Source organism: Vicia villosa, unplaced genomic scaffold (genome assembly GCF_029867415.1).
Source record: "Vicia villosa cultivar HV-30 ecotype Madison, WI unplaced genomic scaffold, Vvil1.0 ctg.001848F_1_1, whole genome shotgun sequence".
Lineage (NCBI taxonomy): Eukaryota > Viridiplantae > Streptophyta > Magnoliopsida > Fabales > Fabaceae > Vicia > Vicia villosa.
Genome location: NW_026705750.1, coordinates 373,142 through 445,230, shown reverse-complemented (window position 1 = coordinate 445,230; position 72,089 = coordinate 373,142). Strand labels below are relative to the sequence as shown.

The 72,089-nt window shown below is 35.0% G+C and overlaps 2 protein-coding genes across 5 annotated transcripts; both read left to right on the top strand.

Moving 5' to 3' along the window:
• The first annotated feature begins 41,677 nt into the window (after nucleotides 1-41,677).
• Nucleotides 41,678-44,247, top strand: LOC131636878 (FCS-Like Zinc finger 8-like). Of its 3 annotated transcripts, none has more exons than XM_058907467.1 (3): nucleotides 41,678-41,892; nucleotides 42,242-43,091; nucleotides 43,874-44,247. In XM_058907467.1, exons 2-3 carry the CDS (start codon nucleotides 42,262-42,264, stop codon nucleotides 43,956-43,958), a joined length of 915 nt encoding a protein of 304 aa, XP_058763450.1. In that variant the 5' UTR covers nucleotides 41,678-41,892; nucleotides 42,242-42,261; the 3' UTR covers nucleotides 43,959-44,247. The 3 variants fall into 3 exon arrangements, with proteins under 3 accessions (XP_058763450.1, XP_058763451.1, XP_058763449.1); XM_058907468.1 differs by having other exon boundaries at nucleotides 41,678-42,160; XM_058907466.1 differs by having other exon boundaries at nucleotides 41,678-43,091.
• An 18,097-nt stretch (nucleotides 44,248-62,344) lies between these two features.
• LOC131636891 (folate-biopterin transporter 1, chloroplastic-like) lies at nucleotides 62,345-70,435 on the top strand. 2 transcript variants are annotated; one of them, XM_058907485.1, is made up of 10 exons: nucleotides 62,345-62,680; nucleotides 63,110-63,336; nucleotides 63,834-63,898; nucleotides 64,018-64,180; nucleotides 65,423-65,571; nucleotides 65,665-65,919; nucleotides 66,037-66,205; nucleotides 66,298-66,390; nucleotides 69,683-69,977; nucleotides 70,057-70,435. In XM_058907485.1, the coding sequence occupies exons 1-10, from the start codon at nucleotides 62,452-62,454 to the stop codon at nucleotides 70,059-70,061; spliced, it is 1,650 nt and encodes a 549-aa protein (XP_058763468.1). In that variant the 5' UTR covers nucleotides 62,345-62,451; the 3' UTR covers nucleotides 70,062-70,435. The 2 variants fall into 2 exon arrangements, with proteins under 2 accessions (XP_058763468.1, XP_058763467.1); XM_058907484.1 differs by having other exon boundaries at nucleotides 62,346-62,680; nucleotides 69,683-70,435.
• The last annotated feature ends 1,654 nt before the right edge of the window (nucleotides 70,436-72,089 follow it).

Sequence of the window (72,089 nt, the reverse complement as noted above, 5' to 3'; positions counted from 1 at the left end):
GGCCAAAGATATTAGGATTCAATTTATTATTAGTTCCGACTAAATCTATTGGTCGCGATGGTTAATAATCGATTAATTTAATTAATCAAATTCTATAAATTAAAATACAATTATTTTTCTAAATGGTTTTAACCATCTTATTGGTTACGATGATTAGCATATTTTCCCTTATCAGTTCGTTATTATTTGTAATCGAATATATCGATTATGAGGGGTAACGATAAATTAATAATTAAAATACTTCAATTTGCTAAAAGTGATAATCGAATCAATCGATTAAAATTGCCAGCAATTCTTTATTAATCTGTTAACTATGGCGATCAAATCTATTGATCGTTGCGGTTAATAGTGCCATATCAAATCAGGGTTATACGCCCGAAACATCTAAAATATACTAAACCACGATACTACAGGATTTTTATCCTGGGCAACTCAAAATGCCCTTTCAAATCAAATTCAAACTGCGATAGGCAATTCGAAGAGCCTCAAAACAATTTCAAAACAACTTCACACAATCTCTATAATCAATTCTAAGGCGTACAATCCTGTTCCCGAACTACGTAGACTCTGATCCTCCCTAAGGAGGTACGTAGGCACTTGGCAACAAGGCGAGTCCCCCTCTTCAAAATCTCAATCATGTCATTAAAATTCTGTTTGCCACATTTCTTTACAAACCCTGCCATGCAACCCTAATCTTTGAACATTAGCCTTTAGGAAAGGGCTGAGGGTGCCTAACACCTTCCCTCAGCCTGATTATAATAACTTACCCTCAATCTCTTATCTGTGTAGGGTTTCCTATTCGCCCTTTAGAATAGGTGGCGACTCTAAAACCTTAAATTTTAGGCAGGTTGCTACAGCTGGCGACTCTGCTGGGGATAACTATTTCGGTGAATTACTATGCTCCTATAGGTTTTAGGTTTTGGCAGGGTTTAGGTTTGACAACTTTTTAGGGTTTGGCTAATTCGCTTTCTTTTTAGGGTTTGCAATTATTTTTTGTTTTTGTCTAAAAAATATTTAATTGTTTATAATATGTTTATATTTAATTGTTTTGTTAATATATTTATATTTAATTGCCTAATTGTTGTATTTTTATATGCACTGCTGGCATTATGTTGTGTTAAAACCCTAAGTGTGGGGGTTAACTTTGAGATCAATAGGGGAGTATGAATCTCCTACGAGTCTCATTGATAACTCCACTCGGAGTGGGTTGAGTATTCGGAAATGTCCAAAACGAGGCTTGACTTTGTTGAGGGCAGGACTGGATACTTGGCTGATCTCTCCGAGAACCTACCCCAAAAATTCGAACCTCATGGATAAAATGAGTTGTTCTAAAATCCAAAGAGACAAAAAGTCTCGGAGGTTACGAACGACCCCATGAGACCTTCTAGAACGACCCCCATAAAAAGGTTGGCTCCCTAGAGCCCCCTACGTCGAACCTATGAACTTAGGACTTTTGTGCTTTTATGCTCATTATATGTTTGCAATTTATATACTTCGAATGTCTATACGTTTCAATTTTGCAGGTATCCCTACGTGGTCCCTAGCCTGTAGGGATTCTAACTTCAAAGACCATGTCTTTCCCACGAAGGACATCACCATCTATGCATCCCTTAGCCTGTAGGGATTTTATTTTTATATCCTCGTATTCTTGCAAATACGTGTCCTTCCCACGAAGGACATTTTCGCTTACGCACGTCGATTGGCTTCTCGATAGCCATGAGACTAAGTGACTGTCATGAACAGTCACTCCGCGCTCGCACCTACGCACTCCCTAACCTGTAGGGATTTTACTTTTATATCCTTGTATCTACAACTGCGTGTCCTCCCACGAAGGACATTTCCATTAACGCACGTCAATTGGCCCCTCGATGGCCATGCGATCTAGTGACTGTCTCGAACGGTCACCTCGTGCCTACACCTACGCACTCCCTAGCCTATAGGGATTTTCTTTCACACCCGTGTGTTTTCACAACGACGCGTCCTTCCCCGAAGGACAACTTCATTAGCATGCGTTCGATTGGCCTCTCGATGGCTGTGAAATCTAGTGACTGTCCTGAACGGTCACTCCATGCTTATTCCCGCGCACCCTCTGACTTGTAGGGTTTGGATCTCCATTTGCACATCACATCCCTAGCCTGTAGGGATTTCTCTTCGTCCATATCGTCCTTAGATAGGTTGTGTTCCGCATAGAGAACCTTCCCACGAGGGACAAATTCATTGGTATACGTTGATTGGCCTCTCGATGGCCATGAGATTTAGTGACTGTCTTGAACGGTCACTAGCCGCTATCTTCTGCATACTCTCGAATCCAAAGGATTTCCATTGGCGTGTCATAACATTTATCCTGCAAAGATTCCAAGAGGGTATAATGTCGCCTCTAAGGCTATCCCTAGGATTACATGTCACTCGTCTGCATTGCATACACGGAGTTACAATATAAGGAGTCTCTCGCGTACGCGTACATTTGCATTTTCATGCATTCATGCATTTACATTTGCATCTTCGCCCGCATCCACACTAACCATGCTAGCCGGTTTCTCGAAACTCCCAAAAAAATCAAAGGATCGTAGGCTATGGAGCAAGGAGAATAAAAGATCTTAGTCTTGCTAAAGAAAAGAGGATGTCTTTCACCATGCTAGCCGCATGTCCATGCCTTGTCATAACAGAATTATAAATACAATAAAGGTTGTCATCGAGCAAGGATTAGTTCAACAAAGAGTTCCCTCATAGATACACTCAAGATGTATCTAGTTATAAAGGGGTTCATCTTAGAACATATCAAACTTTCGAGGGCGCTCTACGATAACCTGGGGAAAAGGATTAGACCAACTGGGGCAATATCCTGAACAAAGGTGCATAACTACAATGGAGGGAAGGTGACATATGTTAACTCCCCACCAAGGGGCAAAAGGGTCATATGTTTTCTGTATCAATTTACAAACGCTGAAGGTTGCAAATGGTGTGATACTATCCTCAGGAGAAGCAAAAGAGGTTCAGTCAAAGGAAACTCATGAAGTTCCGATACGACGAAAACCCACCGCTAACGATTTATTCCCGCCAGTATGACATGTCCGAAGAAAATTCGAGGTTGCCCTCACTTATACAAGTTTAAGAATCTAAGGAGTGAAACAAGGTCAGTGGATCTACAAAGGAGATTATCCCTAGGATCAATAGGTGTTTACCGTGCTCACTATCTCAACCCTTACAACCGCTAAGTGTTACTCAAGATAAAAAGCTGTACCTTCGGATTAGCAATTCTAATGGGATGACCATGCAGGTTTTGGAGTCAATTCATTCACCCACTACCACGAGTTTTCACTCGTACACTTCTATTCTATTTCAAATTTCAAATCTAAGAGTATTAACAAACTTGAGGGAGAATGACGAATACAAATGACTAAGTCCAGCTAAACGTATGCTTTCAAGGTAAGACCAAGCCGAGGATGTACAGGCATTGTTTCCATTCCCAAACAGTGGAGATATAAGGATGTTAATCCCTCGTTACCCCCTCGAGCCAGGAGTTGGAGTTTGTTTCTACTTTTCAAAAGAACCTTGATTTTAACCAGGGGCAGGGTAGATGTCAACTAATTCAATGATGTATTTTGGTTGCCAAGAGAATAAGTCAATCCAAGCATAAGGTTCAAGCATATCTTCTTCCTCGCATTCATCCAAGATTGAGGAAGCAATGGAGGTAACATTTACAACACCTTCTTCCTCATTACATCATTCAAGATCGAGGAAGTATCAAAGGCGAAGCTTACAAATCAAAATTAACATAGCAGTCACAACATGCAATATCCAAGAATCAATCTCAAAAGGAGCTTTCAAGAGTAAAAAACGCCCGCTAAGTCAAAATGAAATTTCCATAAAAGGAAACAAAAAGACTTAGGCAAAATTGGGGCATCCCGATGGGTCAAATTCAAAAGAATTAGCTCATGCAAAAATAAGGGATAAAAACAAAGGCGAAATACAGAGAATAATCCTGTGATTGCTAAATCGTCAAAGCTTTGCATCAATGCTTGGATCTCTACTAAGGCTTCTGCGTAACATCAGGACTGAAACAATTCTCTTGCAAACAAAGCACATCCATTGGATTAGGCGAATTTTTAGGATCTGGAGAACATCAAGGAGAAAGGGGTGGGATAAATAAAATTTTGAGCCTTATATCCATTGTTTCTTAAAACATGAACCAGGCCAAGTTACAACATTTAAAAGTCCTAATTGAGGCAAGGTTAACTACGAAAGCATATTAAGCAGGAATTTGTTATACTGACTCCTATGTTTGTTAAAACTACTTCTAATCACTATGCTTCTTCAAGCATTCTTTTCAAAACCATCCAGTCCTAATTCATAACGGACTTCGATTTCAAAACTTGCATACGCATTCCATTGGAGCTACTTCTCAAAAAGTACAACACCATCTACGATTATACACTTAGCATCGAGGAAATCTCGAAATGGGTTAATCAAAGGTGATCATTTCTAATAAAGACCCTGGAGTCGGGGGAACCACATCTAGGGGGTTCTCCTAAACAGGGGCAAACTTTCAAGGATCGCAGGGGCATACAATCGAACATCCTATTAACTAGGGGCAGTCTTCCTAAGGTTCAATCGACTTGGGGCACATCTCAAAGCAATCTCAAACAGGGGCATGTCAGACATGGGAAGAATTCAAATTCAGAGGATAGAACACTATGGATAACCTTCCATGACCTGGAGATCAGGGGCACACCCTTCAATCTAAACATCGAAGCATATGACAAGGCTATTCCCTGGGGCACTTCCTTCATAAGCATCTTTCTCCATGAAAATACTGGGGCAATGGATATCAAATCCGCAAGACACGCAACAAAAGGAAAAAGGCGTTCTCGCACTTTACAACATCGAACAAATTCTTTCTCCTAACTACGATCTTCCGAGCTCAAACAAGACAGGTATTGGGAAATCGCGCTAGCATCACACCCACCTTATCAAACAAACCTACAACTCCAGCGAGCTATATACGCTTTGGTTATTAACAACCTACCGTTGGAGCATCACACAAATACATACAAATCACGCATTGCATACATTGGTTGATACATTACACCGTAACTCTTTATGTCTTCTTCAAGACAAACATTCACATCCATTCAAAAGACCTTTTTTCGGGTAATCTTACAGAAGACATTACTTCGTTCCACTCATTACGTCAACCAAGCATACGCATATGCATAAGCATACATAAACATTACAAAGCCAGCATAAGCATAGTCAGGGTATAAGTGCAAGCATGGAATAAACGAGTGCAAAGGGTTTGAGGAGATAAAACCATGAGATTGCATCAGCATTAGCATACATGCATACGCATTAGCATTAGCATATACATATCACAAAAGCCCAATTTTTATTGGCAATCCAAACCATTACAAAGTCCAGTTCCCGTCTGGTAGTCAGTCCTCGTCTGACCGTTTCATCAGTATACATACAACATATACATGTGTAAGCATTCACACATACGCATTATACAAACAACAGGGGCATGTGCATAACGCATAAGCATGATGCATACACATTTACAAAACAAAATTCTACATAGGTAAATTTCGCGATAACACTCGCGGATAACCCTATTGCTGGTACAGGTAAATTCTGCGATAACACTCGCAGATAACCCTGATAACATAGGTAAATTTCGCGATAACACTCGCGGATAACCCTATTGGTGGTACAGGTAAATTCTGCGATAACAGTCGCAGATAACCCTGATAACATAGGTAAATTTCGCCCGCGGATAACCCTATTGGTGGTACAGGTAAATTCTGCGATAACACTCGCAGATAACCCTGATAACATAGGTAAATTTCGCGACAACACTCGCGAATAACCCTATTGGTGGTACAGGTAAATTCTGCGACAACACTCGCAGATAACCCTGGTAACATAGGTAAATTTCGCGATAACACTCGCGAATAACCCTATTGGTGGTACAGGTAAATTCTGCGATAACACTCGCAGATAACCCTGATAACATAGGTAAATTTCGCGACAACACCCGCGGATAACCCTATTGGTGGTACAGGTAAATTCTGCGATAACACTCGCAGATAACCCTAATAACATAGGTAAATTTCGCGACAACACTCGCGAATAACCCTATTGGTGGTACAGGTAAATTCTGCGACAACACTCGCAGATAACCCTGGTAACATAGGTAAATTTCGCGATAACACTCGCGAATAACCCTATTGGTGGTACAGGTAAATTCTGCGATAACACTCGCAGATAACCCTGGTGACATAGGTAAATTTCGCGACAACACTCGCGAATAACCCTATTGGTGGTACAGGTAAATTCTGCGATAACACCCGCGGATAACCCTGGTGAAACAGGTAAATTCTGCGATGATATTCGCCGATAACCCTGTCGGTGCAGGTGAACTTGCTGGAATTATAGCAAACAATCCTATTGGGGTCCAAACTGCGATGTAGCTTACCAGCATTATGGTAAGTGAGAAGTTCACAAACTGCGAATAGCTTACCAGCACTATGGTAAGTGAGAAGTTCACAAACTGCGAGTAGCTTACCAGCACTATGGTAAGTAGGGGTTCAAACTGCGAAAAACTTACCAGAACTATGGTAAGTAGGGGTTCAAACTGAGAATAGCTTACCAGCACTATGGTAAGTGAGAAGTTCACAAACTGCGAGTAGCTTACCAGCACTATGGTAAGTAGGGGTTCAAATTACGAAAACTTACTAGCACTATGGTAAGTAAGGGTTCAAACTGCGAAAAACTTACTAGCACTATAGTAAGTAGGGGTTCAAACCACGATAGCTTACTAGAACTATAGTAAGTGAGGGGTTCACAAACTGCGATAGCTTATTGGAACTACAGTAAGTAGAGGTTCACAAACTGCGGAGGCTTGCTGACCATAGCAAGCCAATTACACAACCAACAGAAGGTCCTCGCTATTCCTTTTCAGGAACCTTTCCAGGAAGTCTTCTTCAAGACGTATTCCATCCTGTCTAGGAGCTTTTCCAGGCATACAAGATTTTTTCAAACGATTCTTCAACTGGGTTTATCGCGTTAGTCCCTCGGCAGTGATATTCTCCAAAACTTCAATAACAATCAAAGATGCTATCTTTCTTTTCAGAATTACTAACATAACTAACAAGCATGCATCATACAACTTACATACTTCATTCATACATATTGCATATACATACACCGCTCTCATTTATTTTGAGAAGCTCACTGCATCATGCATCGCATGCATCATACCATCGCATAAAATTCAGGTTGCCTCTTTAGGCTACGCTACAAAAAAATCAATCATCTGGTCCCTTCCAAAAGGCGTGTGCTTCACACTTAGAAGAATGGTATTCACCTTGGGTGGCATCTTTAAGCCCATCTCCCACGGAATTCTTTCCCGACAAAGGCAAATTTCAGGGCATTTCAGTGTCCAATCATCTTCTGCCTTCAGATCACGATAAGCAGACGTGCTCATCTGACTCTTCAGGTTTAAGAAGATTGAACAGGGGCAGCTGTCATACCCCAAAATTTGCCCGGTCAACTCATGTCTTTTAATTCATCAAGGATCAAAATTAAGAATCATGGGGTTTGACATTCCTATTGTCAAATCTGCGTTCTTATAAGATATCCTGAGTCAAAATGGGGGTTAAAATCAGAAAGTGCTTGAGCTCAGTCATCTAGCTCATCTATTCCGCCTTCTTGAGGTTTTTTTTAGTCCTTTCTCACAAATTATTCACATGGTTTATTATTTATAATTAGTTTAATCATTTTATTATTATAACTAACTATTATTAATTAGTAGTGGTTTTAATAATATTATTATTAAGATTATTATAATTATTTTTAACTATTATTGTTATAATATACCATGGATTAATGGGGTAGTAATTTATTTGGGCTAAAAGAAAAAGATCAATTGGACAATGGGCCCATTAGAAAAAAAACCTAAATTGACCAATATAAAAAAGAATTATTTGGTGCACAAGAGGGAGGGGGGCCGAAAAAAAAGAAAGAGGCAAAACAGAGGCTGCAGAAGAAAAACGCTACTCCAACCAAAATAAAAGAAAAGGGAACGAAAGGGAAGAGGCGGAGGAATTTTTAGACCAACTCAGGTGAAGCCAAGCGTGGTAATTGGTTCATTGAGGCTTTCTGGACGTAATTGGCATGAGCATCATTGGCCTGGACACACTCAGACAGGCTTAGCGATCCACGTTTTTGCCTCGGAAAGTTTCGATTCGAGTTTCGCCATATGCACATCGTAAATCGAATTCGAACACGTGCTGGCGTTTATAGTCTCATTTAGAATCTCCCTGTGTCACTCAATTTGAGTTTTTGTGCAAGTTTCAAGAACCACCATTGATAGGTTACCCAAGCTCTAAATTGGGGTTCTTCAAAACAAGCAAAATTAGACAAAACCAAGGGTACCATTGGATTCGTGGGTCTGTTTATAATCAATAGGGATCATTTATGTGTATTTTTTTGGTGACAATTTGTAGGTTTTTGATAGCCAAAAGGTGCAGCTACGCCTAAAAATCGTGGGTGAAGGTCTATTTTTTTTTCCAGAATTCTAAGGTGGGAGACGAAGATGTTGGGCGCAGTTCTGTGTCGGTTTGAATGTTTTTATCAATGTAGGAGCGTTGTTTTGACAACTAATATACGCAGTTCAAGTGGTCACGAGCAGGTTCAGTGAAGTGGGGAACGTGGGATCGATTCCTGCCCTCGACATATTTATTTTTACTTATCATTCGCAGGTAGATCCAAGGCGCATCATGTTCATGTGTCTACCATGCACCCTCATATAACAGCCTTTGATCTCAGCGCTGGCTTGATCCGACGGACAAGAAGATGATGCGCCCACCATACACCTTCAAGGGCATGCCACATACAATCAACACCCAGGTTTTATTTAATATAATTGTTTATTTTTGTTGTTTAACCATTTTTGGTTTAAATAATAAATAATTGTATTTTACTTAATTTATTTATTCCAATTAGGATTAGGATAGATAATTAAGATTAGAGTTATTGTTAATTAAAATTATATTTTCGATTATCTCGATTTAATTTATTTAATTAATTTTAATCATTATAATCACAAAAACCCTATTAAAACTATCAAAATATTAGGGTTCACCCATTCCCATTGGCCACGTGGCCAAAGATATTAGGATTCAATTTATTATTAGTTCCGACTAAATCTATTGGTCGCGATGGTTAATAATCGATTAATTTAATTAATCAAATTCTATAAATTAAAATACAATTATTTTTCTAAATGGTTTTAACCATCTTATTGGTTACGATGATTAGCATATTTTCCCTTATCAGTTCGTTATTATTTGTAATCGAATATATCGATTATGAGGGGTAACGATAAATTAATAATTAAAATACTTCAATTTGCTAAAAGTGATAATCGAATCAATCGATTAAAATTGCCAGCAATTCTTTATTAATCTGTTAACTATGGCGATCAAATCTATTGATCGTTGCGGTTAATAGTGCCATATCAAATCAGGGTTATACGCCCGAAACATCTAAAATATACTAAACCACGATACTACAGGATTTTTATCCTGGGCAACTCAAAATGCCCTTTCAAATCAAATTCAAACTGCGATAGGCAATTCGAAGAGCCTCAAAACAATTTCAAAACAACTTCACACAATCTCTATAATCAATTCTAAGGCGTACAATCCTGTTCCCGAACTACGTAGACTCTGATCCTCCCTAAGGAGGTACGTAGGCACTTGGCAACAAGGCGAGTCCCCCTCTTCAAAATCTCAATCATGTCATTAAAATTCTGTTTGCCACATTTCTTTACAAACCCTGCCATGCAACCCTAATCTTTGAACATTAGCCTTTAGGAAAGGGCTGAGGGTGCCTAACACCTTCCCTCAGCCTGATTATAATAACTTACCCTCAATCTCTTATCTGTGTAGCGTTTCCTATTCGCCCTTTAGAATAGGTGGCGACTCTAAAACCTTAAATTTTAGGCAGGTTGCTACAATGTCGACTACGTTCAAAGGAGTAGTTGCAGCAATGATAATGTCGTCAGGATTCTTTTCCAAACCGGAGTACGGATCTTGCACGTACACGGGTATTCCAATCAGACGAGAGTACTCCTCCAATGTAGGCATGAGCTGATAGTCTGGAAAGGTGAAGCAGTGATACGTTGGATCGTAAAACTGTACCAAGGTGGGAAGGATCCCATCCACAATGTTGGTATTGAGCAAAGGCAGAAGTTTTCCATACTTCTCCTTGAAAGCCTGGGGGTTGACCACCAGTTTTCCGAGCTTTCCCAGTTCCTCGACCTGGGGAATCTTGAAGGTGTATTTCCTAGATCTCTTTCTTCCATAATCCGTGGTATAGATCCTTAAGTCCTTTCTCCGTTTCTCTCTTTCTATGAAGTTTAAAACGTTCGTTATTTAGTTTTCTTGAAAAACGACTCGAAAAAGACTCTTTTGTTTTTAGTTGTTATTAATGAATGATGCATGAATGCATGAATGCACACACAAGAGTTTTAAACAAACATGGCGTTGAAGGGTATAGTGGTCATGAAGTCAAAACGCAAACCTCGCCCCAATGGTAAACTAAGGATAAGGATTTTTGTACCTGTAGAACGGGTTCTAGGGGTCTCAGAGTTTTTGCTCAACCTTAAAGATACGTTGATTGGTATCTATAAGAGAGTTTCCTCTGAGTGTAGTATCTGCGTGACAATTACTTTTGTAATCACCGCTCTACGTCCTAAAAAAGGCTTTAAGTGGGGTTAATGTGTTTCTAGGTCCTTCTGGTACAAATCAGTCTCGGAATGCAGTGGCGCAGTTAATCACAACCAGCCAGGCAAATCCCAAGAGTAGACTTGGAAACCAAGATTAGAGGGTCTTCACCGGGAAGACATCCTCTATCCTATCTTATGTTGCACTCAAATCCGGGTATAGGATTTCTCACCACAAGGGGGAATCAAGCCCTTTCCTGATACAGAATAAACAAAATAAACAAATATATATGCAACAAACACATGAAATGACACAGAGGTTAGGCAGGACCTCTCTTGTTTGAGGGGGAATTTGGCATCCCTAATTCCTCATTAGGGCTGGACCAGCAATAGGTCAACCATTGGTTTGGATGAAAAACCAAGGTTTTTAACACTTATTTCCCCAGCAGAGTCGCCATTTTTCTGTGATGTCGTTTTTTTTACCTCCCCGTTTCACTTGGGAGGACGGCACGCTAGACCCTTCACGCGAAATTTGGAAGGAGAATGCGCCCGGGATGGGATGAATTTTATTTCAGTTCTTCCTACGATATCACACGAACTTTCTTATTGGTCCTACGAGTAGGAAAGGGAAAAAAGATCTCAACTAAACCCTAAGAGTTTGCTAAGTGTGGGGATTTCACCTAGACTAGAAATTCTGGAGTCCGGGGGGTCGGTTATACATAGGGAAGTGTTTAAACACCCTACATATCTGTAGTACTCTACAAGAACCTTCTCTGTGTCATTGTGATTGTGTTTGCTGCTAATGATTGGGAAAGTTTCTCCTTTGTGTTAGGAGAAGGAATTGAATTGGATTTGAAAAAGACAGACAGACAGACAAACTGACTATTTTTGGTATTTTATTAGCTCGCTGAGATTCCTTGTGAACCTCATGCCTACATATCCCTAGTGGAAGTTAGAGCTTAATGTAGTTCAGGGAACTAACTAGGGAAATTAATTGTTTTTGGTGCCTTGCTTGAAGCTCAAGGTTGAAGCTTTGAATTAAATCTCTGTTTATAGTAAAGAGACATGAAATCATATTTACAGAGAGGTATTTGTACTATTCTACCACAAACATTTTGAAAGAGTGACAGAATAACTGGATTCATTTCATTAAGAGAGTGACCTTACTTGTGTGTTTGCAAGTATGCTAGTATCTCTTGAATGAAAGAAAGATGCTCGTCCAAATTAGGGAAAGTGTACAAGTCTGGGAATGTGCCAGAGCATGTCTTTCAGAGTCCTAAATGGGAGACTTTGATTGAAATTGAAATGTGTAATGTTTGTTTGTTTGAATGTGGTAGAGTAGTAAAAATATCTCTCTATAGAGATAAGCTATGTCTATCTACTGTATGAAAGATTTGTCTTTAGCTGGCTTGCATGAGGCCCAAGCTTGAGGCTTTTTGATTTAATTATTGACTTATTGAAATGATAACTCTACTGGGGAGAATTTAAACTAAGGAGTTTTTGGTGTTCTGTACAAAGCCCAGAATTGAGGCTGACTCTTTTTTTAGGGAATTTATCTTTTAAAGGAGTGAGTCTTTGAATTTGAAGGAGTGATTTTGGAGGCTAACCCTTTCCAAGGGGTTTTTGACTCAGCTGGAGAAATTGTCTGTTAAAAGACTGATTTTTGTCATGTTTTTGGAGACTGACCCTTTCCAGGGGTTTTTGACTCAGCTGGAGAAATTGTCTGTTAAAAGACTGATTTTTGTCATGTTTTTGGAGGCTGACCCTTTCCAGGGGTTTTTTGACTCTTTTGGGGAAATTATCTCCTAAGAGAACGAATCTTTGGTTTTGAAAGACTGATTTTGGAGGCTAACCCTTTCCAGGGGTTTTTTGTTAAAATGGAAGAATGATTTGGAGGCTAACCCTTTCCAGGGATTTTTGTTTGAAATGGAGGGATGTGTGGAGGCTAACCCTTTCCAGGGGTTTTTGTTGAAATGAATGGCAGAAAGATTATCTAGTGGAGACTTCTTGTTTAAAGCCCAAGATGAAGGCTGACTCTTGCTGGTGATGAGCAAATATGGATCCTAGACTCTGCTAAGGAAAATGGATGAAGGTAAGGGTGACAGAGACTGTCCATGTCTCTCATTCCAAAAAGTGTACTCAATATGATATTGAGACAATCTTAGCTTGTTTAAAGTCTGGTTTAAATTGGAAGAAACTCACCAGGGTAGGCTAAAAGGTGACTAAAGACCTGTTCCTATGTTTATAAGAAACCTGATGGGTCCTTGTATACAAGCTCAAGAGGAAGCTGGAAATGCTTTTAAGAAGCCTGTGGGTCCTTGTACAAAGCCCAAGAGGAGGCTAATCGAGGGTCCTTTTTATAGCACAAGAGAAAGCTATGTAGTTTTGAACTTATTTTGGCTCTAAGCAAATGGGTAAGAGGTTTCACCGGGAATAATTCCTCTTTGGGTGGGTGTATCCTATTTTTTGTTCTAAGGTTTTTGCCAAGATGTTTCACCGGGAATAATTCATCTTGGGGGTTTGAACTACAGATCTCTAATTAGGAAAGAGCCTTCACCGGGAAGACATTCTCAATCCTAGGCCATATTCCTATAATATATATATATATATATATATATATATATATAGTTTAATTGTCCTAGGGTTTACACTCAAACGTAATTCTAATATATAAACAGTTCTATATTTGACAGTAATTTAAATAAAGACTGTAAATTGAAAGCTTGTAAAGCCTAACCTGGATGGAGTGGAGGCCTTTGAAGAAGTATGTACAAAGCCTTACCAGTAATTTTTTGTTTTTTTGATAACAGTTGAATATTTATGATAAACAGTTAAGAGTTTTGAAAACAGAAGAAGTGAAGATGGACAAAGGTCACATAGGTATCTGAAGAGTTTCACCGGGAATAATGCCCTTCAAATACCAGAAGAATGTTTTGAAGACAGAAAGGAGATTTTGAAAATACAGTTTTTGAAAACAAACTATGAAAAGAAAGAAGGTGTTGGGTCTTACACTCTATTAGAGGCCCAGTTGAAAATGATTTGCTGTTTATGAGAAACAATTGGATGATACGAGGTTTTGTTGTTTGAAAACCTTAATCATCTGTTTAATCAGAGATTGAAAACAGTTTTGTAAATTGACAAAAGTCAACTTAATTAAGGTAAAGATAAAATCTATACCTAATTAAGACCTAAATAATTAGGGTTTTACCATAAAATTATTCAGAAAATAATTAGGTTAAAACAAAATGAGTATATGCATTTAAAGTATTTAAGAAAAACACTTAAAACATACTATTTTAAACCTAATAAAAATATATGAAATAAATAATATTTTTATGATTTTTTTGATTATTCACAAAATAGATATATTAAATAACAAGTGTGTGAAAAATGAAGTGAAAATGATTTAATTTGATAGGTGAATTAATTGTGTGAAGTTGTGAGAAAAAATGAAGGAAATTAGTGGTAAAAATAATGTTTTGGTCTCACCATGGTTTGAACACACGCCCTCTAAGTTACCAGTCCCAAAACAACACCACTGAGCCAACGCGCGCTTGGTGTTTATGATACGCACCCAATTCATTATATTTTCAAACAAGTGGTAAATCATGGAAAAATAAAAGAAACAAAAAGTCTGGGGCGAGGGGGATTCAAACCCCAGACCTGAGGCATGAGGAGACTAAGAGCGCATGTGAGGCCACTAGGGCAAGTTATTCATTCGTTTAAAAAACGCCTATCATTAAAAATAAAATAAACTTTGCTCAGAGATTTGAAAAATGGCGCCACCCTCCATCTTCGTCTTCAACCTCAAGCTCCAACATTTTTGAAATTCTGATTCTCTCAAATCTCAACCATTTACAAAGATGTAAAGACCAAACTTGCTCTAAATTCACTCACGATTCTAAATATGTAACTAATATGAATTTATATTAACTACATCTAACTAATTTACTAGAAAACGTGAAGAACCCTAAAATTTGAAAATCAAATTAAATGGCTATACTGAAAGATAAATGAATGATGATAGAGGGTTTTCAATCCTCTGATGATGCTGAACAAGATAGAATCGAGCTTTATCACAAAGAGTGCTTAAATTAAAGAGGTGGAGTTCAGAAACGTACCTCTGAAACTGAAGGTCGTGAGGATGATAGAGAGCACCTGGGCTTGTGTGAATGATCCTAAAAGCTTCCTTGGGACTCAGTGATGCTAACTGGATACTTATTGTGGCCTGAATCCTTCTGAATTGCTCTACTCGACTCCTTCGATTTGAGCTTCAAGTCGACATGGAGGGTGATGAATCTTGGGTTACAGATGAGCTGCAGCCATTTGAACAGCTTCCCTATGACCTGAGGAACGTGTCTGGATGCTTGGCTTTGTTGGAAACCTTCTGAATTACTCTATGGACCTCCAACTGCAACAGCTCCAAGTGAGTAGTGAAGATGATGATTCTCCACGTACAGAAATGATCCAGGTGCTTGGATCACCTCAAATGAACCCCTTTGAGATGTTAGAATGCTTACTTTCCAAAGATAAGCTTTGGTTTGAAGAAAACGATTCTTCTTGCCAAAGAACTTTAAAAAATCATAAGCATGAGAAGAGAAAGAGAAAGCAAGGAATATGGTTGCTTTGGTGTGTTTTCTGAATAAGAAAGAGCTCTCTATTTATAGGAAAATGATTCACTACTGATTGAGAGAGTGAGCTTGCTTAGTGAAGTGAGTTTGGTTTCTTAGCCATGAAGAAAGTTTGAAAATATCCAAATGCAATGATGCATTTTCGGGCTAGCTTCCCCAACCATTGATCTTGCAGGATATTAGGGGACATTTCTGATTCAGAGGAGGGCTCTAATTGGTTGGTGAGAAGATTCCTTGATGATTCATCATTTGCCATAAATTCAAGAATGTAATCATTACATAATCACATGCCTTTGTTTTTGGGAATCTTCTCCAATCCTTATGCAATGATGAATTTGGATGTATGGCATGTTTTCAGATACATTAGAGGTCGTGTAGCATCACTTAGTGAAGCAAAATGCACAAAATTGCAAAGTTTCAAATTGTACATGACCTATAATTTCACTTCATGAGACCAACTATGAACAAGCATAACTCTTAGCTCAAAATGAATTTGGAGAAGGTTGAACACAATTTGGAAAGCCCGTAACATCTACTTCAAATCATTAGTTTATGGTTTCTTCAGAATCATTTGGGAAAATTGTGAAAAATGAGCCCAAAGTTGGATGAAAACTAGGTTAAAAACACTTGGAAAAATTTCTAAGTTTTTATAACCTAAAGCTTCAAAATTCCAAAACTCTTAAATGGTTGATCTTTTGAAAAAAGTTCTTATGTAAGATGTTGTTTTATTTTGCAAGATCTACAACTTTCATGTTGGAAGTTTTTTGAGTTGTGTAGGTGAAATTTTGAGTTCCCACAATGCCCTCAAAAACCCTAATTCCCGACTTTTTGCTCCTTGGTGAATCTCTTTGATTTTCTTTGGTCAAATGACTTTAATATCCATATATTGATGATATTGATCTTTGAAAGTCATGGTTTGACCAAAAATCTTAAAAGTCAAAGGTGAACCCATACAGTTGACTTTTTCCTGATAAAGTGAAATTTTGGACTTTTGTGTAGAACCAAGATCTTCTCCTCAAATGAGTGATGTAAATGGGTTATATTGAGGTAGTAGAGGTTCTTGAATCATGTCTTGAGTTTTGGATCCATGCCCTAATTAAAAGTCAACTATCCTGGTGAATTAGGTCAAAAACCCTAATTGTCGACCAGATGAAAATGATGACTGTAGACTTTGAATTGAGGTGTGATGTCCAGTGGATCTTTTCATATGAGCTATTTGAAGATTATTGATGTCTTTGAATGATCCCCTGGGGATTTTTAGGGTTTCCCAAAGGTGATCCCTGATTTTAGTCCTTGATAGGCTCAAAAACCCTAGTCTGGTGACCTGAGTAAACCTGTACTCAGATGACTGGGTGTCTAATCAATCATAGGTGAAAAAAATGAAGCTCTTGAGTCTTATGATTGTATTAGATACTAATCCTTCTATTGATTGATCCTTTGCCTGAGTTTTCTTGTCTTTGAACACCCTTGATTCAATGCCAGATGAAGAAATGACTGCTCTGGGTACTTGTTTTGACCTGATGAAAATCCTAAAGATATGTCATCTCATGGGGGTCAAAAATTAGGGTATGACACACGTGTCGTGTGTTTCTAACCCTCGTGTTGTGACTGTTTTAGTTTCCGACCCACGTGTCGTGAGTTTCCAACCCTCGTGTTGTGATAAGTGTGTTTTCTGACCCTCGAATCGTGAGTGTCTAACCCTCGTGTTGTGATTGGTTTATTTTCCGACCCACGTGTCGTGAGTTTCCAACCCTCGTGTTGTGATAGGTGTGTTTTCCGACCCACGTGTCTTGAGTGTACAACCCTCGTGCTGTGATTGGTTTTTTTCCGACCCACGTGTCGTGAGTTTCCAACCCTCGTGTTGTGATAGGTGTATTTTCCGACCCACGTGTCGTGAGTCTCCAACCCTCGTGTTGTGATAGGTGTGTTTTCCGACCCTCGAGTCGTAAGTTCTTAAACATATTGTTTTCTTTCCGACCCTCAAGTCGCGAGCATCATCTTCATACATCTACCAGATACCGTCAAGGACTTTATGCGGATAAACTTGCTAGCGCTATAGCAAGTGAATCTTTTTCATACATGTAAGTTTGCTAGAACCATTTTAAATGATCTCTTCTTATACAGGTACGTTTGTCAGAGCCATGGCAGGTAATTCCTTTGGTGCAGGTAAGCTTGTCCGATCAAGGATAAGTGACTCCTAATGGTGCAGGTGAAATTTTTCCGAACCAGGGAAATGATCCAAATGGTGTAGGGGAAATTTGTCCGAACTAGGGCAAATGATCCAAATGGTGCAGGTGAAATTTCTCCGAGTCAGGGCAAATGATCCAAATGGTGTAGGTGAAATTTGTCCGAACCAGGGCAAATGATCCAAATGGTGTAGGTGAAATTTGTCTGAACCAGGGAAAATGATCCAAATGGTGTAGGTGAAATTTGTCCGAACCAGGGCAAACGATCCAAATGTTGTAAGTGAAATTTGTCTGAACTAGGGCAAATGATCCAAATGGTGTAGGTGAAACTTGTCCGAACCAGGGCAAACGATCCAAATGGTGCAGGTGAAATTTGTCCGAACAAGGGCAGATGATCCAAATGGTGCAGGTGAGCTTGTCAGAACTATGACAAGTAATCCTATTGGTGCAGGTGAACTTGCTAGAGCTATAGCAAGGGATCCTTTTGGGGTTCACAAACTACGAAAACTTACTAGAACTATAGTAAGTGGGGTTCACAAACTACGAAAACTTACTAGAACTATAGTAAGTGGGGTTCACAAACTACGAAAGCTTGCTAGCGCTATAGTAAGTTATCCTTTTGGGTTTATCACGTTAGTCCCTCGGCAGTGATCTTCTCCAAGACTACAAAGGGTTTTAAAAGGGGTTCTTCAATGGGGTTTATCACGTTAGTCCCTCGACAGTGATCTACTTCGAAAAACAAAGGGGTTTCACAAAGGGTTTTACAACAAGATTTTCAAAAGGTTTCTCAATTGGGTTTATCACGTTAGTCTCTCGGCAGTGATCTTCTCCAAAACGTCATCAACAACAAACAAAGGTTTTTTCTTTTCCAAATTTACTTACATACGTCAACTAACATAGCTAATAGTCATGCATCATTCAACTAACATACCTCATTCATACATAGTGCATATACATACACGACTCTCATTTATTTTGAGAAGCTCACTGCATCATACATCACATGCATCATAACATTGCATAAAATCAAGGTTGCCTTTTTAGGCCATACTACAATCAAAGCAAGTGGTTCCTTTCGAAAGCATCTGCTTCGCATTCTAAAAAAGAGGGATATTTACCTTGGTGGCATCTGTAAGCCCATCTCCCACAGAACTTCTTCCCAACAAATGCAAATTTCAGGGCATTCTCAGTGTTCAATCATCTTCTACCTTTAGATAACGATAGGCAGACGTGCCTATCCGACTCTTTAGGTTTAAGAAGATTGAACAGGGGCAGCTGTCATACCCCCAAATTTGCCCGATCAGATCTACGTCTCTTAAATCCATCAAGATTCAAAATTAAGGGCCATAGGGTTTGACATTTCCATTGTCAAACTCACTCTCTTATAAATCAGGTTGAGTTAAAACAAGGGCGTAATTAACAGATGTTTAAGACCCAAAAGATGGGCCCAATTATTATAAGGGTTTTATCATTTGTGGGGGTATTTTAGGGTTTTACTAACATTTATTTCGATTATTATTATTTTATCATGACTAACTATTAGCATTTAACATTATTAATTTATTATTGTTAATATTAATAGGATTAGTATTAGGATTAATCAGGTTTATTATTTTAATTAGGTTTTAGTAATTGTATATATTATGATTAATTTTAGGGTAACAATAGTCTTATTAGAAATAGTATTAATATTAATATTTATTAATTAGTATTATTATTAATTTTAATAGGATTATCATTTAGTTTCAATTATTGTTATTTATCATTATTATTTTTTATTTTTTTATTACTTGATTTCTTTTAGTAAATAAAAATATAATTAGTATTTTATTATGGATAGTATTAATAGTTATTATTAGGCTATTAAAATGAAAAAAAATGAAAAAAGAAAAAAGAAAAGACGAATTTTGCCAAATGGTACAAGTTTTTCACGCTTTCAGGGGAAAAATCATATTTTTACAAGATTCCCAAATATCACTCAAAATCACTCAATCATCATAATGGTCAGAGATTTGATCATTTGACCTAATGCAAAAAGATATAAAGATCTAAATGGATTCAAAGCAGAAGGGGGGTGGCCGCAAAGCTTCTAGTTCAAGAACAGAAAAGCTGTAACATGGAAGGAGATGGAAGCCAAAGGGATCAACCGATTCAAGCCAGATAAACGATCCCAATCGATCCCCTAGAGTCTTCTGAAGCCATTACAACCATTGCCTTCAGCCGAATCATTCGAAATTGCATCCTCTAAATCACGTTTTCGTCACTTTTCTTTTCAATTTTGTTTTCAATGATTCACGACTCATAAACGCATTTTCACCATATAATATTGTTTGCCATGATGTGATGAGTGATCCTGGATAATTTAATTTGAGTTATATTGCAGGTTTGAAAGTGTACCATTACTAGGGTTTCAGAGCTTTAAAATTGGGGGTTTTGGATAAAATTAAAATTAGACAAAATCAAGGAGATCATTGGATTCGGGAGAGTATTTACGACTGATATGGGTTATTATTGGTTGTTGTTTGATGTTGAATCGTAGGTTTTAGAGGGAGAAGACCTATGGCCACGTTTTAAGGCCGTAGGTAAAGGTCTGTAAATTTTTAAAAAAAACCCCACGAGGAAGACGAAGCTCTGGGCGCGCAAGGATTTTTTTTTAATTTTTGTTTCGTTTGAATTTTCTTATATTTTTGTTAACAGTGAATCAATCATAGCTCAGTGGAGTAAAGCGTTGCACAGACTTTGGTGGTTCAAAGCGTGTGTTCGAACCCTACTAGAGACACACACGTTTTTTATTATAATTTATTCTCACGAATCCAGTGTGGCCGGTCAAAGAATGATCACGGTAAGACCTCATCGTATAGCCATTGGATCAATTTCTAAACAGATCCAACGCCCCAAGCTCGCAGGACCACCATGGAGCTTCAAGGAGCCACCACACAGAATCAAAACCAGGTTTTTTCATATTTTTTTTCTTTTTTCTATTTTTTTATTATTTAGGTTTAATATGAATTATATTTAATTTATTTAATTTAATTTAGCATTTGAGTAATATAATTAGTATTAGTTAATGATTAGGATTTAGAATTATATTTCCCGATTATATCGACCTAATTTATTTAATTAATTTTTTAATTGGTATAAAAATCACAAAAATCCTAGAAAGGTCAAGGCATTAGGGTTTGTCCAAATCCCACTGCCATTTGGCAAAAACCTTAATTCTTATTCAATTGATTCAGGATTAATACAATTTTCTCCTCGATCCGACTATACCTATTAGTCGCATTGACGAGAAATAAATTTAATCGAATTAATGTTAATTTAACTAATTCTGGTTTAATTCTCTCCTCGACCCGACTAAATCTATTAGTCACAATGACGAGAGATAAAACGATAAAATGCACAATTTAATTACAAAATTTAAAATACATTTTATTTGCTGCCCGCGACGATCGAATCTATCGGTCAGAGTAACCAGCAATACCCCTTTAATCTGTTAACTATAATGATCAAACCTATTGATCATCGCATCTAATGGTGACATATCAAATCAGGGTTGTACGCCCAAACATTCAAAACACACTAAACCACGACACTACGGATATTCATCTTTTCAATACTGCGATTTTCAAATCTACGATAAGGTAATTCAAAATACCTTCGAACTTCGCATTTCAAAAACTACAATAGGCCATTCAAAAAGCCTTCAAACCATATCATATCAAATTCAAAGGAGTACAACCCTGTGCCCGAACTACGTTGACTCTGATTCTCCCTAAGGAGATACGTAGGCACTTGGTAACAAGGCGAGTCCCCTTCCCCAAAATCTAACTTTTTCCCCTGTTCATTTCCTTAGCTATAAACCCTTAACATTTTTAGCCATAAACCTCTACTTTGAACATAAAACCTTAGGAAAGGGTTGAGGGTGCCTAACACCTTCCCTCGACCTGATTATAATAACTTACCCCGAATATATTAACTGCGTAAGGTTTCCTATTTGCCTTGGTAGAATAGGTGGCGACTCTAAAAGCTTATTTTTAGGGCAGGTTGCTACAACAGGGTTCACAAAACTTCATCTTTTCGACTTTGTCTCCACCAAGCAGATTTTGTTTCCCTAATTTGACCAGATCCCTTTCATTGACATGGCCCAATCTCATGTGCCAAATTTCTGTCTTCGACAAAGGTTTCATGGATGCAATGTTTGTTGAACCAATTATAACTTCAGCCTCAAGGGTATACAAGCCTTGTTTCTTCACGCCTCTCAAGACTTCCATCAACCCCTTCATGACTCTTAGGATACTTTTCTCTCCTTGAAAAACATATCCTTTCTTGTCGAATTCACGAATTGAAAGTATATTTCTCTTCAAATCAGGAACATACTTAACTTCAGTCAACAACCTTATTGACTCATCATGGAGCTTGAATCTCACAAATCCAACACCTGCAATCTTGCAAACTTTTTTGTTTCCTAGCAGTACTGATCCACCATCTTGATCACATAATTCCTCGAACAAGTCTTTGTTTGGAGCCATATGCCAAGTGCAACCTGAATCCATAATCCACTCCTTCCAAGAGTCACTACTCAAAACCACAAGGACATCAGATGATTTGAAATCATCTTGAACAATGGATGTATTGCCATTATCCTTACCTCCATGATCTTTCAGGTGTTCAGGGCACACCTTTCTTGTGTGACCCTCCTTCTTACAGTCATAGCATCGAATACCAGATTCTTCGCCACTATAAGACTTATGCTGAATTTTCCTTTAACAACCAAACCTTCACCAACGGTTGAAGGTTTAGGCTCCTTTCATTCGTTCAAGTCCTTTGAATACAGGGCTGATTGAACTCCTTCAAAGGACATAGACTCCCTTCAATATAGGAGAGTTTCTTTGAAGTGAGCATGTGATCGAGGCAAAGCGCACAATAGTAACAACGCTTGATCTTCATCATCGATCTTCAAATCAATATTTTCAAGATCAAGAATCAGCTTGTTGAACATATCCAACTACTCAGCTAACACTTTGTCTTCAATTATCTTGAACGAATACAAAGCTTGCTTCATGTAGAGTCGATTTACTAGTGATTTGGTCATATGCAAACTTTCAAGTTTCGTCCATAACCCTGATGTCGTCGTCTCCTTTGATACCTGTCTGAGAACCTTATTACCAAGGCTCAACAAAATTGTGTTGTGTTCCTTCTCGATCATTATCGTCTTCTCCGCTGCCATTAATGCAGCATTCATGGATGCCTCTCCCTTCAACACTTCCAAACAACCATGTTGTACCAGTAAGGCTTTCATCATCAAGTGCCACAGACCGAAATCGTTCACTTCGGTGAACTTTTCAATCTAATAATTTGTTGACAACACCTTCTCCATGCTCACTGCACCCATTTGTTGTGAATTCAATTCCATGAACAAAGTATAAAACAAGGGAATAATAAAGGACAAGGAAGAAGAACATAAGAATTGGTTATAACTGCTATTCTTTTACTTACTCTTAGAAAACAGGATTACAATTTACAAGAATAACAAATAACATCTCTCACCCTAAATCAGGATTTGCAGCATGCAATGATGAGAGACTAGTATGTTATTTATAATAAAACCTAACTTACTAACTAATGGCCTTTTCCACAAGACCCATTATACAAGCCAACTTAATAAACAAGCTAACTTTACAAATTAGGGTTTAAACACTAAAACCTAATTTAACATGCTAATAACCCTAGCATCTTCGAAACATGCATGCTCGACCCATCTTCGACTACAACATGCACACTTCGACACCAGCATGTGAACAACCTTCGACTTCATGCTTAACAATGTCAAACTAAGCTACCCTTCAACCATACTAGAGTTTGATCCAATATCTCACACATCCCATAGTCACTTGTTCCATTGATGTACTTAAAAATTCTTTTCACCTGATTGACGTGACTTGTTTTTGGCTCAGCTTGATACCTTGCACGTACACCTACAACAAAGGTAATATTTGGTCTGCTAGTTGTAAGATATACTAAACTTCCAATCATGCTTCTGTATAAACTTTGGTCAACTACAACTCCTTATTTATCCTTTGATAAATTCAAATGAGTAGGAGCAGATGTCCTTTTGTGACTTGCATTTTCCATACCAAATTTCTTCACTATGTTCTTGGCATACTCATCTCAAATTATGATTGCATTTGTTTGAAAAAATGTTCCACCATTTGGTCTGACATTCCTCGAAACACAATATTATAACATATATTTGAGAAATCATGAGTTTCCCATCATTCTCCTTGATAAACAAGGTCTTGTCTATTCCTCCTTTCCTGTAACCATTGTTAACAAGAAATTTTGTTAGCCTTTCATACCAAGCTCTAGGATCTTGTTTTAGCCCATAGATTTCTTTAGCTTAATCACATGATCTGGATAAGTAGGATTCATGAACCCCTTTGGTTGGTCTACATAGACTTCTTCATGTAAGTATCCATTTAGAAAGGCACTTTTCACATCCATTTGAAACAACTTAAATTTTAATAAGCAAGACACTCCTTACAGAAGTATGATTGATTCAAGTTTGGAAATTGGATAAAAGGTCTCATCAAAGACTCATCAAAGGTCTCATCAAAGTCTACTCCTTTAATATGGTAACAACTCCACTTTCATCCGTTTTGTTTTTGAATACCCATCTTGTACCAATGAAATTTTTTCCATTAGGCCTAGGAAATAAATCCCAAACTTCATTCCTTTTAAACTCACCAAGTTCTTCTTGCATGAGGTTGATCCATAATTCATCAAGTGGTAGCAGGAATTGCTATGAATACGTACTTAACCCCTAGGTAGGTGGTTCGATTCCTGCGGGAGGCAAAAACAATATTTCCTGGGCAGCCGGTAAGCGGGCCTAGGGGGAGTATTGATTAAGCTGGTGACATGCTCGGTTGTATATATGGAGGTGTTCTCATCTATTATCTTGGTATTGCGCTTGTTTGGTTGGTTAATCCAGAGGATGGGAATTCTACATTGACTTCTTAATGTCAAGTGTTGACTTCTTATTTGGTTAGATTGTTCTTTTCCTTTGCTTTTACTTTATGCTTTAGGATATTCCCTTCATCTCCCCCCGTCTTCTTTGAATTTTAAAATCTTCTCCCCTTTTAAAAATTTCTTATGTTTGTCAAAATATTTTAAAACTTTCTTTAAAACATTTTGCCTTTTATGGTATTTCTTCTTAAGATCTTTTTTCAAAAAATTTAAGGCATGATTAATCTTCATAGTGGAGTTGTAATTCCTTAACCCCTTGATATTGATTGATATGATTGATCCTTTTCCATTTGAAAGAGCTAGTGGCATACTTGTTGATTTATCCGAGTTGGAGTCTTTGTTTCATTTGTGATGTAAAGGATCCATCTGTTCTCATGTTTAAGTATGACTAGCTGAGTTTTCTCCTCTAAGATGATAAAGTGTCTATTCAGTTTTAAACCAAAATCGTTTGTTTCCCTTTTAAGTAAAACTACATTTTCTCTTACTTCTCCCTGTTTAAGGAAGCAGTGTCACATCTAGTAAACAGAAAATCGATCTAGAAAGGTGTTATGGGTGATGCATTATATCACTTGTTTCCCTCGTCACCTTCTTATGGGTCTTTTACAAGTATATCAATATAATTTTCCAGTGGATCAAGATCCATATTTCCCTTTGTTTTAGGTCGAGTGTATGTTGGTTACATTAAACTCAATTATTTAAGTAGAAACTCCTTTCAATTGTATCTAATATAACTTTCAAGTTTTAACACTTGCGTGAATAACTCCTTATGCTAATCTATCAAATGGACTATTCTCAACTTTTACTTCTAAACATATATAATCTTATTATAATTAGCTTGGTTAAATTAAAATCAAATTTTAACAATTGCATATTACATTTATTCCTTTACACCTTACTAATATAGATAATGCACCTCGCGACGGGCAAAACCTACATTATTTGATACTAATCTTGATGAGGGCTATATATTAAAAAGCTTAAACTTAAAATTTGCTTGAGGGAATTTGTAATTAATTTGATCTCAATAACTTATGTAGCATATAAAATGTCTCTCTGATACCTACATTCACATGAATCAACGTACATATAAATTGAAATTATATAGTTATAGTCCTAGCATCATTGTTCGCTCAAGCTAATGAATGAACTCAAACTAAACCTTATAACTATTTATGCTTCTTCAAGATAATCCTTCATGGTTGCCCTCCTTTGATCTTGTCTTCTTCTATTTCTTCATTATGTTACATAAAATAAAACTTCTCTTGTCTTCTTCTTTATTATCATTATTATTAGTATAATTATGATTATTTTTTTTTTTGAAGGCAATATAATTATGATTATTAAAATGTGCTAACTAAATAATTTAATTTTTTGACAGTTGATCACATTATGTATACTTAGGAAGGGTTTCTCCCCTTACTAAACATGGTGCATCACGATTCCAATGGTTGCAAACTCTCAAGTTTTCCAAATTGAAAAATAGTGGCACAACTAGGGTTAATAGTGACATAATTTTATAATTTCTAGATTTTTTTTCAATATAATGTAAATGTGTTAGTATCCTAAATGTCTTCTAGAGAGGGCGCTAAGGGAAGAAAGGATTCTTCAAAGAAAGAGGTGAAAGAGGTGAAGGAGTTGAAGGAGGTGAAGGAGGTGAAGGAGAAGAAGAAGGTTTCGACCGGCTCTACTTCTCGTTCCCAGGGGGCCCGGGGCCCGGATGCTCAAGCTCAGTCTTCAGGCGTGAGAGTCGTGATCAACGCTGATGGTTCTGAGACTGAGTGGGATGAGGATTGGTATAATTATCTTCATTCGGAGGAGTTCGCTCGTCGGGAAGAATAACGTGTTTTTTTTTGTTTGATGTGTATTTTGTAAAAAAATCAAGATTAAAAATAATAAGATTTTTTTCCAATTTTTTGTAATGACGTCCCCTGATGATAATGATAAATTATAGCTTACATTGATTGGCTCCTTTGTCTCGCGGTGGACGTACCTCCGGGTCTTCTTCCTCCGGACATCCACCTTCTCCGTCATATGTTTCGGCTCCGGTTACACCTCCTCCGTCATTTGTTACTTTCAGTTGTACGTATTTTTATTAAAATAATAAATAAACCTTTTGAAATTTGGAAGCCTTTTTTTCTCCCCACCACTCTCTCATCCTCACCTACCCGTGTTTAACAATATGTAACTTTAATTTTATGTAATATTATCGTTGTAATTTTCACCCGATTAAATAAAGCGAATTGTTCATTTTCTTCTGTTCAGACCTATTTTCGGAAGTGCATTTCCGAATTCCTCCAAGGGGGGTGCGCTCGGAGATGAACTTCCGAAACACCACATTTTCTGAAAAGTGACTTTATTTCGGAGATGCATCTCCGAAATCAATATTTTATATTAAAAAAAACACGTTTTCGGAAGTTCATTTCCGAAAACACCTTTTTTCCAAAAAAAAGTACCGTTTCGGAAATGAACTTCCGAAACAAGGGGTATTGTGGTAAATTCACCAGGGGTGGGCAAGAAGGTTAGGAGGTGGGTGAAGAAAAAACCTGCAATAAACCTTCTAGTGGTTTCATCAGGATCACTGAGGTGATTGCAATTACAAAGACAGCTATTCGACGATTAAAATTTTGGTATATAACTATTTTATAAACCATTCATGATTAAAGAAGGATCATTACATGTTTAAGCATAAACATCGTCGAAAAGCGGCAAAGGATTCAAAGGGGATGAATTGTCACTTTCTTCACAGATATTCAAACGATTAGTTTAGTTTTAGTATTTTTCTAGTTATAATAAAACTCAATCAATTGTGCTCTACGCACCCATTAAATAAGTGTTTTAGACATTTTAATAACAAGTACAATCTCATATGTTTTATTGAATTAACGACAACTTTTACAAATATGTTATAAATTTATTCATATTTTGACATTTTTATTAACACACAATATTTCTGCAATTAAACACAATTTTCACACTGACAATAGAAATTGTTATCAGGATTGTGGATGCAGTTGACTTTGTTAAAATGACAATTTGGGCTTTATATTTTAAACATAAAAAAATAAAATCAATTTTAATTTGAATTAAAATATAAAAAAATATTCACTCCGAGAGTAAAAGTTTTATAAACTTTATTACTTGAAATATAACCAAATATCAACAAATTTAGGCACATTAAATGCGTTTATTTCAAAATTATCATTGCATTAATTATTTAATATTATTCAGAAATAAAAATTTAATTAAGCGCCTTTTAATAATTATATTAAGAATTTAATTGATATGCACCGACTATGTAAAATATTTTACACTGTCAGTTAATTGTAACCTTTAAATTAGCGTTTGACTGTTATTCTAATAATCTAATATTATCATTGAATGATTGTGAGACATTGATTGTGTAAAAAAATTACAAAATTTATTCAGACAGTGAAACAGTTAATCTCTTATATTAATTATTGTATACGATATTAAAAATTAAATAATTTAATTACTACTCTTAATAAGCAATAAGCGTAAAGTTGTTTCTTTTTCTTATAATTCAGATCAGAGGGGTATAAATTTAGAATATTAAAACATATTTAAGCCAACTTTATAATATCACTCCTTGTTAATACTTGACTTTAAATAAAGTTGATAGGATAAAAAGAAAGGAAAAAGGGAGAATTTTGTTGAGGTATCTAGACTCATAATGCCTAGCATCGAATAGATTAAAGAAAGATAACGATGTTGTTAATAATCTCGTGACTCGTGAGTGGTGGTTTCACTTTCAGTTATGCATGATGTGAGCATGCTATACTACTCCCATAACACAGTTACACAGTGCCTCTGATTCATTCATTGATGCTATGTGCATTGAAATTGAAAGTGAGAGACACATACAGATAGCCGATCGGAAATTCCACTCACTTAACGCCACCTTACCTTTCTTTAATTGCTATGTTTTTTTCTTGTTTAATAGCCAACGGGTTTGGAGCAACATCTATGCTAGGATTATTAAAAAATATGTCGAATCTAGTAGTAAAATTGAATTGGTGAATCGATTAATGAAACTCAATTATATTGTGTAAATTTTAGTACTTAATTAAATCCCAAATAAACTGAATCGAAATTAAAAATGAATTCAACTGTTATGAATAATAGTAAATAGATGTGGATGTTCATTTTCCCCAATCTTTCTAAATTCCTTAACTCCTATAAATTAAGTTCCTAACCTTTGTGTATTCCTTGAGTTAATGGTTGTTATTGGTCATGTACTATAAATATGGATCATGTTGCAATGTTAAGGTAACTTGAAAGAAGATGATAATACAATATTACTTTTTCTCCCATTCATCTCTTCTTCATCTCTATATTGTTTTGGTTAATTTCATAACACGTTATCAGCACGATACTCTACAACGCGGGTGATGATATAGTCAGGTTCTACGTTATTTTTCTAATCTTAATATATTTGAACCAATATAATATAATTCATGTTTTTGTTACTATTTTTTTCCTTCATATAAATATGTTTATTTTTTTATATATTTTGTAGAGAAATTGATTTACCTTGTACAATAATATTAGATTTCTTTGATCATTCTTGTTAAATTCCAGAAGAATTTAACATTAAGGCATTTCTATATGTTTGCCCGGAATTGAATTTTAACACATAAAAGTGTTAATTTAATATTCAAGCATCCCTGAAGGATTGCACAAAGAATAATTTTTCTCGACCGTTGTTTATGGAAATAGTTTGTGATGTGATATTTGTAGAACTAAAGATTAAAATATTAAACTATCTCCAAATTATTGTTCAAAGATTGAGTTTAATCGATTATTGTGATAATTGATGAATTCCAGAAGAATTCAACATTCAATCACCTTTAAAAGGTCGCATCTATAATATTATTGAATCCTAGAAGGATTATAAATATTATTATTTTTATTAGTAAAAGATTTGTGATTGAGTTCCTAAAGAACTACAAAATGTGATTGAGTTCCTGAAGAACTATAAAATAAAATTTGTGATTTCATTATGATATTAATGAATCTTATAAGGATTGCATCTATACTAGTAACATATCCCAGAAGGATTGCATCAGTTATGTTAAAATTTTGAAAAATGATTGCATCACCTATATTATCGAATTCTAGATGATTGAATCAATAATAGTGAAGTATCCCAGAAGGATTTCTCAAAGAAATTTTATTTTTCTTTTATTGATGATTGTAAAGATTTGTAACCTACATTTTTTGAGAAATAAAATTTCATAAAAATGATCCAATTTTCTTTCATAATTTAATGGTATACATCTATGAAGGATTGCAAATATTGTAATTTTCTAAGTAAAACGAAACTCTCAGGATAATATCAATTGTGATCTTCATGCATCCCAAAAAATATTTCAAGAGTATTATTAAAATATCCCTGAAGGATTTCATAAATTTTTGTTGTTGTATCGATCTAAAAATTCATAATTTGTAATATGTTCATTAAAAGATTGTCGTTCCAGAAAAATGACACAAATGATTTTAACGCATCCCAGAAGGATGGTTATATATATATATATATATATATATATATATATATATATATATATATATATATATATTTAGATTATTGTTTATAACAAATTATTTATATAGTTCATGAAGAACTTATCAAGCATCCCTGAAGGATAGAAAAATAAATTATTTTTATAGTTCCTGAAGAACTTATCCATCCCTGAAGGATAGTAAATCAAATTAATTATATGACGATATAATTTTAGTGATATAATATTGTATGATTAAATATGTTTAATTTTATAAGGGGTAATTGTTTGATAATTATATGATCATATGTTCATATGAATGTATTTGATTAAAGTGTTTAATAATGAAATACTATTATATTGGTTTTGACTTATATTGGAGGTATCGAATATCTTTGTATTACACAACACAATTTGGACAGAAAATGTGTAATAGAAAAACTACCTTCTTTTTCCTCAGGCTTGTACTACACTTATATTAATACAATTGAAGCACATGTTATTATAAACTAGTAGTTTATAAATTACACTTAAATATGTCGTTGGTAAAACCGGTTGGGTCATCTCGGATATAATATGATGCAAATAATTTGTATTGAAGAACCAGAAGTTTCTTCAATCCAGTCAATTTTTGTGTGTTTGTAAAGGAAAATAAAAATGTGAGAAATTACATTTTGATGACATTAATTGTTGCATCGACTAAAATATCATGCATATGTCTCTACTCATAACCAGAAGTTTGTGAAATTATTTTCTCAACTAATTAGACTAAGATCTTGTTTTATGGATTTTTTTTATAGAAATTCATGTATAAGTATCACATATATTATTAAAATTGATATTGAATATCATATATATTCATAAAAAGAAAATGGACCCGAAGATCCATTCTTTAGACGTCTAAAGTTAATTATATGGTTGATACATATGAGATCATCAATTCTAAATTATATATTTGAAACACCCTAAGTATGATATTAATATATTTATTCGCATTAAGCCAACAAGATACTATATCTTAGTCCTCCCTAATTTATTCTAATACTTCTCATCTTAGTGAATATTTGGATGTGTTGTGTAAATTCCAATTGCTCCAATATAATACATTAAGATGAGTCATGATAGAATATTGGAAAAATATAATTAATATGACTCTCAATTTTGAGGATATAATTTGAGAAAATAATCAAATACTTGATTGCAGCACAGTAGGCTGATTATCACTTGATAAATTAATTTTCCCAATATTAGGGGGAGGGAAATGAATAGCTGAAATCATGAACAAGAAGTTCAAATAAACAAGTTAAAATAAATTGTTGTCTTGATCCTCGTACAAATCAATATGAACCAAAAGTTCAAAATATTATTCATTTGCAAAGTTTATGAAATAAATTATCAGCTCGTAATACTCCACTCAAAGTGGATTCTCCTATTGGATAATATAATATTGCAAATGAGTTGTGGCTGCGCCTGAAGCGTGGTATGAAAGTCGGTTCCAATGTTAAAAGTCCTCTACTAAGAAAAGAAACTAAAGATGACCCAAGTGAGGATATGAAAATGCTAAGAGCACTTTGATCTAATTTAATTTTCAGTTTCAGAAGAACAAATCAAGTACTTGAAATATGAAATAAAGAGATCTCGATAAATTATGTCATGGATGAAATGGAATGGAACCGAAATTGAGATAACCAAATAAAGTCAATATTGACAATATCTTTGTATACAATATAGCGCTAAAAGTGATCAACGATAACGAGGATCATGAGTCAAAGTCTATTAAAAATTGTAGACTAAGTGAGAATTGACCAAAATAAATATACTCAATTGAAGAAGAATTAAACTCACTTTACAAGTGACTCACTTTTGGACATGTAGTCCGACCACCTCAAGGTGTGAAACTAATTGGATATAAATGAGTTTTTGTGCAAAAAAAAAATAAGAATGATATAAAGTTTTATTTATTGCTCAATGATTTTCACAAAGACCTAAGATTGATTTTGATAAAACATATTCACTTGTAGTGGATTCAATCGATTTTTGATAATTAATTAGCCTTGTAACACATGAAGGGCTTAATTTGAACATGATGGATGTAATGACATCTTATTTATATGGTTCACTCAATAGTGACATTTACGTGAAACTCCTTGAAGGGTTCAATATACCAGAGGCACGTAATTATGGATCTCGAGAAAACTACTACATCAAATTGAACAAGTCTCTGTATGAGCTGAAAGAATCGGGATGCATGTGGTATAATCGCCTCAGAGAATATTTACTAAATGATGAATATACAAATAATTCAATTTGTCCTTGTATTTTCATAAAATGATGTGGAAAAATATTTGCAATAATAGTTGTCTATGTGGATGACATAAGTATTATTGGAACTCCTGAAGAGATTCCAAAAGCTATAAATTGCTTAAATAAAGAGTTTGAGATGAAGGACCTAGAAAAGACAAAATATGTCTAGGTTTGCAAATTGAGCATGTGGACAAAAGAATATTTGTACATCAAGAAGGCTATATAGAAAAATGTTGAAATGATTATATATGGACAAATGTCACATATTGCCTACTCAAATATGCTTGTTAGATCATTAGATATGGAGAAAGATCTTTTAAGGCTTCGAGAAAAGGATAAAAAATTGCTTGGTCCTGAAGTACCATATCTTAGTGCAATTGGAGTACTAATGCACGTTGCTAAATATACACATCATGATATATCATTTGCGGTCAATCTATTAGCAAGATAGAATTATTCACCTACACGAAGAAATTGGAAAGCGGTCAAACATATACTTCGTTATCTTAGAGATGCAGGTTACTTGTCAGATTCAGACAATGGTAGATCAGAAAGAGGCTATTTATTTACATGTGATGGTACAACCATTTCATGGAGATCTATGAAACAACTCATGGCAACAACTTCATCAAATCCTGCATAACTATTAGCACTACATGAAGTCGCTTCGAAGAAGACATTTTAAGCAACGAATACAAAGAATATCACCACACATATAAATGTTTGCATGAGGGGGAGAAATACATATGTTTTGCACTCTTTTTTCCTTCACCGTGGTTTTGTCCCACTGGGTTTTCCTGGTAAGGTTTTTAACGAGGCAATTCACATTCAAAGGATATTGTACTCTTTTTCCTTCACTAGAATTTTTCCCACTGGGTTTTCTCTAGTAAGGTTTTAACGAGGCATATCCTCAATGAACATCCAAGGGGGAGTGTTATGAATAATAGTAAATAGATGTGGATGTTCATTTTCCCCAATCTTTCTAAATTCCTTAACTCCTATAAATTAAGTTCCTAACCTTTGTGTATTCCTTGAGTTAATGGTTGTTATTGGTCATGTACTATAAATATGGATCATGTTGCAATGTTAAGGTAACTTGAAAGAAGATGATAATACAATATTACTTTTTCTCCCATTCATCTCTTCTTCATCTCTATATTGTTTTGGTTAATTTCATAACATCAACAAAATTTTTAAATTATAAGTTATTGGTCATCAGTTATAGACATATAAACTATTAACTAACTTATCAGCCAACTAATATTTTTATCAAATAAAGCATTAGTATTGTTGATTTAGAATTTCAAATTAATATACTAAATTAATAATTTTGACCTGATTCACTTTTGAGTAAATAACAAAAGTTCAATTTGATTTGAATAACTTCTTACTATAATTTAATTTAGTTTGATTTTCAAACAAAACTATATCATAAACCACTTTAAACTCTGCAGTTAAATTTCTCTTTACTGCTATCGACTGCATTTAGGATTGAACAATCGGTCGATTTTGGTCTAAATCAGACCTTAAATTGATATTCGACGCAAACTACAGTTTTATTTAGGGGTGTTCATGGGTTGGGTAAATCCAATAAACCCAGTAAAACCCATCCAAACCGATCTAAAAAAGTGGGTTGGGTTGGGTTATTGGGTAAATACGATTTCAAAAATGAAAACCCATTCAAAATAATTGGGTTATGGGTAAACCCACACCCAACCCACAAAACCCATGGGTTATTGAGTGACTATATTTTTTTCTCTTTTTTCATAATTTGACAAGTGATGACTTTGATGTTTTTAATTTTGCTTGCTTCAATTTCAACTTTTTGAACATCTTTTATTTAGTAAGTAATGGTTTTAACTTATTTAGGATGCCACATTTTGATTATTTTGATGCTAATTCTAATAAATTGCAAGTATTTTATGTAATTCTAGGTTTTACTGTAATGTAACTTTGGTTCTTACAAATATTTGTTTATAATAAATTTCATTATACATTTTGACATTTGATGTTTAAAAAAATAGCAGTAATATGTTAAACTATTTATTAAGAAAAAATGTAACATATCATTAATAATTATATAAGGAAAAATAATATTGGGTAACCCATTACCCAATCCAACCCACAAATTTGTGGTTTTACCCAAACCAACCCAATGATATTGTGGGTGGTTAATTTTCCTCACCCAAACCAGTGTACCATATACGGGTTGGATTATAATTTTGGCTAAATTCAACCCAAACCGACCCATGAACACCCCTATTAAGGTTCAATTTCGACCGATAAAATTTTAGTTTTTTGCAGATTCAATTAAATCAATTTAGCGGATAAATCAAATGAGTTTAATAAATTTAATAGTTATTGGGCTAAATCCATAAAAATGACCTTTTTAAATATATAATTCACAAATAACAATTTTTCTTAGAAAAATATTAAAATAGCACAAAGAACTATTTTTTATTATTAAAAAAAATTATTATTACATTATATATTTTTAATATCATTTAACATTAATTTGCTTATTACCATTTTTTAAACCACAAATTAAATAACATTTAAATTTTCATGTTGCGTAAATATAATGCCACAATTAGATTATAAAAATTATGTTGGAACGTACAATCACGCAATTGATGAACTATGGAATATTTGGAGAGAGAGAGAGAGAGAGAGAGAGAGGAGGGAGGGAGAGAGAGAGAGAGAGAGAGAGAGAGAGAGAGAGAGAGAGAATTGAGGATGAGAATGATAATGATAATTTGCATTAACCAAATGATGAGGATGTCTCGAAGGCATTTATACAAGTGTTACAAAATGATTGAGACCTAAAACACATCAAGAAAATACAAGAAAAACCAAACTCGGGGTTCTAACTGGTTAACACAAATTGTTAACCGGTTACAACAGACAAAACCATAAAAACTCAATGCCAGGTGTAATCGGATAACGTGTTTCGTTAACCGGTTACGATAGGCAAAACCATAAAAACTCAATGTCAGGTGTAACCGGATAACGTGTTTCGTTAACCGGTTAACGCAACTCCAAAATTGTTTTTTTCCAGAAGTGCTTTTCTACCAGCTATAATTGGTTACACCCCAGCGTTAACTGGTTACAACACTTGAATTACATGTTTTCACTTAAACACACCACCTTAATTCAAGTGCTCCAAGTCTTTCATATACATGTTCATCTTCAACCTTTAGAACACATCATTTTTTACTCTCTTAGTCAACAAATAAGCAACTTGGTCCTCACTTCTACAATATCTCACTCTTAACTTGCCTTCACTAATAAGCTCCCCTAAGTACTGAAACCTCATCTCTAAGTGCTTTCTCCTCTCATGTGCAATTGGATTCTTAGAAAAATTAATAGTTAAAACATTATCAACCGAGAGTGTGACAGGCTCACCCTCATTGTTGCCCAACTATTTCAATAGATTCATTAGCCACACGACTTGGCACGCACATAACTAAGCGGCAATATACTCTGCCTCACAAGACGAGAGTGAAACTAGGTTCCTTCTTCGAACACCATGAGATTGGTGTTCCATCGATCATAAAGATGTATCCAATGGTGGACTTTCGATCTTATTTATCTCCGCACCAATTGAAAAAAAACAAGCAAATTTCATGTTTTGTCCGTATCCGTTGCGGGAAAGAGAATTCCACAGCCAGTAGACCATTTTGACGTATCTTAAGATTTTTTGACTACTGCCAAGTGAGACACATTCGCTCTTTCGATGAATCTACTTGCAATACTGGTACTAAACGCCAAATCTGGCCGCATATTGCAATAGTAATATAATGATCCAATCAACCTTCTATATTAAGTTGGGTCGACGTTATGCTCCTTTTCATTCTTGGACAGTTGCAACCTTGGTTCAGCTGGTGTAATGGCAGCATTACAATGCTCCATGCCACACTTCTTCAATATCTCAATAGCATATTTCCTTTGGTGCATAAGTAATCCCCTTTTGAACTTGTGGAACTCTATGCCAAAGAAGTATGTCATAATACGAAGGTCGCTCATCTCGAATTCTTTCATAAGCTTACTCTTGAACTTAGAAATATTCTTCTCGTTGTTTCTCGTGATCAACAAATCATCTACGTATAGACAAAGAATGATCACACTTTCACTTGTATCCATCTTCAAACAAACTTCACGCTCGAACACACATTTCTTGAATCCAACCTCAACTAGGAAACCTTATATCCTTTTGTTCTTAGCTCTCAGAGCTTTCTTCAATCCGTAGAACTCTTTTCTCAACTTGTAGAATCTTCCCTCTTGGTTTTTCACAACAAAACCAAGGGTTTTTCTACATACATTTCTTCTTCAAGCGGACCATTCAAAAAAGCGGACATCACTTCCATTTAATAGATAGACCAATTGTTGCTATTCGCAATACCAATAATTAGCCTTATAATTTGATCCTAGTAACCGGTGTAAATACCACATCAAAGTCTATACATTCTATTCGCAAAAATCCCTTTGCAACTAATCAGGCCTTATGCATGATTATTTCACCTTTGGGATTTGCCTTCACCTTATAGACCCATCTTAGACCAATCGACTCCTTTCTTTTCGGTAGATCAGCTAAATCCTAAGTATTGCTTTTCTCAATTGATTCCAGCTCCTTCTTCATAGCACAAATCCACTTTGGATCACTTAAGGTCTCTTCCATATTAACGAGTTTAGATTTTTCCATAAGTGGAAAATGGACAAAATTACCATCATCATTAATTTCGTTGCCGCTGAATATCTCACAATCTTTGAGTCTTTGAGGCAAACCTCTTTGCCTTGTTGTTCGTTTCACATTTTCATCAGTTCTGCCTTTGATGCACGGTTCTTCCGCAGTTTCATTTTCTCCAAAATCTGGAAATTTGAAGCTGTAATCGGTTAACGGTTTCTTGTAACCGGTTAACGCATGCGTGTAATCGATTAACGTTTGAGTGTAACTGGTTACAAGTTGTTCCACATGCTTTAATTTGTCGACCAAAATGTCTCAGATGATCACAATCTTTCTATTTTCAATATCAAACAGCTTGTAACCTCTAGTGGAGTGATACCCTACAAGTAGCATCATTTCCCCTTTGACATCTAACTTATTTCTAAGTTAGCCCGGAATATATTGATATGCCACGAAACCGAAAACTCTCAAATGATTTAGATTCGGTTTGAATCTAGACCATGCCTTTTCTAGTGTTATATTCTCAAGCTTCTTTGTAGGACACCTATTCAATAAATAGGCAGTTGTGGATATTGCTTCTCCCCAAAACTTGTTAGCAAGTTCTTCCCTTTTAACATGCTTCTCACCATGTTCATAATCGATTGATTCTTTCAAAAACACCATTTTACTGCAGTGTATAGGGTGGTACTACCTCATGCACTATGCCATCTTCATCACAAAACTTCCCAAAGTCATTTGAGACATACTCGCCTTCACCATCCGTTTTAAGAAATTTGAACTTGTGATTGCTTTGCCGCTATCCATGGTCTTGAACTTCTTAAGCACTTCAAATATTTCATATTTTCTCTTGATTAGGTATGTCCATAGCTTTCTACTATAATCATTGATAAAAGTGACAAAATACCTATTGCCACCTCAGGAATCAACTTGCATCGGCCCATACACATCAGAATATACCACCTCAAGGCAATGCTTGGTTCTACAACATGCATCCTTGCTTAATTTACCCTTGTATTACTTCACTTTAACACATTCTTCACCAATCTCAGCTGGTATGTTGTTGGATGGCAACCTGGTTACCATTTTGTTCCTTTGTAACGCATTGAGATCTCGAAAAATGAGATTCCCAAGACGGTAGTGCCACAACCACTCTTCTCGACTTGCCACTATAACAAGATACCCATGCTTCCTAACCTTCAACTCAATCTTGAAAGTTCTAACGACAACCATATGAGCTTTAATGAATAAAACCCCGTTTGCATCCTTAACGTATAAAATATTGTCTTCCATGTGAATCTTGTAATTTTTCTCAAGCAATTGACCAATACTTAAAAGGTTACATTTAATTCCAAGAATGTATAATACATCTTTGATCAAGGAATGTCCACCATCCTTCTTCATGATCAAAACATCACTGATCTCATTGGCCGCTAAAATGGTGTCATCATTGAATTTCACTTTATTCTTCGTGGCTTGATTGATTTTAACAAACCAATCCTGCCTCCCCATCATATGCATAGAAAAACCAGAATCTAAGTACCATTCTTTGTTGCGCTGTACTCCTTCTCTCACGATCAAAATAACACTTTCTTCTACAAACGTTTCTGTAGCGATCCCATAATTGTTGTTGCTCTTGCCCTGCAACCTACTACTACTATATTCACCTTCAGTGATCATGACCAAGAATATATTATCATCATCCACCTCTTGCCTTGCAACCTTGGCTTCATCTCCTTGAGATTCCCTCTTGTTCGCGTTGCATTCTCTAGCAAAGTGACCGAACTTTTGACAATTGTAGTAGTGTGCCTTACTCTTGTCATACTTTCCTATTTGTTGCAGCTGATCTCACCCCATTGACAAGTTAAACTCTTCGAATTTTAGGACTCTTTTCCACCAAAATTCTGAAAATTCCCTTTACTCTTCATGGGCCATTTTGCTTTTGACTTCTTGTTCATCTCATTGAATCGAGCTTGCAAAGTGATCTTTGTATTTTCCTTTTTGTTATTTCTATCCTCCATCCTTTGCTCATGAGCCTTAAGAGAGATTTGGAGCTCGTCTTTGCTCAACATCGAAAGATCCTTCTACTCTTCAATCGCTCGCCACTATCATGTTGTCAAATCTTACCGCCAAAGAACGCAAGATCTTCGACACAATATTCTAATCCTATACAGTTTTTCCACACGACTTAATTTGATTCAGCAATCGCGTAATTTACGTCACGTAATCGTTGATTGTCTCCTTTTTCTCCATTAAATTAATTAAATTGACGTATGTGAGTTTGTAACTTCACCACCTTATCCTTATCAGCCCTTGGATATACCTTTTCCAAGATTTTTCACGCTTCCTTTGATGATTTGCAATCCCTAACCTTTTCAAAATTGTCACCATCCACACATTGATGGATCAAGAACAACGCTTTATAATCTTTCTTCTTTTCTTCCTTGTATGCAACCTTTTGTTCATCTGTTGCACCTTCAACAATGGGATTCACCCCATTCTTGATCACTTCAAGAATTTCTTGGTAGCCAAACAACGCCTTCATTTGCTTGCACCATTTATTGTAATTTTCTGCATCAAGTGTTGGTAGATTTGTGGGGACTATATCATTGAAGACAAAATTTACATTGCACATTGAATGTTTAGGGATCAGAACCAGGCTCTTGATGCCAAATGTTGGAACATGCAATCACATAATTGATGAACTATGGAGTATGTGGAGAAAGAGGTAGTGAGAGAGAGAGAGAGAGGAGAATTAGAGAGAGAGGGGTAATTGAGGGTGAGAATGATAATTTGCATTAACCAATGATGAGGATGCCTTCAAGGCATTTATACAAGTGTTACAAAATGATTGGAACCTAAAACACATCAACAAAATACAAGAAAAAGCCAAATCTTAGGGTTGTAACCGTTTAACACAAACTGTTAACAGGTTACATCAGACAAAACCATTAAACTTCAATGTAAGGTATAACCGGTTAACGTGTTTCGTTAACTGGTTTACCGGTTAACGCATCTCAAAAACTACTTTTTTGTCCTAAAGTGTTTTTCTACCAACTGTAATTAGTTAGACCCTTGTGTTAATTCGTTACACCACTTGAATTACATGTTTTCACTCAATAAATTATAATAACTTGACAACATTATGAACTCTATTTTTATAATGGGAGTAATAAAACAAATATTAGTTGAGTTCAGCCAGATTCGATTTTTTTTGTTACATGAAGGGCAAAAGCCCCAAGGAAGAAAACTACAGCGGAATTAACCGGTTATGGACTAAACCGGTTAGGTCGAAATCAAACCAATCCTTCATGAACAAAGGACAATTCTGAAACATACTAAAAGTTAGCGTTTGTTGAATACTATGTTTAGCTAACTGGTCAGCACAGTTGTTTGTCTCCCTAAATGTGTGATTAAAAGAGATCTCAACATCTACACAAAGTAACTTCCTGATCTTGCATAAAAGATTACCACTTGTTGAAGCATTCCTATCTCTAATAATGTCTTTGATAATTTGCTTGACATCTGACTCCATGATAATTTTCGTGAAGCCCATGCTAATTACAATTTGTAAACCTTCATAGATCGCCCAAAGCTTAGCGTCTTGAATTTTGCAAATACCAAGGTTCTTAGAGAACCCTCCCAACCATTCACCATCTGCTCTTCTAATGATTCCTCCACAACCCGCAAACCCATTCTTGTTCACAGCTCCATCCACAATAATCTTTATCCAACCTCCTACAGGATTTTCTTATTTGATCATCTTTTCTTTCAAATGAGGAACCGTTGCAACTATATGGGCTTCTTTAGCTTCCTTGTATTCCTGAATCTTGTGCATGATGAATCTAAATTCATCCACTGGTCTGTTGAAGTTGTCGTCATGTTCCTCATTATTATGCCAAAGCCAGAGATAATAGCAAACAGTTGTCCAAAAAACTTGTCAATCATTAACCGAGTCCCATCCCATATGAAGAAATAAATTAAGATGGATCCAGTCTTTTAAGGTACCTGCAAAAAACAACAAACTTTTATTAGTCAAAACCGCTGCCCTCCACAGCTTGCAGCCAAATTCGATTTTTTATTGGTGTAAAATACTCCCTCTGACCATTATTATAAGCAAATATTATTTTTTTAGGTCATTGAATAATAAATGTATCTGATCTTTTAAGTAGACTAGATACATTCATTACTCAATGAACCTAAAAAGAAAACATTTACTTATAATTCAGGCCGGAGAAAGTACTCATTTGACCCGATATTCAATCCAACCTGATCCGTTTGAAAAAAAAAAATATGGATCAATCCATTTCAATCAGATTGATTAAATTTGTCCACTCCCATACTGAATTGGTGTAACGAAACCGCTTAAGTATAAGAATATTAAAAGTATATGCGACTCATTAATAATTATAATATCCAATTTTATACCAATTTTAAAGTTCTAAAAAAAATGACATCATAATTAACATGAGTATACACATACATCATTTCTCAACCATTTAACATGGAATTATACGTACTTTAACTTTTACTGGTAACGTTCGTAAAAACTGGCATTGCTGAGATCATAGTAATGTGTCCTTATTAAAACCACTCAATGATTCACCTGAAACAACCCATCATTCTTCTTCTTTTCCTCTAAATTTCAAACCAAAAAAAAACCCACCTATATTTTCAATCATACAAAGAGAAAAAAAAAACCACCAACCAGTTACTCCAATCAAAACCGCTCTCTTCTTTTCTCTGCAACAATTTCATTGATCTCTGCAACAACTTCAGACCTAATCATGGAACACTGAACTATAGTGCCCTAATAAAGGTACATTGAAAACGATACATAAAATAAATAAAAACAGCCCCACCACACCACTATTGTTCCTCACAGTAATAATTTACGGTGAAAAAGGAATCCAAAGTAACCAAAAGAACCAACAAAATTACAAACTCTTATTTTGTTCTGTTTTCTCTGTTACATGCATGTCTTGGTCCTTTTGATCATGACCACTCACAAGAGCTTTTCATGTCTTTTTTCATCACCATCTTGATTCTATTCTCAGAAACTCACCGAAATAAACGGGGAAGAAAAAGTTACTATAATTATTTTGAATTATTTTGTATTTCTAACATATATATATATATAATATTCATTTCATGAACTTTTGTAACAGTTTGTGATTAAGCTGCTATAATGGAGGATTCTTCTGGTTCAAAGAGAATCGGTTTATCTTTATTTAATTCTCCGAAGTTGTTTACGAATTTTACTTCGAAGGGTTTTCATGAAACGGAAACAAGTATGATGAGTCCTACTTCAATTCTTGATAGTAAAACTTTTAATGGTTTCAGAAAGAATCGTTTTTGGTCTGAAGCAACTAATACTAATAGTGCTGGAAAACAAGAACAGAAACGTTGTTGTTGGGAAAAACATGAGTCAAAGGTTGTTGTTGGTCTTGGTTTAGTTGATGTTCTTCTTGATGATGAAAAAAACAGTGAAGTGAACTCGAAGGTGGAAAACAGAACGGTTCTGTTTGGATCTCAGTTGAAGATTCAGATTCCGTCTTTTTCTTCTTCGTCTGAATCATCATCTTCGCCTTTATCTAGGGGCGATTTCGGAATCAAGACTAGGAATTCTTGTTTAGGTTCTTCTTCTGGAAGCTTCTCAGTCTCTCCTGTGGGAAAATCTTCATCTGGGTGTGGTGGTGGTAATTCTGTTGTGGAAAATGAAAACTTGAACTCTGGTAATGGAGTTTTCAAAGGGTGTGTTTCTGCAAGTGAAATGGAGCTTTCGGAGGATTATACGCGTGTGATTTGTCATGGCCCGAATCCGAGAACAACTCATATATTTGATAATTGTGTAATTGAGAGTAGTTGTTTTGATTTTGGATGTTCTGTTTCTGTTAAAGAGAGTGGGTATTGTGTTCCTCATCCTACTAGCTATTATCATCAGTATGAGAATTTTCTGAGATTCTGTTTTTACTGCAAGAAGAATCTTGAGCAGGGTAAAGACATCTACATGTACAGGTAATTGCTTATTCTTTGATGTTTAAACCCCCATGGATGTTAATATTGTATGGACTAATTTATTTGAGTGTTGAAATTTCAATTTTTGAAATGAAAATTTGGTTTGTATGTTGATTATTAGAAAATTTTGTTTGTGTAAGTGTTGGTGTAGATTTTAGTTTGCTCTTGTCATCAGAGGGTATACAAAACCATAAGGGGTTACCCTAGTCATGAAAGTTGGATACTATGTGCTCCTGTATAGGGTTTTAATCTGATCCGTGCAAAAACAGCCACGACAAAACATATCTGAAGCCTATACCTATAACTTTACTTGCCTTTTTTATGATAAAGATCAATGTGTGGTTAATTCACACCGCAATCAGCGTTGCAACATTTGATAGATCGAAATCGCGAAAGCTTTTACGCAGCTGTGTTGCGACTGCAACCGCTATTTAAAACTTCAAGTTCAAATCTGCTAAAATAATTTTTGTATTAGGTTAGTTCATTTCTTACTGAATTTTGTTCGGTCGTCTTTAGATGAGTCTCTCGCTGAAATTGGTCTTCAAGTTGGATAATGAGCTCATAGAGTTTTGTTCTCAGTTCATAAAGGATTTTGTTCTATCTTCGGTTTAGTTTCCGTCGTGGGCGTTGAAATTGGTCTTCAAGTTGGATACTGAGTTCTTTTTGAAAAAAAATTCTTTTGTTTGCTTTGCTATTTTGTGTATGATTAGAATTTGAACCATTCTTTTAGCATGCCAATTAATCTTTAACCTAGTTCCATGATGTTGGATTGTATTTTGCAGGGGTGAGATGGCATTTTGCAGCCATGAATGCCGTAGCCAGGGGATGTCCATATTGGAAGCCAAGGATGCTTATTATGAGACATAATTCCACCAAAACAAAAACATTTCAACCTTTGCTTCAAAGGGCTTAGTAAAAATAACACCCTTTTCATTTTTAGTTTTCTAGGATAAGAAATAGCCCTAAAAAAGTTTCTCAACTCAATCTTTCTGTGCACAAAAGTTTGTGAGAAACTGTAGAGTTGATGTATTTTTGAAATGAATTATTGGATTTTGATGTTGGGTTGTTGTCCATATTATTTTTTATCATTTCAATGGTGATGATGATAATTATGTATGACTTAAGCTTACATTATTAATTTTGATAAAGTATTCCACATTAATAATGCTACAATCACGCCTATAGGAGTAGGACCCATGACATTATTTGATGTAGAATCTTTTACTTTGTAAATTGTTCGATTTTTTGTCCTTTTAGTATGTTTAATTGATTATATAAGTTGTTCATTCATTGTACATGCATTGAGTATGACACTTGATGTATATTTTGCTCTAAGAGTTTTGCTATCCATACACTAGATTAGTTACACCATACAGCTACACCGTAGCTTTTTCCAAAATTTGTAAGAGTGGCACAGAAATTAAGGCAAGAGAAAAATAATAAAAAAACAAAAAGTAAATAAAATGGTATAAATATACGGTGTAGTGTCAATTCTAAGTGTAAGTTTAGTATTTCTCTTTGCTCTAATGGGAGAATTAGATCAAAAGCATCAATTTATGATCATTATTTCAAGGAAATTATAACATTGGTAAAGTAGTTATGTATCCTTGTTGTTTTGTTGATATTTTTTTTATTTTAGGTATAGTAGAGTACATCACATCTTTGTCCTTTTCCTTCCCATTGTATGCCATTTTTAAAGGAAGATTATATTTAAGAAAATTATGGACGAGTTTATTTCGATTTACTTTATGGTATAAATATTTTCATTAATTCTTAGATATAGCTATAAAAAAAAAATTATTTTTTTATTTTTTCGTATCAATTTATATTAGTTTATAGTAAACATCTAATATAGATAGGGATTCTCGTAGGTGGTCCTATTATTAAATTAGAGCAAATTACAGAGTGGGAGATGGCATAATTTTATTTAATACAGAGAGAGGTTTATTATTGGACCAAGTTCATATTAAGAGCTTCCATTTATAATTTGTCAACTTATAATTATTGTTTCAATTTTTTAATCTTTAAATAAGATCAATAAGAAAAACGAATATAGTAATAAATGCTAAATAATTACACAGAATATCTTTGTAAGATTAACCTTTCTACTTAGGGCTGGCAATGAACCAAACTAATTTGAAAATAATTCGAAATTCGATTCGAAAATTAAATCGTTGAACTAGGTTCATGAACCAAATGAGTTGAGTATGAGCTAAAAACTAAGTTTGTTAACTAAATGAGTTGAACTTGAACTATACATAGTTCGACTCGTTAGGTTCATGAGTCAATTCGATTATATATGAAATAGATTATATTGTCTTTTAAGAGTAGGTTTAAAGATTTGCTCTAAATCTTAGTATCATATTTTATTTTAATCTAACAATTTTAATTGATAATTTATATTCTCAAGTGAGGAAAATATTTCTACAAATAATTATACAAATAAAATTAATATCGTATAAATTTCAATCTTATAACTTTTATTTTATTTCTATATTTTTTTATTTAAAAAAGTTTAATTTAAAATGTCATATATATATATATATATATATATATATATATATATATATATATATATATATAAGAATAGACTTTCAAAAACTACGTTTATGCCTGTAAAATAAGCGAGTTGAACCTAACGAGATAAACTTAACGAGTTGAAACGAGATGTTAGTGAACTTCTAACAAGTCAAGTTTGAGTTGAAAAAAGTTCGTGATAAACTCGAACTCGAACTCAAACTCGGTCAATTATTAACGAGTCGAGTTTGAGCTGGAAAAAAAGTTCGTCATGAACTCGAACTCGGCTAATTCTTAACGAGTCGAACTGAGCTGAGGCGAGTTCGACTCGACTCGACTCATTTTCAACCCTAAGTTGTACTGTAGATATGGATTGGACTATTCATCTTTATTCATATTCTTTGGAAGAACCGTTCATGTAATTGTGAAGTGGATTAGATATGGTCAATTCTAAGAGGTGATGTTGCTTATGGGTTGTTGTTTCGAAAGGGTGGGGCTTATAAGCATTATGTTGTTCAAAGTAAGTTTTTATATAAAAAGTGTGTATTTTGATTTGACATTTTATTGTTTCTTTTATAAGAGTTTTCAAGGGTTTACATGGGACTAATATGATTGTCTAAATAGACAAATGTCGGAGTATAAATTGTTATGTCATTTGAAAGTAGAGCATATTTATCCTAAGTTACTAGTTTGACGCCATATTAGAGTATAAGTTGAACAACCTCTTAGTTTTATTGGCTCGTTGTCTAGTCATGTGTTATTGGCCAACATGTGTGTAAATGAAATAATCTCATTAGGTGCAAGAGAAGACAATCCAAAGGGAAACAATATAAGTCATACATAATAGTGCCAAGCGAGCATATTAGTAGTGTCCTAAGTCGTCTGAAGTTGGCCACTTATCGCCTATGGTATGTAATAGCATGCTCATATTGGGGTTGGATCGTCTGAAATAACTTGTCACTTACCCACTTATTAAAACATGGGAAGCGACATGTCCCCATAAATGCTGACAAAAGGGGATACTCTAATAGAGAAATCATCCCCCCATGATTTAAGGAAGGGTGGAACCCACTCTCTCCATGTTTCCTAGTTATGGAGTCGGAGTAAGTCGCTCCTTAGTTTTATGACCCAGACTCAAGGAGCCTCTATAATTATCTCAGTTTTAGGGTTGAAGGAAAAAAAATCCAAATTTCCACAGAAACATACATATATAGCTTCTCACCTCTCTATAGTCCTAAATGCCGTCAAAATACATGAAAACAACATAGACATCCCTATAAACACAGGCTACCCTATTTGTAATTTCTTATCAAGTACAATTGACGCTCACAATGAGGTCCGGTAAAACTAATCTGAGCCACACTTGTTACCATATGCCAAGTACCTCAGTCTCCATCGGTTTATAATGAAAACCAAGAGGTAAACTAGTTCAATGTACATGTTTCGAATTCCAGCAGTATCAGATTATGTTTTTATTTCATTAAAAGTGGCGCCTTTCTGAATATTTTATTTTTATTCCGTCGGATTTTATGAAAATTGAGGGGTAAACTAGTTTGGTGTACACATTATTTATTTTTAATCTAAAAATATGCCTTTTTTTACCTCGATTTTGTTTTTCAACTGAGTTGAAATTTGTTTCTCTGATATATATATATATATATATATATATATATATATATATATATATATATATATATATATATATATATATATATATATATATAGCTTTAGATTGCAGCATTCAGTTTCACTTTTTTAAACAACACAAACAGGACCCTAACGAAGAACCCTTAACAAAAGAGCCAACAAGAAAGTCCTAAACAATGAGAGCCACCAACCCAAATCATCTTCAATACGAAGATGATATGTGTTTAAGATGCTTGTTTCTTGTTAAGAGACCCAAATCATCTTCTTTCACTTCTTCTTCAAAGATCTAGTACGTCAAACATGAATTTTTATGAAATTGGTGAAATCTTGATGATGATTTATATACATATGTTGTGTTATGAAAACCTTGATGATGATGTTGTTGTTTAATGAATTATGTTGATTGATGTGAATTAGAATGATAGATTGATGATATTATGCCATTGATTGATGTTTGAAGGTTGTGACTTTAAGTGTGTTAATGGTGATTTAGAGATGATGAATTGATGTTATAATGTGTTTATTTCCCTCGATTCATGTGCCATATGATATGATATGTTTTGGGGTTGTTGGAGGTCAAAACTTAGGGTTTGTTGAAAGGCGGAAAAATAAGAGAGATCGCACAAAATTGCATGAAAAAATGGGTTTCTGGGCTCTATTACGGTCGGTAAAAGCTATTACGGGTGGCCGGAGCAGCCCTCTGAATTCTGGTACCAGAGGCGTGCGAAAAATAAAATTCTGGACTGGGAGTATTACGGGTCATAACAGCCATTACGGGTAGCCGTAATAGCTCTATGGATTTTATACTGTGAAATCATTTTGGCCATAACTTTGGTTCTGTAAGTCCAAATCGAATACCATTCGAAGGTTGGGAAGCTAATGTGAATTACTATCAAATTAAGTTTTTTCCAGAGGCTGGTCATGATAATTAGTTGACTCCTTTGATATTTGAAAGAAATGTTGAACTTGAAACTTGTTTATCTTTCGACGATTTTTACTGTAACTTTTTAACCGTGTATTCAAACGACGCTCTATTTTAAGTGTTAGGAAGGTAACACTCGTAGTGATAACATGATAGAGATAGGTGAATTGTTTAGGTATTATTCCTATGTCTATTATGTTTTTAAATTTGATTGTTTATATGTTCTGTTAATGAGTTATTGCATCGTTGTGATACTATTGTGTTATGATGATGAAGATTGATATTGTTGTTGTGATGTTGATGTTGGTGGATGCTATGGTGTTGATATTGACGGTGATATTATAACGATCTCTTAATGATGTTGCATGTCCAAATATATATATATATATATATATATATATGTGTGTGTGTGTGTGTGTGTGTGTTATATTGATGATGAGAATGTTGTTGATGACACATTTGACTAGCCAAGGTCGAGCATATGTGAGTTATTATTATCGTTGCATGTTGAGAGTTCATGCATCCATGTTGTCGGAACTTCAGTTCTAATTATGATGTGGCGTCGATCTTATAATGGTGGTTCGAGTGTGAGTAGCTAATTTCCTATGGTGGGGAATTAGTGAAGTGATACCCATGGTGGCGGTAACGATTTTTGTGATGTGCTCCGATTTAATAGTGAACCAGATTCTATAGTGGCAGATCATGTATCCTATGGTGGTGGAGCAGGGAGAAAAATGAACCTTTGCATTAATAACTTGGTACCACATGCATTGAGTTAGTGTTGTTTGCATAGAATTTTATGTGACATTGCATAATTTTGTTGATACTATTTGGTGTAATGGTCCTTAAGAAGTTATGTGAGTATACGTTGATTCGAGTGATGGAAGTTGTATGAGTGATATTTATGATGTTATGGGTGTGATTTTATGATATGTTGATATTGTGGATTAGTTGTATATTAATGTTGCAATCTACCTTCTCTTATGTCTTTTATAATTGATTATGATTACTCACCCCTTCTGTTTAAACATTGCCTCTACGTGGGTAACATGCAGATACTCAAAAGTAGATTTCGTGGAAGTAAGTGGAAGCTAGTTATGGATACATTCTTTAGTTATTGTTTTTGTAGTGGTTTCGTCTTTAATCATGTAACATCGGATTAGGGTTAATGTTTGAATTTCCTAAACTATATGTTGTTTATTTTGGAAGCAAGTTGTTGAACTATATTCAAAATGTTTCAAAGTGTGTTTTGTTATATAATAAATGTTAGATCCATGGTTTTATAGTTTGCATAAATGTTAGATCCATGGATCTAACATTTATTATAGAAACTAGTGGGTGCAAAATAAGGGTTTAGGTTTTGGGATTCCTTTAAGGTTTTCGTGGTTTTTTTGTATGTCACTCATGTATCTTCTGATACATTGAGGTAGATTGATTGTTCTCACTCTTGAGAATTTTAAGCAAAATAGTTGAGTATTATTCTTGGTGGAAGATTTTAAGCAAAACTAAGTATTATTTATTGGAAGTGTAATCTTCTATTAGGTTCTTTGGTATAGTTCTTGGGATTGTGACTGATCTTATCACTAAGGTGATTGTGGGAAGTGACAGGGGGTCTCGTATCTAGGAGGTTCCTAGGTAGAAATTGCATAGAAGTAGTGATTAGGTGATAAGTTTTAAATTGGGGCTTTTTAGGCTTTGAACTAATAATATTATAGTGGATTTCCTTCTTGGCTTGGTAGCCCCGGAGTAGGTGAGTCGCACCGAACTGGGTTAACAATTGATCATGTTCTTTTACCTTCTACAATTTAACTCTGCATAGTTTCTATTTCGGTAAACGTTTTTTCTGCCAGCAGGTGATGTTATAGCATTTGTTATGACATTTATGTTTTATGTTGAGACATTTGTATTGCAATTGCCAGAATTTCAATAAATGAAGATGATTCTGCTGCGATGTTATTGTATGAGAACTGATACTGTATAAACATCATGAATGCGTGTGTTTCAAAAGTTTGAATCTTAATTTGTGTAACCCGTGTTATAGGGCAGGATACTTATGTGGCTTTTATAAAGTGTGACACCTTTGTGTGGCTTGTTTTAATTAATTTATTCATAAATTATATGTGGGGTTTAGAAGGGTGTTACATCTTACAGTGATTAATGATTTTCTAGAATTTTGCAACTCGTTATTTATCTTATGTTCTTTTATCATTAAAATCTCTCCAATACTTCTAGTTTTTGTTCAACTTTCTTCCGTATTTGTTCATTTTTCAAAACATCAAATTCTATGCTTTCAAGAATGAATTAGTAGAAAAATAAAGTGTTGAATAAAGAACTTGAAACATTGAAGAGATTTTAACCATGAAAGAACGAGAGATAAATGATGAGTTACTGAATGCTTCAAAATCATTCATTAGTATAAAATGCTCTTCAAATATAACATAATTGTTCATATAATAATTTTCCTAACCAACTTTGATTTGTTATATATACAGTTAGAGTTTAGTGAAATAAACCATCCACATTAGATTTAGGCAAAATATCCTTTTTGGTCCCTTATCTTTAAAAAATTTCAAAGTGGTCCTTTAATTGTTCAAAAAGGTCATATTGATTGTAGCACAACATGTTTACCACTACACCTCTTCACCTTTTGTAATTTCATTTACAAATGATATATATATATATATATATATATATATATATATATATATATATATATACTTTTAATCTTTTTCTTCTTCAATCTGGATTTCAACATCATGAACCCTAAGGCCCTAAATTTATAATATACTTTCTTGGGTTTCAAATGCATTTTATTGATTTTTTTATTTGTAACAACAATTTGATCCGTTCAAACCAAAACACATCTTAAAACCACACAAAAACATCAACAACAATCACTCAAAATTTCTAACTAAAACTCGGTTTCGATTCCAATTCCTCAAGCACAACTCAAAATCGTAAAAGCTATAACAAAAATCAGAGATATGCAAGAACAATCCCCTTTATTTCTTTCCGTCTGTTTTCCTCTAAGTAAAAGGCTTCAATCCCCTTTATTTCTTCACTCTTTTCAACAACGGCGATAGCGTAAATTTTGTCGACGGGAACATCAACACTAAGTTCATGTTCTTAAGGAGGGGAGAGAATATGTTTTGGTGTCGGCGGTTGTGGAACAGGAGAAGCGATGGGCAAAGAAGATTTGGTTAAGATTTTGAGATTTTTAATTTGCAAATAGTTTTTCTGTGAGCAGTTTTTGAAGAGATTGTAATCAGAGAGTTTCGTCTCATAGTGGAAGGAGAAGAAGCAATGTAATTTTATACTCATCATTTTACAATTAGGTTTATGCAATTAGGATTTTGAAATTAGGTTTTTTGATTCTAACAAGTGAGGATTTATACAGTGAAACTCTAGTGGTTAAAACCCCATTGTTGAAACCCAAATTGAGGAACAGGATGAGGAACTTTGAAGAAACCCAAAAAAAAAAAGAGAATTAATAAATTTGGTTAGTAAATTTAATCACAAAAATAAAAATTTCTCAGTGGTAAAGTAACATCTATGGTGACCACCATGTACCTGATTCGAATCCAGGTCTAAGACAAATTTTTTGAGATTTTATTGAATTTTAGTTAATAGTATAATTATTGTAACACCCCGATATCCGCTGCACGCATCAACCGTGTCGGCCAACCGAGCATGTTACTGGCTTAATCAATAATCCCCCCTAGGTCCGCTTACCGGCTGCCCAGGAAATATTGTTTTTGCCTCCCGCAGGAATCGAACCATGTACCTAGGGGTTAAGTACATATTCATAGCAATTCCTGCTACCACTTGAGCTACAATTATCATACGCCAAATCAGCGACACGTCAGAGGCTACACAAGCAAAAGCTGACACTGTTAGTAAAAATTGGATGGAAAGGACTAACGTGGACCTTTTTGAACAATTAAAGGATCACTTTAAAAATTTGTAAAGATAAGGGACCAGATGGACCCCGAGGTATACTTAAGGGACCAAAAAGAGTATTTTGTCTTAGATTTAATAAACTCAATTGTGTTGTACCCACCAATTTTGTTTCTAAACCAAGGGGAAAGGTGTTTTTCTCCATTTAATAATTCCAAATAGGATCTACATGGGGATCTAACCCACGACCTTTACACTTTACCTGTTTTATTTTTGGACTATAGTGTAACTCCTCTAAAAGCTCTTTTAAAATTCATTGTAAATAATAGGCTTCACTTCTTTCTCTTGTGTGGGCAGGAAGATCCCCTCTTTTTCAAAATTTATACATAGACATGCAAGAAAGGAAGAGCCCTTCCTTTCCCCATAGCGGCTCTCTGTGATTTAACCCAAGACTTCAGCCCAGGGCACCGCGTCAACGCTCATCAAAGCGCTCTAAAGCCTGCCGCGAACTCATAGAGAGCTCTTCGGTCGTGTATGCGCCCATCAAAGTGTTCTGAACACACACCGCGAACTCATAAAAAGTTCTCCGCCTGCGTCAAAGCCCATCAAAGTGATGCGTCCGCAAGCGCACGGATGTATTGAAGTAATATAAAAGATTGTCGAACCCACAGAGACCAATGTCAATCTACTATAATTTATGTTGTTAATCGCAGCGCGAAGCGGAAAAAATCACCAGGCCGCTTCCGGTTGTGTCGGTTCGGTGCAACAGGAAGAAGCGGGTCGGGTGCGGCTGAAGCAGCCGCGATCGCCGGTCAGATGCGGCGAAAGCGGCCGATTTTTCTGATGTCGCATATTTGGAAAAAGAAGAAGAAGAAATAAGTTTGCTTTCTTCTCTCTTTCATTCCTTGTTCAACTTTATAGTGTTGCTTTGATTTTTTTTAATGCTCTGTTTCTTTATTTTGGCGTTTTCTATGTCACGTGATTAAGTAAACATTTTCTGAACTTTACTTTTGTAAAAGCATGTGAGTGAATCTGACAAATGATTATTATTTTTATTATTGTATTATTACTTTATTAGCCGCTTCACTAGGAATTAGCTGTTTCACTAGACATTAGCTATTTCGTTAATACTAACATATGTGACTTTATTAGTTGTTTTAATATTACTTTTATTAATATAGTTTAATAATATTACTTTTATTAATATATTATGTATTTGAAATTATTTTATTAATAATATTAGCTGTTTTAATATTACTGTTGGTATGTTTTCAGCTATTAAAATATTTATTTTTTAGTGTATGCGTTGATGACATAGCGCCCGCGCCGCTCTCATTTTTAGGTTGACCGTTCTGCACCGCTTTCTGAGATTAACAACATAGACTATAATCTATTGTTGCTTTGTAAAGCTAAGAAGAATGAATGTTTGATTAAGGGGAAACTAAGAACTAAAACTGAAATAAAACTAAGATTAAGATAAATATAAGAGAACAGAGACCAGAATGTGTATTCCGCATACGTCAGAGACTCTATAACTCGTTGGCTTATAAAAATGTCAACAACATATTTAATAGAAAATATTAACTTAAAGACTAAACCTCACACTCTCGTGGTTTTGAATAAAGTCACGCTCCTTAACCGTAGGATTTTGCTCTCGCTCGCCCAGTTAAATCAAGGAACACGTCTTGAAAACTAAACAAGTTCTAATTAATCCTAAAGCGCTCTCGATGTGTTTATGATTAATGCCTAGTTTTTACTATCTGGTTCAACCCTCACGCTCTCGTAGTGCCGGTTCGAACCTTAATAGATCTCTCACTCTCGTGACGAAATCAAGGTAGGTAACCTTTCACTCTCGTGATAAGGTCACCTAAATTAATATTAAAAACATAAACCAAGACATAATTTTATAATAATAATAATTACGCCAACATAATAATTACCCAGTCCCGTTGGAGACGACTGTCCTCACATACCAGACTCAAAACAATTTAGCAAAACATATCACTAGATGAAAATGCATTAAATATAACAATTGCAATTACGACAAATTTGGCAATTAAAATAACAATAATAATTATAAAGCAATACATATGAACTTGAAGAAGACCGAAATAAAGAAACTGGAATTTAACTTCAATTATGCCGGCAAGCTTTGATCCATGCGTTACATAAATTATAAGCCTAATACTAATGGTGTGGTAGTTCCTCAATGTGAGAAACTACCACTTTTACAAATGTAATTTTCTTCCTAAAATCTTTGAACAGCGCTTCCACGCATAAAAACTTGGATGATCTGAAATGTGAATGTTCGTCCCTTTTTATAGTGAAAAACCAATGGAAGTTACTTTTTGTATCATGTCAGAAGTTGCGGGAAGTTGGAGGAAGATGGAGATAATGGGAAGTTGGAGGAACTGGGCTTCATAAATTAGGAGAACTGGGCTTCTATTCGTGGATACTTTCTGGTTTAATGAATTTCTCGACTGTGCCGTGCGTAACAGCGTGTGTGCCGAGGGGCACACTTTACTTCTGTGCCGGGCGGGGTGAAGGGTTGTGCCAGGCGGCACAGTCTTCTGCTTTGTAGAATTATACAGACACTTCTGCTATTTAGCAGAAGTGTAACCTTTGGCCATTTTCTTCCCATTTCTTCCTCTTCTTTATATTTAGGCTCTTAGTTAGCATATACCTGAAATGCGATAGTAATACTGGCATAATATAACATAATTAAATAAAAATGGTAAAACAATTCATGTGAATCAAGTCAATAAACGATATAATTTTGCGTTATCATAAAGCGCTCTGAACGCCTGACACAAACTTATAAAGAGCTCTTCGACTCCATAAATTCCCATCAAAGAGCTTTGAATGCCTGTCGCGAACTCATTGGTAGCTCTCCGGTCGCATCAATGCTTATCAAAGCACTCTGAAAGCCTGCCGCAAACTCATAGAGAGCTCTCTGACCGCATCAACGCCCATTAAAATGCTCTGAATGCGAGCCACAAACTCATAAAGAGCTCTCTGGCCAAGTCAACACCCAAGAGGATTTTCTAAAATGTTTGTCGTAAAATCATCAAAACACTCTGCCACCGTTCCTCAGAACGGTTCCTAATCACATTTATTTATATTATGTATTCGTCTTGGGTCATGAATACTTATTTATGGAATTGGCTACCTTTGTCTCACAAAGAGAACTATAAAAGAGAGACCTCATTGAAGAAAAAAGGGATCCACAATCTAACAGAAAAACTCTAAATACACTGCGATTTCTCCCGATCAGCTTTGGGGAAGTCATCACATTGTTCTTCATGAACAACTTCCATAGTGGAAACCATGTCCTAGTTAGAGTGGTGCTTCGACTTTAAGTGAACCTTCGAGGATACAACCACTAGAGGAGTCAGTGTTGGGCGACCGATTATGTAGTTATAAGTTGACTTGTAATCGATCGCCAAAAAAATGTCTCATCATCGTCTTTTTGGTTTCCTTCCTTTCTAAAGACATCATCAATTGCTCATAACCCAAAACTCCCATATTGATCCATTGAACCCTTTGGGAACATTTCCTTTATTGGAAATAAACTTTTCTCGAGTCAATTGCAAGTTTTCAAGGAGATTGGTGTACATTATGTCACACGAGTTTTTTTGGTCTATCAAGACCTTATTTACATCGTAGTTGGACGTGACAATCCTTTAGGAGATTGGTGTACATTATAAACATTTCTTTAGAATGTTTTTTTTAAGAATGTTGTGTTTGAATTAGTCACAAATTTAATGAATGAGTTAACGACAAAATAACAACCATTTTGTTAGTTTAAGTATGATGTTCATCTTATCTATGAATTTAGTAACAAATTTATCGTTATTATATATTTGATCAATATTAACAGTATAAAATAGTAAATATTGTCACGTGACATGCTTTGCCATTCGTCATCTACAATATAAGAAAGTTAGATGTTCTGGAAAGGACCAGAATGCCCCTTTGCTTTTTTATGCCTCCACGTGGATAGCTTCTTTTCATTTCTTTGCTGCTTAATAATGTTACTCTCTTCAAAACGTATCCGTGTGAGCTTCTTGGAAAAAAACAAAAGCTATTGTCATTGAAAACACAACTATGCTTACTACTATACTCAACATGTCAAATCATTTTGCTACCTAAAATCTGAAAAATCTCTCTTTCTCTGATTTCTTCTTCTTCCACCTTCCTCCCTCCTCCTCCCTCTAACACATGTTCGTCTTCCACCTTCCTCCCTCCGTCTCCCTCTAATATATTTTCTGCTTTCTTCCTCTTCATTTCCCCTTTTCTTCATCATCTTCTTCATTTCCCAAAACGAAACCGACACGGTTATCATGTTTTTTTGGATTTCTGTTTAAAGATACTGTTTAGATATTGTGGTTAGTGTTTTGTGGTTTATATGATGATTTTGTGGTTTATATGATGATTTTGTGGTTAGGGTTTTTGTGATTGTGGTTGATATCATGATTTTGTGGTTAGGGTTTTGATGCTACTATTGGCCAAATGGAGGTATGTTGTTCTTTTCATCTTTGTAACAAAAATATGAATAATGTTTTCACCAGTTGCTTTTAACATTCAGATCTATGGTGGCAACAACAGGTTACCGGCGATTAGTGTGGTGGTGGTGGTAGAAACGGGTTTCCGTCGACGAGTGTGGTGGTGGCCGAAATCAGAAAGGTTTATCTATGACATTTTCAACTTATGTAGAAAGTGCAAGATCTGAACTAATTATTATTTATCTAAAATTATTATTATTATAGATCTGAAATTATTATTATTTCCTCTCAAATGATATTGAAGGTATTGTCTTTGTTGGTTTGTTATATTATTGTATTTTTTGTGTTGAAGGTGATTGCTGTTTGTTGATTTGTTGTTGGTGTGGTTACAGGTTGATGAAGGAGATGGTGGTGTAGGTTTGAATGGTGACCATATGTTAAATATGGTGAGTTATTACTACTATCATATGTTTCTGATGGATATGTTTTTTTTTACGACGTGTGCAGTTTTGCAATGATATATCTATGGTGGCGGCTAAACGTTTCCGGCGACGAGAGTGGCTGTGGATGGATTCGAAATGGTTGAAGTGTTTTATCAACTAAAATTACAATGGTATAAGTTATAATTTTCAATAATGGGTTATGAGAAAATTTCAATTCTGTTTAATGTTTTAGAGTTTTAGTCATTTAAAAACTTGCTATCATAAAGGTTTGTTCATGTTTCCCAAAAACTTGCAGAAATAAAGAAATCTCAAAACTATTTATGTGGCTTGAAAGCATCGTGAATGTAATGATTTCTTATTTTGATCTAAGGGCAACAAAGAAAGCAATTTAAGTCATTAGAAGTATGCCACTGAGGTTTAGCAAGGAGGGCATACAATATTTGATTCTGAAGGTATTTTCCTAATAACACATTTATATGCATAATTTAGTTTCCATGGCTATTATTTGGATACATTTGGTTATGTTATTATTCATCTATTACATATTAGTGTTGTGCAAAGAAACTTCATAATCAATTTGATTATTTAGTAGCAGGTGTGCCAAACAAGAAAAGGAGGTACCCACCTCTATTTAAGTCTTCTTCTCATGTAACTTCTGAAGAGCCATGTTCAGTCACTAATGAAATGAGTTGTTTGCAAAGTGTTCGATGAAAGTTCCAATCCAATGATTTTCTTAGTTTTTCTATTTTAAATTTGTGGATGTTGATTTTTTATTCATACGGTGTCTCAGAATATCGCTGGAAAACACGTCGATAAGGTTCTTCATTTCTACACCGAAACTTTTTCATTCGTGTCAAAACTAGCTTATTCTTTTATATATATTTTGGATGGAGAATGATCATTTCATAGTTTAGTATTGGTGGAAAGTCAACACAGACATGGCATCATGTGTGGTTTCAAGGTAATTGTGGGACTCAATCTTTTTGTTAAATATTATATTAGAGTAAATTATTTTAATTTTCCTTAATAGTGGCACTATATATTTTGATAGTGGCACTATATATTTTCAAAACAGATTTTTTTTAAATCGAAAATGAGTCCAACATAACAAATTATAGTGCCACATGTATGTTGGTTCACTACAGTGCCGTCGTAATGCTAATTAAACTTCCTTTTAAGTGATGCAGTTCGACGTGCTCGAGGTCGATGGAAACTATTATGGTATGTGCTCTTTTGAATTATGATATCCCTCGCCTGTACATACAAATCCGTGAAAAATGCGTACTGCTGATCTATGGAAAATGTGTACAGGTTTGACATTCTCTTTATCTCTTTTGCTCTGGTAATTATTTGGTTTATGGAACATGCAGGGAGAGAGAACTCAAAGGGGCGTGATAATGGGTGCGGGTGCGACGGTCCTTCTTATCATGTCCTTCCTTGTGTTGTATCATAAGGAAGATTTGAATCACAAATCTCGATTGCCTGAAATTCTCCGTTCAAATTCTTTGACTCAGTTTCTTCTCACTTTCATGTTCTTCTGTGAGTTTCGTGTTTAATTTAAGGTTGTTGAAAACTCTGCTAACTGCAGGTGAACTCTTCATTTACACTAAGAGCTGGGAGACAGTTATATCTGAAGCAAGACAATACCTATGATCTGTCAAAGGTTGTGTGTGGAACTTATGTGGACTCAAGGCTGCTAATTCTTCGAGGGGTTAATGGATCAGCTTTCCTAATTCTTAGATGGTTTCTGTTCTTGGGAGGGCGGTGGCAGTAGTTGCATCATCGATAATATGAAAAGCTATATATGTTTCTGTAGGTGTTTTTTTATGCATTTTTTGGTTGTCCGCTGTGGTCCGCTCTAGCCTCTGTGCAGACTCAAGCAATCAATCACTTTTGTCCTGTTTTTTATTTTATTTTGTGGTGCTGCAGTGTATCGCCGATTTTCTGTTGTGCGATGTTGTTTCTGGTTGTTGTATTGATGATCTCAACGCGTAAACTTCGTTGTTTGGAGCAGCTGGTGGTATGAGGAATGTCATTTGATGCATATAGGTGTTATTTCTAAGTATGTGTTTCAAGTATAGCAGTTGTCATTGGGTGTAGTTATGTTTTTATTTTTTAAGGATGTGGTTATATTGTGTTATGAAAAGGCAACTTTGGTGTAACTGTTATTTATTTGGTTTGTTTTTGCTTTTGGCCTGGTGTATATAACACTGATGTAACTTTGTACTTTTTGTGCTATTTTGTTTTAATATAGTGCTTTTGGTAATTAGACATTAAGCATTAGTACAAATTGTTGAGAAAGATGGTTTGATAAAGCAATTTAAGTTGAGTTTCAGAACTTCTATAAGCTTAGTTTAAGATTATGAAAGCTGATGAGGATGTTGGAAAACTTATGCTGTAGGTCTTGAAAACTTACAAATAACATTTTGTACTGCTATTTTATAAGTGAGCTAGATTTAATTGTAGTAAACTCTCATGGTCTTTTAAGAGTATATGTTTTTAATGTAAAAATAATTTTATGATTACTAAATTATTTCTCATCATCACGTCACTTTGTTATAACATTTTTAAAATAATTTACAACTAAATTGAATGTATATGTAATTATTTAGTTATATATTTAAAATATAATAAATTATTTCTAAATATAAAATATTTGTAATTTAAATAAATAAATAAATATTATAGAATATTATTAAAAGAAATTAAGCATTTAGTTATTTAGAATAGGATGCAATACACATAAAAATATTAAAAAAATAAAATTTATACAAATCAAACTCAGATTTTATCTTTTAATTCTTAAATTTTTAATATTTATTCTATTATACACAGGTACATGAAGTTATTGATCAAAATATTGATTATTAACGGGACATGAAGTTATTTGAAACAAATGCGCCTCCTGTACCAGAACCCGTGCAAACGCACAGGTTTCTATCCATTTTTATTATATTTTATGAACATCTGTCGCAACACACCCTTACCCGTTGGAACGCACGAGTATTCAGACCAGCATTCATAGGTAGGGGTGCTCGCGGTGCGGTTTGGGCGGTTTTGACGAAAAAAATCATCCGAACCGCAAGAGAAAAATAGTGCGGTTTGGTTTAGTTCGGTTGGCTTTTAAAAAAAATCTGAACCAAACCAAACCAAACTAATGCGGTTTGGTTCGGCTCGGTTGGTTCGGTTTTTTACAAATATTTTATTGAGCCATACATACACATATAGATGACAATATAATTTTGTATTTAGACATTCATACACTATGAAATAACAACAAAACTCGTCATATCTTGACAACAATTTCCATTTAATATGTAACAATTAAATTAGACAAAAGTGGAATATTAAACATAAAATAATAGCATAAAATAATATAAAAATTATTATAATGAAACAAAAAATTGAAGAGACGAAAGATTAGTGAAGGTGAAAAAGAAAAAAAAAGTGTTGAGAGATTAGATAAGAAGATGTGCGATAAAAATGAAACTGAAATACAGAACATTTGCATAAAAATGAGAAGTTGAAAAAGAAAGAATATAAGAGAGTACAGAGACTATAGAAGAAGAGAGAAGACGTATGTGGCAAAGAAGGTGCGATAATGTTATTAGAGATTTGAGAAGATCAAGACTGAAATTATATGTATAAGAATGAGAAAATTGTTCGTAATCATAAGGCTAATGTATAATAGGTTTAAGTTTGGGTTGGATGTGAGTTAAGTAAATTTTAGGTTGTAACATAATGCGGTTTGATTCGGTTTACAAAATACAAACCGCGAACCGAACCGAACCATGCGGTTTTGTTAAAAAATGACCCAAACTAATCCGAACCAAATGCGGTTTTTTGCGGTTTCGGTTTGGTTTGGTTTGGTTTGCGGTTTTCTATTGGGTTGGTTTGGTTTTGAGCACCCCTATTCATAGGAACTCATGTGTTATTGTATTTTTTGTACAATTAAAAAAATAAAATAAAATATATTTAAAATAATGTATGAATTCAAATACGATAAACATGTGGTGTATTTTAATTATTTATGTTACTAATATTTTTATTTTAAAATTATTTTTAATTTAAGATAAAAACAAATGCACGTCAAATACGATAGACATTACAGTTATATGATCAATTACACAATTTTTTATCTTCTATTATTCACATATTTTATATTAAAATTTTTTATCGATCTAAATGTTTTTACGGGTACCAGACATTTTTTTATACATTTAATTAATTTTTTTTACGGGTACCAGACATTTTTCTATACATTCAATTATTAATTTTTCACGGGTACCAGACACTTTTCTATACATTCAATTATTATTTTTTCACGTGTACCAGACATATTTCTATACATTCAATTATTATTTTTTAACAGGTATCAGATATTTTTCTATTAAAAAATGTATATCTGAAACAGATGCGCGTCACATACCAGAACCCGTACACACGCACGGGTTAGTTACTAGTTACCATATATTTCTTATCATAAAAAAATATGTCACACGACGTGTCATATCAATTTCTATTAAGAAACATTAATATGAGACAAAAATATAAATAAAAAGATATTTGAAAGATAATTGTTTAAAGAATATATTTTAGAGTAATGCTATTCATACACCTAATTGTTACATCAATACTTACACCCAACAGTAATTTACAGTAGTCACTAAATTTGGTTAATGCAGTGTAAAAATTTGGTTAATGCAGTAATGAAGTTGGTTAATGCAACATCCAGGTATTAAAAATAATTTTTAACAGTCACTAAATTTGGTTAATGCAGTGTAAAAACTTGGTTAATTCGGCAATAAAGTTGGTTAATGCAACATCCAGGTATTAAAAATATTTTTTAGCAGTCATCAAACTTGGTTAATGTAGTGTAAAAACTTGGTTAATGCAGTAATGAAGTTGGTTAATGCGTGTTCAGGTATTAAAAATAAACGTTCGTACATGAATAGTATCTATCCGTACATGAATATTATTCGTTCGTACATGAACAATGTCGCCCGTACATGAACAGTGTCGTCCGTACATACGGTGTAGGTGTAAGATTTAGTGTAAAAATAACATTTCTGTATAATTTAAGCAATTAAAACGATTTTTGATATATTTTAGAGAAAATATTTCATATTACTTTAAATTAAACCATGAAAGTTAATACATATTTTGAAATAAAAGTCGACTTATTTCTGAAGATTAGAAGGCTCTTGAAAGTAGATTGACCTGTCCAACTCTAAGCACCACCACCATTATTATATACCGAATAAACATAAATTAATACGGAACACTGTGTGAAATTGTGAATGACTTGAACTTCAGGGTGAACAGTATAGAATACCTGATGACTAAACACTTACAGTAGCAATTAAATAATCACCACCAATGTTTGAAGTTTTTAGCTCCTTAATTTAATTTAAACAATTAATAAAAAAATGACTTGTGTTTATTTTTTCTCTTTAATACCATTATTACCCTCCAAATTTCCCAATTTCTACACCTCCAACCTACGCCACACACCGATCGTCGCTCGTTCACCGCCAAACCGCCGGAGAACGCATCGGAAACTGCCGGGAACTGAAATGTCCGGCACCGTTCCGAGGTCGGCATCAGCTTTCCGAATCAGCACCGATGATAGCGACGCATTATTAGGTTCTCGTACCGGTAAGTGAAATTCATAATTCTCCTCTGTTTAATGTTTATCTGTTTTTGAATTGGATTTCATGTTGAAGTTGCTTACAATGCTTCAAATTTTGAGATGATGGATTGATACTACTGTTTTTCGCTGTAAGAAGTTTTTTTTTTCCTTAGTGATTGATTAATGCACGGTGCAGTTCTTGATTCAAGATATAATAGCTTATAACTGCTAATGTATAAGCTATTTCTATAGCAAGATAAAATAAAGTCGAATTATAAGCTTTAAGCTGCTTTCATAAGCTATTCTGGCGTGCTTTTATAAAAATATGCTGAAAACAACTTAAGGAATTGAAACTATTGTTTGTTTTAGATTTGAAGTCTTTATTGTTCCCAAGGAGTTTAGTCATTATGTTTTAGAAAGGAAATTATTGGCAGCATTGTTAAATTTTGTGGCAGGTGCGGGAAAAGGTGATACATTGACAACTGAGACAGACCTAGAGGCTTCCTCTTCCACTAGTAAAAATGCGCTTCGAAAGAACAGATACAGTACAGTGTTTGGGGTTGATTTATCCCCGGATACTGCTGCTGTTGCGATGGTATACTTTGTTCAAGGTGTTTTAGGACTTGCAAGGTTGGCTGTCAGCTTTTATTTAAAGGATGGTTTGCATCTGGATCCTGCTGAGGTTTGCATTCTTAACTAACACTCATGTGATTCACACATCTTTTGATTATTTTTTTATTTGATAGCTTTTGCTCTTGTATCTGATCGAAGGTGTAATCAATTGATGTGAGCCTTTGCTTGTGTTTGTTATTGGGATTTAGTAAAGGGAGAAGATATTGAGACAATAGAGATTATGCATAATATTATCCTGTCTTATATATATATATGATGTTGATAAGATACGATGTGACACAAAAGATAAAACACTAACCTACTTTAATTGATCCTTATCAAATGTCAAATGTGGAAGCAAATCAGGTACTATAATTAGATATTGGAACAGATTCTGCACGATCGCCTGAAGAAATACTTTAAGATATTCTAAGAAACGATAGTAATATCACGATGTAAAACCCTAAAAGATATAGAATGTTCTTGCAACTCTACTCATTTTCCTTTTTTGATTGAATTAATTAACACCAACATTTGAAGGACTGACATGTTACATATATTGACTAGGCAGCCGTGATTTCTGGAATTTCTGCGTTTCCATGGCTTGTCAAACCTCTGTATGGTTTTATTAGGTAAGTTTAAACTGTATCACTTTTCCCTCTTCCTCATGCAGGATATTCATTATATTTTCATCTTTTGTCTCCCCTGTGGGTAAAAGTTTAATTACTGAAGCTGGTGTTATGACATGCAGCGATTCTATCCCCCTTTTTGGTTATCGGAGAAGGTCATACCTAGTTTTATCAGGGCTGCTTGGTGCACTCTCATGGAGTCTGATGGCTACTTCTGTTGACAACAAATATAGTGCAGCTATTTGCATACTTCTCGGATCTCTTTCTGTTGCGTTCTCGGATGTTGTGAGTGTCTCTTACTTAGAGCATAAATATCGCTAGTTGCATTTGTCTACCTGTACCATTATTGTCAGAGTAGCATGGATACTTGAATGAAAATGTTGTGGCATTAAACAACTACGTATCCAAGAAAAGCAACGATGGCTTTCAATTTATTTATTGGTTTACAGTAGTTTTTTAGATTAAAATAATTACAAAAAATTTAAATTAAAATTGGTACCGTTGCAAAAAATATAAATTTGAAATATATTGTGAATTTTGTGGGACCCATGTTAAAGTTTTAGATGAGTGGTATGGATATTTAGAAAATATAGTTGAGTGGTTTAAATAATTGAAAAGTGTAAAATAATATATTATATTGGATTAGACCCATTTATACCACCAACATGAGTAGTATGGATGTGGGTGCTCTTAGTAGTTCAAACATAATGTTTTTCTCCCGGAATCTTTTAACCATGGATAATGTTTATGCTCATCAATACCAAGCATGCAAAGTCACACCTATGTGGGGTTACTAAATTAAAGTGTCTGTGCACTGAATCACAATTTACTTGTTGAGATGTATATAAAATTTCTTTTACCAAAATACGTGCATAAATTGCTTGGGTTGGTTTATTTTCATTCATTATGCGAAGTAGCCATTAGATTCCTTGAGAGTGCACCATAATATGTATCACATATAATTAATTTTTTTTTAATTGGAATTTTTAGTAGTAATTTGTTAGGACATCACAAAAGTCTAAATCAAAAAAGGAGGATATTGCTAGTGGAACTGGGACATGAGAGGCCTGAGGAGTGGATAGAAATAACTGATAGGAGGAAGTTCAAGTTATGTTTTTACTTTAAGTATGCAGTGTGTGTTTAGGCAGTTATGTCATATGTTGTATTTGAAAATAACCACTTAGTTGGCAAAGGTAGCAGGTAGATATCCTGACCTCTTTGAGGAGCCTGTGCTCTGGTTTGTTATTGTCTCTGTCTTATAATTTAGCAATGGTGCAGTAGTAAATCATATTCCTCCTGTATCATTCAGAATCAATAAAGTGAATATTATCTTCACTTTTATGCACTGAATTATTATTAAAGGACCTCTATGGCTTTGTCGTCTCCTTCTTTGTGCTTCAGAAACAGACACAAACCAACATTTCATTTATTTTCAATGTATTTTGTCTTGCTTTTTAAAACATTTCAATCCGTCTTCTATAGATTAAAATTTCTCAGAGAACTATCAGAGACTGAACTATATTTTAGGTTGTAGATTCAATGGTTGTGGAAAGAGCGCGTGGCGAGTCACAAAGCACTTCGGGATCTCTTCAGTCTTTATGTTGGGGTTCTTCAGCTTTTGGTGGAATTGTGAGCTCCTATTTCAGTGGGTCTTTGCTGGAGGCATACGGAGCAAGGTACTGGGAAGAAGTTTGTGAATCAAAGTACTTCTGATTACTGATAGCAGTAACTTTTCCCTTCTAATGTTTTCTAATAACACTACGGTCCAGGTTTGTTTTTGGTGTCACAGCATTGCTTCCACTGTTAACATCTGCAGTTGCTGTTCTTGTAAAAGAACAACCTACGCTTGGTACTGCCAGAGGGCAAGCTTTTTCGTTTGCCCAGCCCGAGTTTTTGGAAAGTTCAAAACAGAGCATTATTCAGCTGTGGGTTTCTGTACGACAACCCAGTATTTTTCTTCCCACATTATTTATTTTCTTGTGGCAAGCAACCCCGCAGTCTGACTCTGCTATGTTCTACTTTAAGTATGTCCATTCTGTAAATATTTATAATTATCATTTCCCATTTTCAATAAGTTCTACCTCATGATTTTTGCTTATCAACACATCATTTATTTCAAAGTAATTTCTTATCCATTTCAGCACAAATTCTCTTGGTTTTACCCCCGAGTTCTTAGGACGTGTCAAGCTTGTTACCTCGATTGCATCTCTGCTTGGTGTTGGACTTTATAATGGATTTCTGAAGAATGTTCCTCTGCGTAAAATATTTCTCTGGACTACCATTTTTGGTTCCGCTCTTGGAATGACTCAGGCTAGTATTTAGAATTTTAGATGTATGTTTGTAGTTTTAATTTGAGGAGGCTGTTCTAATATCTTTCTCATGTTTTGAACATCTTTTATCAGGTTTTCCTGGTTACCGGACTAAACCGGAAGTTTGGAATAAGCGATGAGTGGTTTGCAATTGGTGATTCATTAATTCTCACTGTTTTGAGTCAGGTTATCATTTTCTCCATTTATACTAGTTATTTAATGCTTGCTATGGAATACATACTGCAACTCGCTAATTATAAAACCCACTTTCTATATTCTTTTTATTAGACCCTTTTCCAAATTTTCACAAGCATTAATGACTTTTTCTCAGCAATACCCCTAATAAATATATATACTTGAAAAACCCAAATTTGTTTTCTCTCTCCTATTATATCATTAATTGTTGGGATAATTATGTAATAGAAACACACAATTCTTACAAATTTATTGCTACACCACTTTTCTTAATACCTATGAAATTTACAGGGGTCTTGTAATAAGAGACGGAGGGAGTACCTCATATTGTTATTAACTAATCCTTCCGCCCTTATTATAAGACCCTCTAAAAATAATTATGGATATTAAGAAAAGTAGTTGTACTGACAAATTTGTCAAAAATGTGTTACTTTTACATATTCACCCCTACAATTATTGATATTATAAGAGAGAGTTACATTTCTCAATGATAAATTAAATAGGGGCAATTTTTATGAAGAAATCATTAAGGCATGCAAAATTTTGAAAATGATCTTATATTAAGGGACAAAGAAAAAGTGAAAGAATCTTATAATTAGGGATGAAGGGGGAGTAGGTTTCTTGTGTTTACCATAAGTTAAATAAAAATAAAGAGGTTTCTAGTATTTCATTTGTCTTTCTCTGTTTGAGCTAATCCTTCCATATTTCTGCCTATGCAGTCAAAGTTTAATATTTTCTTTGCAATGTTAGATATTCAGGATAATTTTGGTATTGGAAGTGCTTTTTGTAGCATTGCTTTTATATGCTTAGTTTGAAGTTACAACAAAACCATTGAGAAAGTTTATATTGTTCATCTTTGAAGTTAATTATACTAAACAACGACAAAAGCTTTTTTCTTTAATACTAGATCATACAAGGCCATGATATCCTTCATGAAATATGTCATAACAACAAACCATTTAATTCTAAATAGAACTAAAGCACCCTTTCTTTTATCCACTTCACCCGGATATGATGGGCGTGTCATCCCTCTTCACGAATGTTTGTTTTCCTTGATTGGTTTCCGCCTCCCTTTTAATGACTTCGAGGTGGGAGTTATAAATCATCTGGCAATTGCCTCTTCACAACTGCTCTCGGTGAATTGGGCTTACGTCAAAGTATTCTAGTACTGGTGTGAGTACAAGAGAAGCGTGCTGACCTTGGCATTTTTTTCATCTCTTTAAAGCCCTAACACAGTTCCGCTGATTCGGTGCGGGGTCAATGTCTGAGGGAAGTGGAACCTCCCTCATCAGATCAGGAGAGTTGGTTGCAGCAGTAGTCACGGCGTTGGCGTTGCGTGCAGTGGCTGAGCTAGTGGCTTTTGCTGCTGCCATGATAGTGGGAATTGGATTGACGATATGTACAAAGAAGAGATCGCCGCTTTTAAAGAGGAAAGATCGGTGAGCTGAAAGAGAAAAGATCGGTAATTTGAAAGCGTGGGGAAGAGATGGTGGTTCTTCATGAAAATTCGTGAGAATCAGAAGTTGATTCTCACAGACATCACCACTGTTCCGAAATGGAACCAAATATTGGTAGAGATCTAATGGAATGGAGTTCTGGTTCGATGGAGTGAGCTTCCGGTATAGCGGAGCGATGATGGACCTGTAAAATTAACACTACAACACTCAAGTCATTGAATGAGTGAGAAAGTAGTATGAGTGTATGAATGAAAGAATACCTGAAATGATGCGTGTTGAGCTTTATATAATGCGAGCGGTTGAAACCGTCTTTATGAGATTCAGTGCCTCATGTGGATTGCCATCTCCTATCCTTTCCCTATTTATTCCTAAAATTAAATAGTACAACTGCCATAATAACTTCTCGTAACTCCCATAACTGCAAGTCTTACAGACTCCTCGGCAACTAAAGTGCACTTTAGAGCGAGGAAGGTGTGGAATGAAGAAGTTCACATATAAACATAGATGTGACAGTCCTTTGCAATTGGAGAATGAGTTTTCTTGAAGTTCAGGCCACATAATGACAGCATTATGTGGCAAGAAAATGATCCTAAAGTATCCCCCACAGTATTTTGATCCTTAGCTTGTAAACTGCAACTCACCTAAGCTTCTAGGATCCATTCAACAGTCCATGTTGCTCGGCTTTAAAGAGAAGTGGGGTCCTATCCTGTTGAGCTGCAATTACCAGAGGGATCAACGATGAGGTTGATCTCGAGTCTATGTTGGCAACTAGACAAATAAGGGAGGCTGACATCACTAATAAATGAGTGATAAAGTGTAAGCTTAAAAGCTTGGAACATGCTACTCTGAAATACGAATTCACTATAAGAAGCCAATTTCCAACATTCAGTCTTGAAGACAAGGCTGTGTCTGTACTGAGACAAATGTTGGGCTGGTTGATGGAACAATGGGGGTTGTGGGGGAAATTCAAGGACATATAGTTAATGGGTGAGAAGGTGCATACCAGATAGACTAAAAAAGGGCAATTCGGTTATGCTGAAATTAGTATTCACAGTTATTAAGCTAGTGTGGAAGAACAAATCAGTGTGAATGATTTTAGCAGTTTCTTGGAATCTTGGCTGTAAGCTCAGGGTCTTACACTCTCGATAGTGAAGAGAGTTTGCTTTCATTGTAATTCGTTCCCATTTTAGTAATATTACTTTTCTTTTCTTTTCACTCTCTGGTTTTGGTCTCTATATCTCAATAACTATATTATTTGGTCCAATTGCTTTGCCATTATCCATCCTCTTCAAATTATTTTTACTTCTCATATACTATAAAAGGTTTTATTTTGATCTTCCTCTATAAGATTTATCCTATTAAAGTTTGATAAATCATGTATAGCTTGTGAAAATAACTCTTCCACCTTTTCTCAATAACTTATTTCACGACTAAGAAATTTACTTGAACATATAGTTTTCTAAGTAGACAGCTTATTTGCTAGAAATACATGGTTCTCCATGGGTTTTTAAGGCACCTCATGCTGAAATATATTTTATATTTGGCTTTGCTTTGCTTTTTTTTTTTATTTACAAAAAAATCCTTTAACTATTTTCCTGAGGATGCTCATCTTTCTCTTTCAAAGAATATTTATAGGGGTTTAGGTTGAAGCTTTGACAATGGCAAGTCAATGCTGATATCTTTAAGATTTTCTAAAAAGTTAATACCAATTATGCCATGAAAATCGTCATTCACCGCGTGAATTTAGGCTTTAATTCAAACATTCAGCTTAAATATTATTTGTTAGTGCAAAATTTGTCTTGCACCTAAATGCTATTGTATTTCAGGCTTCTTTCATGCCCGTTCTCGTGTTAGCAGCAAGATTATGTCCTGAGGGGATGGAAGCAACTCTTTTCGCAACTCTCATGTCTGTATCTAATGGAGGGAGTGTTCTTGGGGGATTAATAGGGGCAGGCCTGACTCAAGTATTTGGAATTACCAAGGACAAATTTGATAATTTGGCAGCTTTGATAATCCTCTGCAATCTTAGCTCATTATTGCCTCTGCCACTTCTTGGTCTTCTCCCTGGCGACAACCCTGATGATAATCTGACGGACGACGATTCTAAAACTGAAATGAAGTGTAATTAATCCTACTAGTTTTTTGCTGATCTTCCTAGGGGTTGCCTGTCTTAGCCAAGTTTTGCTCTTAATGCTTGCAGATTAAAAAGACATCACTTCCACGTGCAGATAGAGTCCCCTGTTGTATATAGTATGGTGCTAAAGTTACCGCAAGGGCCTTGTTTTAAACCATCTTGATTATATGTTTTAGTCACACACGATCAAAATTCACTTCAGAACATTTGGTTGTGGCGAAAGTGCAATGTTAAGAACCCTTGAGACAATGTTGTACAATATGCTTCGGATTGACACAAGACAATGCTATAGCCACTAACAACAAGGTATCTGTCCCTCATGAACATTCACGGGCTTATTTTGTAAGTTTGTAGAATACTTTTTCGCTTTTGTTTAAACTTTTGGCCTTTTACTTCTTTGTAAGGACTAAAGCTTTGTATTTAATAGTCAATAATCTTTTAACAATGTAAGCTAATGTTTTTTAGGCTTCTCTGTCGTGTTTCTACAAGCTTTTGTTATTAAACTAAAGTAAATAACAGGCTACATGTTTTACAGTAAGTAATTATCTTTGGGTTTATGCTCATCAATCATGAATTTCTTTTCTCATAGGGTGTGGCTCAGAACCCTGAAAACCCAAAACTCAATATTGTTCTTAGGTGTTTTCGGAGATATATCTTCAGACACACCTAAAATCAGCTCATCATTCGTAAATCAAACAGTCTTTCCGAATTTTTTTCTTCAAATATTGGTCTGTAGATGCATCTGCAAAAAATATGTGTTCGAAGATATATCTTCGGAAACACAATTAAGATGTGCATTTATGCTATTTAAACAATCTTATTTCAGATATGCATTTCCAAAAACTTCCTTATATGCAAAGTCATTTTAATCCGACTAACAGTGTCATAATTTGATTAAAAAGAACACGCACATTATAAAACAAGGTAATGCATTAATTAAAAAAAAACACCCCATAATACTACACATTGTTCTCAAAGTATAGAAAATTATACTTAAAACACCCAAAATACAAAAAAAAAAAAAAAAAAAAACCATAACCTACTGCGTATGCTTAATCCTAACTGCGTATGCTTAATCCTAACTAGGGGTAGAAATAGGCTATGCTAGACTAGGCTTTATAAGGTCTGGGTTTGACCTACGATAAACTTGAAAGGTCTGTGGCCTATAATAGGCTCTCTTTTTTGGCCTGGTCTGGCCTTTTTAAGAGCCGCCCGACCTGAAAGTCTATTTTCATTATGGTTTTCAATTAATCTATATTATTTAAGAAACCTTATAAGTCGTCCTATATATGCATATATAGACCTACCTATTTACCTTTTGTTCTAATATATGTGCATATATAGGTTCGCCGTTTAGCCTTTTTTTTAATAAACATGCAAATATATGCCGGTCTATTTAGCCTATTTTTAATATACATGAAAATATAGGTCCGCCTATAAGGCTTGATAGAATTTTTTAATAGCCTAAGTCGGACCTATTTTATTAAATAGGCTTTTAAAAAAGCCTAAGCCTCGCATTTTTGTTAAATAAGTCTGGCCTAGCTTGACCTTATATAGGCTAGGCCATAGGCCCCTGTACGCCGGCCTGGCCTATTCCCACCCCTAATCCTAATCCCTTGACTCCTCATTTGCCGCTGGTAACCCAAAGCATTCCGTGACTCGGTAAGAATGACGAGTGCAAGGGCAACCACATAATCACCACCTTTCTCAAACAGCTCAAACTCAATTCCCTCATACATAAGCTGCATAATATTTTGACAGATCGACAACACAATGACATGTTCATCCTTATCCTGCTCATTCTCCAGGATCTCCTCATGAGCTGGCATAGGTGGACGTCTAGGAGCATCTGGTGTCATGACAGGGTGTGACATACTATAGAATCAAGTCATGTAACCGTTCACATAAGACCACGAACTTGTGGCTGACATCCTCTGATAATCCTCTAGTACCAAATGACTATCGTAATCCTCCAGTATGTCATCAAGATGTCTGCGGACGATGGTGTTAGGAGCAGACTGGAAGGGAAATCTCAGAATAGTCTGCACATATCCAAACTGACGCATACATCACTCTGGCAGGTTGCACTTTTGACATAG

Bases quoted from the DNA above. Each gene is read 5' to 3' on its own strand.
- LOC131636878 (XM_058907467.1), top strand. From the start codon at position 42,262: ATGGAGGATTCTTCTGGTTCAAAGAGAATCGGTTTATCTTTATTTAAT. The intron at 43,092-43,873 runs GTAATTGCTTAT...TGTATTTTGCAG, and splicing joins AAAGACATCTACATGTACAG to GGGTGAGATGGCATTTTGCA.
- LOC131636891 (XM_058907484.1), top strand. From the start codon at position 62,452: ATGACTTGTGTTTATTTTTTCTCTTTAATACCATTATTACCCTCCAAA. The intron at 63,337-63,833 runs GTTTGCATTCTT...TATATTGACTAG, and splicing joins TGCATCTGGATCCTGCTGAG to GCAGCCGTGATTTCTGGAAT. The intron at 64,181-65,422 runs GTGAGTGTCTCT...ACTATATTTTAG, and splicing joins CTGTTGCGTTCTCGGATGTT to GTTGTAGATTCAATGGTTGT.